At 39.6% G+C, this 72089-nt stretch overlaps 2 pseudogenes across 1 annotated transcript; one reads left to right on the forward strand and one right to left on the reverse strand.

Moving 5' to 3' along the window:
• The first annotated feature begins 10813 nt into the window (after positions 1-10813).
• LOC145801520 (plasma membrane ATPase 4-like) lies at positions 10814-30262 on the forward strand (annotated as a pseudogene). Its single transcript, XR_014343112.1, has 15 exons — positions 10814-10897; positions 23874-23945; positions 24018-24137; positions 24314-24388; positions 25068-25073; positions 26375-26521; positions 26585-26638; positions 26738-26819; positions 27005-27164; positions 27254-27430; positions 27676-27856; positions 27989-28172; positions 28676-28786; positions 28892-29169; positions 29943-30262. The product of XR_014343112.1 is annotated as a plasma membrane ATPase 4-like (transcript).
• A 35806-nt stretch (positions 30263-66068) lies between these two features.
• Positions 66069-70556, reverse strand: LOC145800820 (F-box/FBD/LRR-repeat protein At1g13570-like; annotated as a pseudogene).
• Positions 70557-72089: the final 1533 nt, after the last annotated feature.

Below are 72089 nucleotides of genomic sequence, written 5' to 3' on the forward strand. Positions count from 1 at the left end.
CCTCTTAGGCCTTGTTAGGCCTTATTTTGAGCCATCCCTTTAGGCTCTTGTTAAACCCTTTGCATGACCTTTCTACCACTGAAATCCAGAGGATTTTCAGTGGTGGAAAGGTGGTCTTGGTGTCCTAAATAGGAGAGGGTCATCCCATCTCCTTACATTTTGTTTGCTAGCTTCATATGCCTCATGTTTGAGCACTTTTGTTAAGCTTATGTTGGCCATATCTTAGCTTGTATTTGTGGTTATTTTGCTGAGGCATTCCACTTTTTTTGCTTGGTTTTGTCATTCCATGCATGCCTTATACACTTGTAGTGTAAATCACATAATCTAGTCTTGTATGCTTCATGTTTGAGCATGTCTTTCTAGCTTGTTTTGGAGCCATCTCAGTGGATTTTTTGGTGTTGTTTTAACATGCCTTAGATCTGTTTTGGGTTGGTTTGGTTGGCTCTTGCATGCCTAATACACTTGTAGTGTAAATCTCTTAAACTAGTTTTGTATGCTTCATGAAGTAACATGTCATTTTAGTTTGGTTTGAGTCCATTTCAGCATGTCTTTGGTGATGTTTTACCATGTCATACCTCTATTTAGGTTTGGTTTGGTTAGCCTTTGCATGCTTCATGCACTTGTAGTGCATTCCCATGATTTAGCCTAACATGCCTCATGCCTTGACATGTCATTTTAGCATGCTTTTGGCTTAGCTCTGAGAAGACTTTGTTCATGTTTTAGCATGTTTAAGGTCTGATTTGTGTTGTATTGGTCATCCATGACTTGCTTTGTATAGCCTTGGCTCAATCTAGCTTGTTAGCTTTGTGTATTGAACCCTCTAGCATGCGTTACTTGGCTTATTTTAATGATTTGGCATCATTAGTTATGTTATTTCAGTCCATGTAGTGTGGCCATACACTTGCATCTTTCACTTATTCCATGCTTTAGAGAGTTTGTGTTTTAGGCCTTAACATGAGCCATTGCGTTTGCCTTCATGCCATAGCTTGCGAGCTATCATTTCAATGTATTTTTGGGGTTATTTTGCCATGATATAACTCTGATTTTTGTTGGTTAAGTCATCCCATGCTTGGTTTTAATAGGTGTAGTGTAATCCACCTTATTTGCCTTGCATTCACCATGCCTTACGCCCTTCATGCTAGCTTGTTTTGGCATCCTTCCATACATGTTTTAGACTCATTTTGACATGTTCTAGGACTGTTTTGGGTTGCCTTAACCACATGCTTCATGTTTTGTATAGTTGTAGTACAAATGCTCTTGCTTGCCTCAAGCTTTGAGCACCATTGCATGCCTCATTTGTGTTGTGTACATGATTTGACATCACTTAACGTGACATTTTAGAGCATTTGGTATTACCATGTTCCTACCTCAATCATGCTTTAAATGCCTTTGAGTATTGTGCATTATTGCCTTACTTGTAGCCTAGTTTATGCCTTAGCTCGTATGCTTGCATGCCTAGGCCTTTGAGCCCTCGTCTCAGCATGTTTAGGTCCTTATTTTGACGTACTTGAGCTCTGTCCATGCTTAGTTCATACTTATGTACCATGTATTGCATGCCCCCTTTGTAGTCCTCTTTGTTAGCTTTCATGCTTTAGGACCCTAGCATGCTTTACTTGCATTGTTTAAGTGATTTGGCATCATTTTTTGTCTAATTTCAGTGCACTTAGTGTTGTCACGCTTCCACTTTTATCACTCTTCGAGCCTTCTTGAGGGATGTGCTCTTGGGCCTAGTTGAATGGCCAATGCATTGTGCATGTATACCTTGCCTTTTGTGCCTTAATTTCATCACCAATGGCCACTGATTTGGGCATGACTAAGGTCTACCCCTTTTGGTTTAAGTCCATTTAGCATGTTTGTTTACATGTAGTTTGTGTGCTTATCTTGCTTTGCATCGAGTATGCATGTCTCTAGCATTGATAAGTTGCTCTTGTTTCATTGCATCGTGCATGCATGCATTACATTGTATTTAGAATCTTAAGTTGTTTTGCATTGAATATGCATGCCTTTGAGCATTGAGTATGCTTATATTACATCGCCTTGTGTAGGCCATGTTCATCGCATTATATATGCCTTATACTTTGCATTGTGTATGCTTAGGTTACATCATTGCATTGTGCATGCTAATTGTCATTTGCATTGTGTATGCTAGTTGTTGCATGCATTAGCATTGTGCATGCCATTAGCCTTGTTAGGTTATTCATATTGCATTGCATGTTTGCATGCTTAAGTCATATCGCATATTTGCATGCTTGAGTCGCATTGTGTATGCCATGCTTGTCTTGCATTGTGTTTGGAATAGGTGTTAGTCCAAACACGGGAAACGAGAGACGTTTCATACTTAAAGTGATGAAATGTGCCTTAATTCCCGGTCGCCGACGCTCATGATCATACATGATAGAGTTTTAGGCTTTATGTGTTTATGTGTGCATTCATTTCCATATTGAATTGTGCAACTTCGCCTCTCGGCCATCACGCATTGAAATGCGCAATTGGTGGCCCGAGGGTCAAGAACCGTACTCCTTTGAGTTCATGACATAATAGGGAGGGTGGTTGTGCACACATATCTTGCAAATACATTGCCATGCCCTTTCTTGCTCTCTGTTACAGCAAATTGCAGTTCAGCAGCAACAACTGGCCGGCCAGCTAGAAAAACTAACTGACCGACCACTTTTCTGGTTTTTCAACAACCAAAAGTGGTCGGCAGGTGTCTGGAGAGATCAAAAGTGGTCGGCTACCCTCCCACAGGATTCCCAAGGTGGAGTTTCAGCTTTCTAGAGCTTGGTGCAAGTTTTTGAGAACAAATGAAAACAGAGACAAATCGGGGCATCGCATTGGATTTCCGAACGAGGCGACCAAGCATGCATCCAATCTTCTCCCTCCGAGAACCTCCTGCTTTTATTGCTTTCCTTAGCTGCCATGCTTAGATAGCTTGCTTTTGCTTTGGTTTGTACCCCTTTATTAGTTAATGCATTAGCTATTCAATTCGTTTTGTAATAATTAGTTAACTAGGATTAGTTAATTAGTTTGTGTTGTAATAATTAGTTTTAATTAGCTTAGATTAGCTAGTTAGCTTCTTATTTGGTCCCTCCGTGAAGAGGGCGTACTGTTGTAATAAGCGTGCGTGTGTGTGATGCATGTCTTCCAATTCCTATTTCTTTCTCCCTTTTACTTAACCGCTTACGATGGTTAGTTTTAGGACATATTTCATTTAGCATACCTTATGCTTGCATGCGTGCATCCATTCATCTGTATTGCATGCACCGGGCTCGGCGCATCATACTAACTGCATTGTATTTCAATTCCAATTTGAATACATGTTATCAAAGTTGCATTTCACATGACATTCTAGATAGTCGAGCCTATTTTAGTTGCATTTTTGCATGTGTTGCATTAGCCATCTTAACATGAACTAGGATCATGCATGATTTCTAACTGGTTCTTTGTTTTGGCTCGGAGTACACTGTAAGTGTTTACGCTTTAGCATACTGCATGTGTGTTATTGATTGCCATGACATCATGCTTGTTATGAGGCTAATTGCTTATTTGATATAACTGCCTGAATGCCTGTAGGTGAAGGTTGGATTACCTGAATTGGAACAATTCATTGAAATTCGCATATTAGCCTACTTGCAAGTAGCAAACTTCAAACTATTTTCCAAACAAACGGATATGCGATGCTTTGTTCCAAATTAGACGATCTAGTCTATACTTGTGTGTTGTGCGCATCACATAGTAAGATTAGCTAATTAACCGGAAGAACACATGTGTTTTCAAAAACAAAATATCATGTTTAGTACAGGCCAATCTTTGATCGGACGAGCGAGGGTGCTTATTACATGACCTTCCCCAATCGTACCAAAGTTCCCGAGCCGAGGCAACTTTGGTGATAATGGACACGTGGCCTTAGGCACGAGTCAGGATTTCCTAAATTCCCCAAAAATAAAATATTTAGGTAGCGACTCTGTATCTGGCAAAGCAGTCTATGTTTGGCACTTCTTTATTAAAAATCAATTTTCTAAAACGATTTTCCGGATTTGGACTCTTTGGTGATTTATCGGTCTCACATCGCACATTGTGAGATTTGATTCAGAACCGTGACATTTGAGTCCGAACTGTAGTAGCTCAGAACAAAACGAGATCTGCGCCCTTGCGCGCGGATGATCGGAGAGTTCCCGGGAGCGCGTCTACACACATTTAAAAATAAAAGCAAAAAAAAAAGGAAAAAGAAAACGCTCCCTGCATACAATCACTATCACATTTAATATTTGCTTAAGGATTCATCAAAAACTATCTACAAATTTAAATATGAAATTATAAATTCATAAAATTACAAATTATAAATTTATTTTAAAAAAGGTATACCATTTAGCATGAAATTATTTGGTTCTTAAAAATACATTTATTAGTGGCATGAAATTTTTACATTATAGTGTATACTAAATATCTTTTTACTTTCATTTTTGCCAACAAATGAACATAAACATGTTTAAAATATTGGACAAATTACAAAAAAAAACTCCAGTCCATCTCAATTTAAACTCAAAAATTTTAATTCAGCCTTGGGTGGGCCTAGACAACTCTCAATTCAGCCTTGGGTGGGCCTAGACAACTCTCAATTCAGCCTTGGGTGGGCCTAGCCAACTCTCAACACAACTCAGTCTAAGCTTAGATAACCTCTTAACTTGCCTGGACCCACTTGTAAGGACCAATCCAATTTTAATATTACATTTGAGACCCTTTTCTAGATTTTGGAACTTAAAGTGGTGTTAAGGTAAGATTGAACCAAAAGCTCCAAATTTGATTTTTTATTATTATTATTTTTTACTAGTATTCACTCTTTTGCTCTTTTCTCTCTCTCTGCGCTTTAAATTTTTCTCTTTCTACACTTTGAATCTTGATATGAGTCCAGAACTTGTTTAAAAGCTTACTTTCGGGGATTTAATTTAGATATAAATTTAACCAATAATTACCACTATTTAATTACCATTTACTTTTAGGGATTTCATTTCCACTATTTAATTACCAATAATTACCTATAATTCAAACCCTAACTGTCTCTACTATTTAAGGATGACATTAGATATTTGGTAATGAATTACTATCCTGTGAAGACCAAAATTTTATTTTAAAAGAGGTATACCATTTAGCATGAAATTACTTGGTTCTTAAAAATACATTTAATACTGGCATGAAATTTTTACATTACAGTGTATACTTAATATATTTTTATTTTCATTTTTTCCAACAAATGAACATAAACATGTTTAAATATTGGACAAATTACAAACAAAAACTCCAATCCATCTCAATTTAAACTCCAAAATTTTAATTTCATCAATTTAAATTTTGAACTTCATTCTGTGTCATAACCTACACTCATGTCCATCTCAGTTACTTTGTTTAACAATTTATTTTGTTTTTTTTAAATACATGTGGCAATATATTATTTACTGTTTTTAACTTCTTGTAAAACCACTTTTAAACTTAATCATACTAGAACACAAACAATCCTAACCATCCATTTAAATATGACCATGCACCTCACACATCGGATAAACTCTCTCTCCTTCCCCATCTTGTCCGCCATTGTAACCCACATGTTTCCTGCTACAACCTAACGCCGTCAAAACCCACGCTGCCTCCACAATCATCCTCCCCTCTCCCTTGCCCCACAACCCATCGCCACCCTCTAAATGCAGTGTTACAGTTTAAAAACCTGGTTCGATTTCTTTTGGTAAAAATGCTTCACTCAAAAAATAACTTTTGGAAATTTTCTTTCATTTAAGACTACTCATCTAGATAGTCTATTTCGCTTCACATGGAAACTTGGGAATAATCATCAATTATCTTCAATAAGATTTGGAAAGATACATCTCATGTTACATATTTATTTTTGTTGTCTTTGAAGAAATTGTTTCCCAACAAAACATATAAAACATACAAAGAAGCACATTCAAGTAAAAAGTTTTCAGTTGAGTACAAAATTAAACTCTCCATAAACAGAGAATTTTTTAAAAAATGCATTCTTTGCCATTCATAAATTTTGAGTGTGTATGTGGATCAACTAAAGTTTACTATACAAGCTTAAATTAATAAAATTAAATTCGAGTTGGCATGTTAAAGTTCTAGTTCGCCAAACAAACATTACATGAGTCATAACCAAACATGTAAAATAATGTCATAATTAAAAAAAATGATAATTAAATTTACAAAATAGTGATAATAATAACTAAAGCTGTATAATAAAACGTGTGTATCATAAAATTTTCCTAATATATTAATGTTACACCAATAGGCACCAATGGTCCCACATGGTCTTTCTATTCTCGAAGCTGTTTTTTTTTTTTTTTTTGGACATGAGGTGATATGCAATGTTACACCAATAGGCACCAATTGTCCCATATGGCTTTCTATTCACAGAGCTCAATTTTTTATTTTTTTTAATTTCTTTTTTTGTTAACATGAGATGATATACTGAACGGCATAAGAAATAGTAAATGTAGCATTTCTTATAATTTTGCGTCGATGTTACACCAATAGGCCCCAATTTTTTTTAAATGCTCAAGTCAATTACGAGCAATTGCTCTGGTAGTTTCTTCAAACATCTTGTATTGAACTCAATTTTTTATGAAAATTGAATTTTTTACTTTTTAGTAATTTTTTTAAAAATAGGGCAAATTACAAACACTCCCTCGAGGTTTGATAAAAATACGGATTCCCCCCTGAGGTTTGAGAAATTACAAATTGCCCTTTGAGGGTCAAATTTTCATAACAAATTAGGATAAATTAGGAGAGAATTTGTATGAAAATAAAAACCTCAGGGAGCAATTTGTTATGGAAATATAAACCTCAGGGGGCGGGATGTAATTTCTCAAACCTCAGGGGGGAATCTGTATTTTCACCAAATCTCGAGGAGGGTGTTTGTAATTTGCCCTTTAAAATATTTTAATTAAGATTTTTACTTTTTAGATGCAATTAATCTATTTATAGGTAAAAATAAATTATTTGTAAGAAAATATTTTAAAAAATCAATAAATATACAAAAAATATAAAAATGTAATGAATTTTTGTATTTTTATATTTTTGGTATTTAGTGAATTTTTTCATAAATATTATTTTTTTAAGTGTATTTATATAAGGTATATCTAAAAATTAAAAACAATTATTTAAAATATTAAAAAAATTCATTCAAAATAATATATATATATATATATATATATATATATGAAAAATAAAAATAAAAACTCAATTTTTATAAAAGATATTCAAACCAAACACAGGTATTTAGATTATTTTTACATATTTTACCCAATTTTAATGGACATTATCAAAGTCCAAGATAAGCAATACGGTAGATATTTTGCCTTACCTTCTCTTAACTAAACTATATTTAGAACATCTCAACCCTAATCCTAGTTTCACAATTTTAACAATTTTAACAATAAGTTTTGATTTCACAATTCAAAACCCTAACCTTAATTTCTGATTTCACATTCAATTGAAAACCCTAAAACATTTTCACAATTCAAAGCCACAAAATTTTACTAATTCAAAACCACAATTTCAATTCATAAAACATATTCTACCCACATTGCCATCAATTTTAATTTACAAAATTTTCACATTCCCAAACCCTATTCTACCAACATTTTCATCAATTCACAACCATTTTCACATTCACAAACTCTATTCTTCCAACATTTTCATCAATTCACAACCATTTTCACATTGACTAACCTTATTCTATCCACATTCACATTTTCACAAACACAATAAACACATATAAAATTCAAACTGAGAGAGAGACAGATAGGCATACCAGAGAGAGAGAGAGAGAGCAGAGAGTGCGAGAGAGAGAGCAGATAACCCATGGACGGAGAGAGAGAGAGAGTGAGAGCAGAGAGAGAGTGTGAGACCAGAGAGAGCGAGAGAGAGCAGAGCAACAGCGAGAGCAGTGAGAGCGACAGAGCAAATCGGATAAAAAGCTAAGTGTAAAAAGCGTGGTTGCAAATGAGGGGGTGGAGTATTTTATATAATTTCTAAAAGCGTGGTTACGAACCACGCTTTCATTTAAAATTCAATTTTTGTTAAAAGCGTGGTTATCATCCACACTTTATATAGTGAACAGTAAACTCGTGGTTTGGAACAACGTTTTCTTCAAAAAAAAAATTTTAAAAAGCGTGGTTAGGAAGAACGCTTTCTATATAAATTAAATTTGCTAAAAAGCGTGGTTCGTAACCACGCTTTTTTAATTAAAAGTGTAGTTCGTAAGCACGCTTTTATAATTTTATAAAATTTCTACGCGAGAGCTGTAGCGACGGTAAAAGCATGATTTACAATCACGTTTTAGTTTAGTTTGAGAAATACGTACAAACTAAGCCTAATTTAATAAATAAATTGCTATTTTACATTAGTTTGGGAAAAGGCCCAAGGATTCAAGTTGAATATCATCTAGCCGGTAACATGAAACAAAAACCGATGCATCAAGGGTCAAACTTTTGTCACTTGTCTATTGCCAATTTGTTAACCCCAATTAAATAAATAAGTTATAATCATATAAAAAAAATTTCTAGAATGATATGATATTGATATTTTATTTTAAAATGATAAATTTTAATAGTGTACTTTTTATTTGTATATGGAGAAATTAGAGATCAGTGCAGTGCAAAAAATTTTTATAAAAAAATAAAAAAAAATTATAATTATAATTATTAATATTTATAATGTTTATCATTTTTCCGTAAATAATTTCTCTAATTTCTACTGATTTGTAATTCTCCCTTTGTATATCAGTACACATACCACGTTGCCAACAGGCTGACGAAGTGGAAATGTAGAACTTACAAAAAATGAAAAGAAAAACAACTCTATTATGAATTTATGAAGTATATCCAACTCATTTTCTATATTGACACTCTCTTCCTAGCGAGGCAGTGGTTTTTTGGAAGTAAGCCTGAATATCAATAAACCCTTTCTTTCCAAGGTTGTAAAACTTAAAAGCTTTGTTTCGATTTGAGTAGGTAAAAAAGAAGGAAGAAAAAAGTTGATGAAATACAAATTATTATTATTATTATTATTATTATTATTATTATTTTAAGATGAACAACAAATATAAATTTAAAAAGGCTTTGTCACATGCACATATGAGTTTTCTGCACATGAGTTTTCGGCACCCTCTTTTTATAAGTCAGTTTTTAAGGAGCTGATAAAAAGAACACTCATACTTTATACCAAAATAATATTTGCATAGCAATCCCACATCAATTAATAAAAGGTTTAGTTATGTGCATATAAGCATTCAAGTTAGTTTGAGTAGAAACCTTAAAAATTGACATTTTTTTTGAGTCCCTTAAAAAAAAAAGATATCTCGAGTATGAGATCAGATGGACGCAAAGCCTAGAAGGAATGTCATTAGATTAGTATCAATAGAGTGGGCCATAGTGGATGTCGATTTGCATAGATTATAATCTCAAGTTATTTCTCACAATCAAACTTGATTTTTATGAGGTTCACGAATTGACAATCCAATCCCATTCCTCAAACCAGATAACAAGCAAGAGTTTTGGGAAAGCTAATAGGTGAGACATTTTCGTTTTCCTCCAGCATTCAACCACCTACGAATTGATAAAAGAGCTACACAAAGTAAATTTGCAAATGGGTTCCATAATGTTTTCCACAACACTGTACAATGAGACATAATATTGAGAACCAAACCAGTATTCACTAAACCAGAGCTGTAAGCATGCATTCCAGAGATTTATCTCATCGTTGTCTGCCTCATTTTCTCTTATGTATTTCATTGAATTTGAAAACTAAACTTGCAGTAGACCTTTATATGTCACTATTTTCTCTGTTAAGGTAAGCAAGACAATAGCACAACTCAAGCCTTGTAATCAAGAGTAGGAGAACTATACCAGAGTAACCAACTAGATTTATGGATATATACATATTCTAATGTACAAATTACGGAAGAGAAGAGCAACACAAAACAATATATTACATATTCAAGTAAAATTGTATTCCCATAAAATATACATGTAATTCATAGAAAATAGAAGACCCCTTACTAGTGAAAGGATGCAAAAGGATAAGGGACAAGGTCAGCGTGAATAGAGTCAACAAACAGGACTAAATTACCTTAGGGTTTCACATAGCCCTTGGTGATGCCCGACTAAACCGTATCATCTTTGTTGAGATTCTAAACCCCTCCTGTGCATCAAATATTTGATGGTACTGAACACATATCGTCTCAAGAACTGGAGAACATGCGAGTATGCATTTGATGAAAAGCGATTCAGTCCTCAAACCCTTGATGGAAGGTATCTTTACAGTTCAAAGTTGGTTCAACAGCTGGTACATGCAGCCTCGTGCTACCAAGTATCTTGGAACTGATTCTACAGCATTGTCCCTGACTGCAGAGGCCTGTAAATGATGATAATTGCAAAGAAATTCTTTTAATTTTTAAATTAAAAAAAAGAAGAAGCAATTACTCTTATCTTGTTTGTGTCAACAATCTCACCGTTATGCCGTGCTTCTTCATGTTAGGAGAACTTCTGAGCAAACAAAGAACACATGAAATCTGATCCACATCATCAAATCTCAGTTTAGTAAACACAAGATGCTTCAGTTGGTTAAAAGGAATAGAAAGCACCCATGGAACAGGACCTGCAGCCAAAAGCTTTGAAGCAAACAGAAGGAAAATAAGACAGGACCTACAAATTTCCATACGATGTACCAAATAAAAAAATGGGTAACATCTACTCACCTTAAGGAAAAATCCATCAAAACAAATCTTCAAAATTGTAGACAAATTATGAAGAAACTAGTTCAAATTGATTGTACTTCCTTGCCAGGGGTTTTCAGCTTTCTTTCCCAACGCAATAGAGATCATGGTCAGGTATGGGGTACTTTGGAAAAAGATAGATTTAACATCGTGACTATCAGTGGCAACAAAGGTTTTGGGATTTGGGGAATGGATTTTAATATGTTCAATGCCAGTGCAGCCTAAAAAGTTCAAAGTCTCAAGCAATGGCACACTAGGGACAAGAGTTTCAAATATGTTGGCAGCAAATGCCATTTTCTCGAAGGGAAGGCTAATTAGGTTACGCAACCCAACAAACGCCTCTGGCAGTTTACATATGCAATTACGGAACTTCAAATGTGTCAATTTTGGACAAGAGAAAACATAAGAAGGCAACTTATAGGATTTAACATTCCGATTATCCAAGTTGAGTTCCATGTTACCATTCCGTGAAAGTTGTTTGAACAATCTTCTGTGTAAAATAAATAACTTGAAATAAATCAAACAAATAAAAATAAATTACTTATAGAATTTATTTTACTGAACCAAATAAATATTTAAAAGATCAAGTCGAGTGTGTGACACTCTGTCCTTAAGACAGATTCGTCCCACTTCGGTGCTTACGAATAAATAGTGTCTATCTCCCAGGATATAATGATCTACACAAACAGTAGTAACACTCCAAACAATTTGTACAGCGAACAAAAACCTGTGTTCTATACTTTCTAAATTTTTCCTAAAATAATATAAAGAATAAATTGATGCAAAAGAGCAAAAGGAAGGCAAGAAAATGATTTTTCAGAATGAAGAAAAATACTGGAAGATGGTTTGTATTTATAGGGCTGAACAGGTATGATTTCCAACTGGAACAGGTGCAAAATCTATTTTAACCTAGTTTGAATCTGTTCAAATCTGCATGGGCAGATTTAAACCTATTTGGGAATAACTGAATCTATCCGGTGCAAAACAGGTTGAAAAACTGTTTGGACTGGTTGAACCTACTGGAAATTGAACCGGAGAAGGGCTCTGTTTGGACATAAAAAATTGGCACAAAATTTAAATTAATTTTGTTAAGAAATTCAAATAATTTTTCCGCAAGAATTTTTGGAAAAAATTCAAATAAATTAATGTTAGAATTGACTCGACTCACACCCTACACCCGCGCTCGGCACGGTCAAACGGGCGGTGCGTAGTGGTTTGGACCAAGGTTCAATTTGTCCATAATTCCTCTCTTTTACAAACTTGGGGTGTCCCTTGGGACCCAACCAGTGTTGCCACCTAGAACTTATATACACACATAAGTTCTCTTAAGTTTCCAATATGGGATAACCATTACAAGGAAACCCACATTTTACTTCTTGAATTGTCAATTCCATGAATCCGAAAACGACGTCAACTTCTCATTCACTTATAAATGGTTTTGACAAACCATCTTCACTGTGTGTCTTGTCATGTGGCAAGGAACACGTCACCCCTTTGGACCCACCCAAAAAAACGTGTGGGACCCACTCAAATTTGGGCTCAAAGTTGGCCCAAAATAAGTGTCACGACCCGAAACCGCCCCTAATAGTTTAGTGCCGTGATGGCCAGTAATCCGAGATTACCGAAGGCCAACTTTCAAAATTCACACCCAAACAGAGTATAATTATATATGGGGCTCACAAGCGCGGAAGCCATAATCTTAAAATACAAGTGGTCCATAAGAGCAGTGCGTAAGTTACATGGAATGGCATACAACTTTACATAATATTACAACTTGAATACAAATACAATAAAGTACAAAATACATTTTATGTCTTGATCAAAAGGCTTCTTCAGCCGATATGTGTAAATTACAAGCATCATAAGCCGAGAAGCATGATTTCAAGATTGCCGACGTGAATACAAGTTAGGCCGACATAAAAAACCCAAAACAAGCTTTCGAGTCACACCTAGACGTCACCGCCTTCCTGCTCATCACCTACATATATATAGAGAAGGTGAGCTTGGATACTCAGTGAATGGTATAAGAAATAAAAGGGTTTGCATGACTGGTATTCAAGATCTTTATCAAACAATACATAACATAATTAGTACAAGTCAAAGGATGAATCAAGTCCATCTTCCGAATCTGTCAAGTTTCAAAGGATGCTTACTAACATCATTATAATACAAGTAATGACATCTCGGCAAACAAAATCCACGCGGTGAACCGTCAGTGGCAAACAAGACAAGACAAGGCAAGACAAGAGAGATATCTTAATTCAATGGTGTCGTTGCATTATAGTCCCCGGACACTAAGGACTTGTGCTACTAATGCTTAGAGTCCCCTAGCACGTACGGACTTCCAAACTTTGTGCTACAAGTGCTTATAGTCCCTTAGCACGTACAGACTTCCAAACTTTGTACTACAAGTGCTTATAGTCCCTTAGCACGTACTGCGGACTTCCAAACTTTGTGCTACAAGTGCTTATAGTCCCTTAGCACGTACGGACTTCCAAGAGTGTCATCAAAACAAGATAATACAAATATATTTTCCAATTAGGAATAACCATTCATGCTTACAATTATTTTCAGAACAAAGCAAAGCAAAGCTTTTATCAAAACGTTATAACATAGCTTTATTAAAAATACCACTCACTTAGTTCTTCAAGCGTCGGGGTCAAGGCAAGTCCAAACCCTACAAACACATGGCAAAGTCTGTTGAATGCACTTTCAAACAAGTTTCACATGCATGTAGATGATCTCGGTATTCCTCAAGACTAAGTCAAATCGAAACAAGCACAATTCTTTATCTCGGGAAAACGTGCTGGGCAACTACCAGGTCTAGGCCGAGGTCCCACACCTCCTTGCCGAGGTGTTGCCTCGATGGCCACATTCAAGGAAATGAGGTCGGGAAAAATCTGGGTTTCCCTCTCTAGAAGAACGTGAAGAACATGAACATGAGGAAGATGAATGCAAAGGTCATGATTTGCTATTACAAATCTGAGATTACATGCTATGAGTTCAAAAACATGGACCTGGGTACCCATATTCAAGGATTTCATGAAAACAAACACAAGAGCATGAATCTTAATGCAAACTTTCAGATCAAACAAGGCTTTTCTTCAAGAACGCATGAACACTATTTTCTCTTTCTAAAACCAACTTTAAATCGATGCATGACATGCAAAACGGGTTCGATCATGCAATGCAGCTAGATGATCAATAGGAATGACAAGAGTGATTCAAGGATCTAACCTCAATACGCGAATCTAATGGTTTGATCTCTAGGAATCAAGCTCGAAGCCCACTCTCTCACTCTAAACTTCTCCTTCTTCTAGAGCTTCTCTCTCCTCACAACAAAGACATACAACAAAAATGATATATTTCTAGATTTGCTGGTTGACTTAACCCTCTACAGAGGCACGTGGCAGCGGCTGGTTGGTGCTACACAGAAAGGTGGCTGAGTGACAAGACAAAACTATGACAAAGTGTGTTCAACAAGCAAGATGGCATGGTCACTCTGGCGAGTAATGATCTCGGCTAAGAACAAGGCATCGGCAAGTAGGGACTAATGACCTCGACTAGGAAGGACAACACTTGACTAAGTTGTGCTACACCTTGGCCTAGATGTGCCACACCTCGGTCTAGGTCATACCTCTCCGGGACAAGATCACTTAGGTGCAAGGGTAACATCTCGGCCTAGATGATTCACACCTCGGCCTTGGTGATGAACACCTCGACCTAGATAATGACATCTCGGCCAATATGTCAGGGCGAAGGTGGAGGTCAAACAAAGTGGTTCTAAGATAATTCCAGACTGAAGACGACTTCGGCTAAACTCACACCAAACAAGGTACAAAACATGCTGTAACACTTAAACGAACAAGGACAAGACTTGAAACGCAAAGCTTACAAGATAGAATCACACGAATGCACATGAGTATGATTAGGATAGCGTGAGGGTTATTACATCCTACCCCCCTTAAAGAAGTTTGGTCCCCAAACTTGAGTTACCTTGGTTCGAGAATAACTCCGGGTATCGGACTTTCATTTCCTCTTCCATTTCCCACGTAGCATCCTTGCCGTAATGCTCTTTCCATTCAATCTTCACCATCGGTATTACCTTATTTCTCAATCGCCTCACTTGTCTATCGATGATGCGTATCGGCTCTTCTTCATTGCTTAGGCCTTCATCAACCACAATCCCGAAATGATCGATCACGTGTAGTGCATCCCGTATATACTTCCTCAACATCAAGATATGAAACACATTATGAACTTGACTTAATCTCGGTGGTAAAGCAAGTCTGTAGGCAACCGGGTTAACTTTCTTAAGAATTGCAAACGGTCCAATATAACGGGGTGCCAATTTACCCTTCTTCCCAAATCTTGAAACTCCTTTCATCGGCGAGGGTTTCAGGAACACATGATCCCCTACTTCGAATTCTAACTCCTTTCTTCTCTGGTCGGCGTAACTCTTTTGTCGGCTCTGTGCGGTTCTGATTCTCTGTTGGATAAGTTTAATCTTTTCGGTTGTCCTTTGAACTAAATCGGGGCCGATCAAAGCTTTATCTCCTACTTCGGTCCAACATATCGGCGATCTGCACTTTCTTCCATATAAGGCTTCATACGGCGCCATGCCAATGCTAGCTTGGTAGCTGTTGTTGTAAGCGAACTCTACTAATGGCAAATGCACTCCCCAGCTTCCTTTGAAGTCCAATACACACAGTCTAAGCATATCTTCAAGTGTTTGAATCGTTCTCTCCATTTGGCCATCGGTCTGCGGATGAAAAGCTGTACTAAACCTCAATTCGGTCCCTAAAGCCCCTTGTAAACTCTGCCAAAATCTGGAAACAAATTTCGGATCTCGGTCTGACACGATGGACATCGGTACACCATGGAGTCTAACGATCTCATTCATATACAACACAGCAAGTCGATCAGCACTGAACAAAGTCCTAACCGGCAAGAAATGCGCTGACTTAGTTAACCTGTCGATTATAACCCAAATCGAATCCATTCCTTTCTGTGTCTTCGGCAACCCAGTCACGAAGTCCATGGAGATGTCTTCCCATTTCCATTTAGGAATCGGCAAAGGTTGGAGAAGTCCTGCCGGCCTCTGATGTTCCGCTTTCACTTGTTGACAATACAAACACTGAGACACGAACTCGGCTATCTCTCTTTTCATATTCGGCCACCAAAAGGTCTGCTTCACATCTTGGTGTTCCCTAGATGAACTGCAAATCTAGATCCATGAGAGTCTTGCAAAATCCTTCTTTTCAATTCTGGGACGTCGGCTACGCACAATCTTCCTTCAAACTTAAGTACTCCATTCTCAAGGGTGTAACCCAACTTCAGCTTGGTGGTAATCTCGTCGGCTACCTTCTTCAGGAATCCGTCCTCCATTTGCCTTGTCTTTGCTTCCCCAATAGTAGTCGGCTCCATTGAAATCACGGCTAGGCATGCCAAACTTCCCACTGACTTTCTACTCAGCGCGTCGGCTACCGAGTTTGCTTTACCTGGGTGATACTGAATCTGCATGTCGTAATCTTTCAATAATTCAAGCCATCTCCTCTGCCTCAAATTCAGTTCCTTTTGGGTGAATAAATACTTCAAACTCTTGTGATCCGTAAAAACTTGGCAAGAGGCTCCATACAGGTAGTGGCGGCAAATCTTCAAAGCAAACACCACGGCTGCTAGCTCTAGATCATGGGTTGGATAATTCTTTTCATGAAGTTTCAACTGACGAGATGCATATGCTATGACTCTGCCCCCTTGCATCAATACACAACCCAAACCCTTATGTGAAGCATCACTGAAAATCTGAAATTCCTCATTACCTGACGGAAGTACAAGAACTGGTGCCGTAACTAACCTCGTCTTTAACTCTTGGAAGGCTGATTCTCTATCATCGGTCCATTCATATGTTGTTCCTTTCTTAGTTAGTTGTGTCAATGGTACTGCTATCCTTGAGAAGTCCTTCACAAACTTTCTGTAATAACCTGCTAAGCCCAAAAAACAACGAACCTTGGACACGTTGGTCGGCGTCGGCCAATTCACAATGGCTTCAATCTTACTCGGATCAACTGATATACCCTCTTCATTAATCACATGCCCTAAAAATGAGATGCTGGAAAGCCAAAACTCACACTTACTCAACTTGGCGTACAGCTTCTTGTCTCTCAAAATTTGCAAGGCAAGTCTCAGATGATTCTCATGCTCATTTGTACTCTTGGAATAGATCAATATGTCGTCAATAAAAACAACTACGAACTTATCTAGATACGGTTTAAAGACTCTGTTCATCAAGTCCATGAACGCTGCAGGAGCATTGGTCACTCCGAAGGGCATTACCAAAAATTCGTAGTGACCATACCTTGTCCGAAAAGCAGTCTTCTCAATGTCCTCGGCTTTAACCTTCAACTGGTGGTAGCCCGACCTAAGGTCAATCTTGGAAAAGACTCGTGCCCCTTGTAATTGATCAAGCAAATCGTCAATCCTAGGCAACGGGTACTTATTCTTGATGGTTACCTTATTAAGTTCCCTGTAATCAATGCAAAGGCGAAGGGTGCCATCCTTCTTCTTAACAAATAAAACGGGTGCTCCCCACGGTGAAGTGCTTGGCCTAATGAATCCCTTATCCAACAATTCTTGTAACTGTAATTTCAGCTCTCTAAGTTCAGCAGGGGCCATCCTATAGGGTGTTTTGGAGATAGGTTGCGTTCCTGACACGAGGTCCACAGTAAACTCTATTTCTCTATCGACTAAGTGGCCAGGCAGCTCATTTGGAAAAACGTCTGGAAATTCCTTAACAACTGGTATGTCGGCTCACTCAACACTTCCATTCAAATCACTTAGTATACTGCACAAATAGCCCTGACACCCCTTTTGGATCAACTTATAGGCTTTTATGGATGAGATTAAGTAGGGTGGGGGTACTACTCCTTTACCCTGGAAAAAGACCTCGGTTTTTTTTGGGGTCCTCAATGTAACGCTCTTAGTAACACAATTAATGGATGCATGATGCGCTACTAACCAATCCATTCCCAATATGACATCGAAGTGAGTCATGCTCAATGGCATCAAGTCAGCTAATAATTCTACATTCCCAATCACCACAACACACGCCCTATATATGGATGCAATAATTATAGTTCCCCCAGATGGAGTAGATACAGATAGCATATAATCAAAGGGTTCTAACGGTCTATTCAACTTCTCGGCAAATTTAACAGATACAAATGAATGTGTAGAGCCCGAATCAATCAAGACGTATGCAACTTGAGAGCAAATTGAGAGTGTACCTGACATTACCGTTTCAGCATTCTGGGTGTCTCCTGGCACTAGAGCAAAAACTCTGCCCTGTCTCATCTGTGTTCTTCCGGCGTTGCTTCCTTGTGCAGAGCCCGAGGTGCTCCCGTTTTTCTTACCATCACCAGCTTTTGCCTTTGGACAGTCCTTCACGCGGTGGCCTATCTCACCACACTCAAAGCAGGCTCCTGTCGCCCAGCGACAAACCCCTAGATGCGGCTCCCCACAACTCGCACACGTCGGCTTAGCATTTCCATCCCGATCTGAGTTGCTAGAACTGCCCACATTCGCCTTCTTCTTGGCATTAAACGACATCGGACGACCTTCATAGTTCTGTCTCTTCCTCTAACTCTCTCCTGAACTTTGATATCGGTTTAAGTTAGCTTCCGCCAAGATGGCCTTATCTAACACCTCGGCGTAAGTCGGCATGTTGAGCATGTTGACCCGATCCTGGATTGGTACACGTAGCCCACTTTCAAACTTCCTGGCTTTCCTATACTCATCACTGACCATATGAGGCACGTGCCTTGCCAATTCAGTGAAGGCACGGTCGTACTCTGCCACTGTTCTGCTGCCTTGTGTCAGAGTCTGGAACTCTGTGGTCTTGCGATCTCGAACGCTAAGCGGGAAATGCTTGTTGTAGAACAGTTCTAAAAATCTGGCCCAAGTTAAACCAAGATTAGCCTCCCGGATCGTCATCCACCACCTTCGAGCGTCGTCGTCTAATGTGAATGCTGCTAATGTCACCTTCTGAGTATCGGTGCTAGGAAAGATCTCAAACAGCTTTTCCATTTCCAAAACCCATGCCTCGGCCTTCATCGGCTCTATGCCCCCTGCGAATCTTGGTGGGTTCATCTTCTTGAACTCTTTAATCAAAGTCATCGTCCCTTCTCCATACAAGGTTGGCTGTGGAGGCACTTGGGGCACTGGAAGAGGTGGAGCTGCATGTCGGCCATCTGTCTGTCCGGCCGGGGTAGATGTAGCACTTGCATTCTGTTGCCTCATCTGCCTCAACTCACGGGTTAAACCTTCAACTTGTCTTTCTAGTCTGTCCAATCTATCCTCTGATTGATCTCGGCCCACTGATGGTCTACCTCTCCTCATGATACTATGAGTAGGCAAAATGCAACCTTAAAACAAACTGAACCAAGAACCATGTATGCAAATAACAAATGGCTATGTCAAGACGATGCACACCTTGTCAAGTAACAAGCAATATAATGCAATCCTAAGATCATTCTAAGGGACATCCTATGCTCTTTAGGACTCAAAGTGTGTGAATAACGTACTATAAGAAACTTGTGCTCTGATACCAATCTGTCACGACCCCAAACCGCCCCTAGTAGTTTAGTGCCGTGATGGCCAGTAATCCGAGATTACCGAAGGCCAACTTTCAAAATTCACACACAAACAGAGTATAATTATATATGGGGCTCACAAGTGCGGAAGCCATAATCTTAAAATACAAGTGGTCCATAAGAGCAGTGCGTAAGTTACATGGAATGACATACAACTTTACATAATATTACAACTTGAATACAAATACAATAAAGTACAAAATACATTTTATGTCTTGATCAAAAGACTTCTCTAGCCGACATGTGTAAATTACAAGCATCATAAGCCGAGAAGTATGATTTTCAAGACTGCCGACGTGAATACAAGTTAGGCCGACATAACAAAAACCCAAAACAAGCTTGCGAGTCACACCTAGGCGTCACCACCTTCCTGCTCATCACCTACATATATATAGAGAGGGTGAGCTTGGATACTCAGTGAATGGTATAAGAAATAAAGGGGTTTGCATGACTGGTATTCAAGATCTTTATCAAACAATACATAACATAATTAGTACAAGTCAAGGAATGAACCAAGTCCATCTTCCGAATCTGTCAAGTTTCAAAGGATGCTTACTAACATCATTATAATACAAGTGATGACATCTCGGCAAACAAAATCCACGCGGTGAACCGTCAGTGGCAAACAAGACAAGACAAGGCAAGACAAGGGAGATATCTCAATTCAATGGTGTCGTTGCATTATAGTCCCCGGACACTAAGGACTTGTGCTACTAATGCTTAGAGTCCCCTAGCACGTACGGACTTCCAAACTTTGTGCTACAAATGCTTATAGTCCCTTAGCACGTACGGACTTCCAAACTTTGTGCTACAAGTGCTTATAGTCCCTTAGCACGTACGGACTTCCAAACTTTGTGCTACAAGTGCTTATAGTCCCTTAGCACGTGCGGACTTCCAAACTTTGTGCTACAAGTGCTTATAGTCTCTTAGCACGTACGGACTTCCAAGAGTGTCATCAAAACAAGATAATACAAATATATTTTCCAATTAGGAATAACCATTCATGCTTACAATTATTTTCAGAACAAAGCAAAGCAAAGCTTTTATCAAAACGTTATAACATAGCTTTATTAAAAATACCACTCACTTAGTTCTTCAAGCGTCGGGGTCAAGGCAAGTCCAAACCCTACAAACACATGGCAAAGTCTGTTGAATGCACTTTCAAACAAGTTTCACATGCATGCAGATGATCTCGGTATTCCTCAAGACTAAGTCAAATCAAAACAAGCACAATTCTTTATCTCGGGAAAACGTGCTGGGCAACTACCAGGTCTAGGCCGAGGTCCCACACCTCCTTGCCGAGGTGTTGCCTCGATGGCCACATTCAAGGAAATGAGGTCGGGAAAAATCTGGGTTTCCCTCTCTAGAAGAACGTGAAGAACATGAACATGAGGAAGATGAATGCAAAGGTCATGATTTGCTATTACAAATCTGAGATTACATGCTATGAGTTCAAAAACATGGACCTGGGTACCCATATTAAAGGATTTCATGAAAACAAACACAAGAGCATGAATCTTAATGCAAACTTTCAGATCAAACAAGGCTTTTCTTCAAGAACGCATGAACACTATTTTCTCTTTCTAAAACCAACTTTAAATCGATGCATGACATGCAAAACGGGTTCGATCATGCAATGCAGCTAGATGATCAATAGGAATGACAAGAGTGATTCAAGAATCTAACCTCAATACGCGAATCTAATGGTTTGATCTCTAGGAATCAAGCTCGAAGCCCACTCTCTCACTCTAAACTTCTCCTTCTTCTTCTAGAGCTTCTCTCTCCTCACAACAAAGACATATAGCAAAAATGATACATTTCTAGATCTGCTGGTTGACTTAACCCTCTACAGAGGCACGTGGCAGCGGCTGGTTGGTGCTACACAGAAAGGTGGCTGAGTGACAAGACAAAACTATGACAAAGTGTGTTCAACAAGCAAGACGACATAGGCACTCTGGCGAGTAATGATCTCGGCTAAGAACAAGGCATCGGCAAGTAGGGACTAATGACCTCGACTAGGAAGGACAACACTTGACTAAGCTGTGCCACACCTTGGCCTAGATGTGCCACATCTCGGTCTAGGTCATACCTCTCCGGGACAAGATCACTTAGGTGCAAGGGTAACATCTCGGCCTAGATGATTCACACCTCGGCCTTGGTGATGAACACCTCGGCCTAGATAATGACATCTCGGCCAATATGTCAGGGCGAAGGTGGAGGTCAAACATAGTGGTTCTAAGATAATTCCAGACTGAAGATGACTTCGGCTAAACTCACACCAAGCAAGGTACAAAACATGCTGTAACACTTGAACGAACAAGGACAAGACTTGAAACGCAAAGCTTACAAGACAGAATCACATGAATGCACATGAGTATGATTAGGATAGCGTGAGGGTTATTACAATAAGCCTATAAAAACCATAAAATCCAACAAAAGAACAATAGCCATTGAGTGACATGAAGGTCCCAATCATAATGTATGTTTGGAATGTAGGGAGAAAATTTCAGAATGGGACCACTGTGAACTAACAGTATATTACTGATTACGCTCACAAACGTATATGCATGGAGTGGGTCGTTTCGGATGATATCTACAAACACTACAGGAAAAATGGGATTTAGCGGCGTTTACTTAATGGTGTTTTTATAAACGTCACTTTTTCTAATTTTTAGCAACGCTTTATAAACGTCGCATTTTGATTTAATTAAAACGGTACCGTTTATTAATAGAAGTCGTTTTTGAACGCCTTCAAATGTCTTACCATGTTATCCCACTCTCACTCTCTCCACAACTCTGAGAATCAGAACCTCTCTCTTTCTTCAAAACTTCATTATTGATCTCTCAAATCTCTCACTCACTCGCTCTCTCTCTCTCTCTCTCTCTAAACCCTTCGGTCTCAGAGATTACGATTCAACCTTCTTCAGCTCGGTGAGCACCACCGTCTACAATCTCAGTTTCGTATCCTCTCTCTCTCTCTCTTTCAAGATCTTCCTTCCGTCTATTCTTCTCCTAGGGTTTGGATCAACTCTCCTCTTGCCTGACTATGTTGTGAGATCTGAGTTCGAACGGTAAAGAAAGCCCTAGATTGTTGTGTTTTGGGGGTTCTTCTTGTTCCTTGAAGGCAATACCGCTACAGTTATTGAGACTAGGTCATCTCTTTTTCCCCCTCAAGAAGGTAAGATTTGAAGTTTGAAGCACCAATGTCTTCATGTAATCAAAATTTCTTACTCAATAACATATGTTTCAGATCTGAGATTTCTGATTCAAAATTATGTTTGAGATTTGAAATTTCTTATTCAAAAACATATGTTTCAGATCTGAGATTTATCATTCAAAAATATATGTTTAAGATTCGAAATTTCTCATTCAAAAATATTTGTTTGAGATTTGAATTTTTTCATTCGAAACAATATCGTTTAGATATGAGATTATCCTTTCGAAACAATACCTTTTAGTTATTATTATTATTATTTTATTTTTTTTGTTATCAATTCATGCTATATTCATTGAAAAAGTGTAATAAATTATTGACCAGGGACAACTAGATGGACCACTAGGTCAACTTCCCTGTCCCATTTAATTCCTCATACTTGTATTTTGGTTATATACTGGAAGCATAGTAATACAGATACGTCATCCTTGATTTTTTTTTTGTCTTTAAATGGTTCGATAATGCTTCCCTTAGGGCCTTGTCGTGGTCAATTTTGGTTTCATTTTCTTCTTGGTATGGCAAATTCTATAACTATGCCTTTTTAGTTCAGTATTAACCACTTACAATGTGATCTACAGCTGTAGAATGTTAAGAATATTAAATCTGATGGCATTAATATGTAACATATTATTAACCAGGTCTTCACTTATCTCTTTTTTGTTTTTGGGCTGGTGGGTCTGGATTGTTAAAGTAACATCACTTTTAGGCATCAACAAATTAATTAGCTAATTGTCCATTCCCATCAGAAACCTCTATTATTGAGAAGTGTTGTTTGATTCTTTCTCTTGTATGCCCAGGTGTACTCCATGTAACTGGTGGGCCACCTTTTGAACTGTCAAAAAACTAAAACTCATAACCATTATGAACCTGCTGTTTAAAATTTAAAATTGAATTAATAATTGAATTAAGAATTGAATTAAGAATTTAAAATTTTACCTTGCAAGTGATGGTAAAATTATTAATAATTGAATTAATAATTCCGAAACCTTGATCACATCATGGTATGATGATCTCCTTATCTGTGTCAAAACAAACAAACCAAATCCCAAATCTCAATCTAAAATCCATAACCCTTTCAACAAAAATACAGAGCAGAGGCATTGAGTCAACAATCTAAAATAGGGGAAGACTGTAATTTAAACCCATAATGTAGTTTTTAAGTGTTTTGTGGTACAATAGAATCTTGTTAAGATGTGTTTCAAGTGTTGTATTGGTTTTTCTGCAGATCAATGTGGTGACACAGCGGGGTTTTGTTCTAGTAGATGAGCGTATCCTGCCAGTGCACAAGGGATTTATGGTATGTGGTTATTACCTTGCTATTTGTTACTTCAGGCTATATGCTTACATTTTACACCTATTGCATATTTAGCGTTGCTCTCTTCATATAGTTGTTGAACAAGTCAGTGGAAAAGATCACCTGCTCAACCATTTGGGCATTCCAGCAGCTTGTTTCACTCACCCAGAAATTAGTATGGTTGGACTCACAGAGGTGAATATCAAATTTTCCAATTCCCATACCAAACCCGCAAATAGAATAAAATAAATAAAAAAGGATGTGTGCATTTTTATTCTCTCTTTTGTTCTTATTGGGTAGTGAAATAAAAAAGGTTACCCACCATATTCTTGTAATTTACCTCTAGTTGACTAACATCTAAAATTTTGCAGCCTCAAGAGAGGGAGAGAGCTGAAATAGAGGGGTTTGAAATAAGTGTTGCCAAGACAAGTTTAATAATATCTATGGTAATTGATATAATTTTTTTTTTGGGTATGGAGGAGGGAGCGTTGGGTTGACCGCCACGTCTTAGGGTAATTTCTCTCTCTCAAGCTGTCTATGATGGAGGAGGTATAGAGGGTCTAATCTCCCAAGCTGTCTATGATGGTGACCGCCACGTCTTAGGGTAATTTCTCTCTCTCTCTCTCTCTCTCTCTCTCTTCTCCACTCATAAACTCCATTATTTATTTTTTTGCAGAGTGATTCCAAAAACTCTTATGCCCAGAGAGGTAATTCACTGCCTTGTTTCCTCATAATTTCAATTGAAACTGACTTCATTGAAATTCTTTAGCCTTTTGTTTTTATTTTTATTTCAGTGTATGTTCGTCCTAACTTGCTTCTTTGGTTGCATGTTCTTTTTTTGAAACTGACTTCATCCTAACTTGCTTCTTTGGTTGCATGTTCTTTTTTTGAAGTATTATCAGTGCAAGAGGCTGTGCTTTCCTTTTGGGCTTGTCTGATTCCTTTTATTTATTTGTTTATTTATTTTATTTATTACAGATTTGACGTTCTAGGACAATTCATGCCTTTGGTTGGAATGGATTGGTCATAGACTGGTGTTGCATATCTATATTCTCCTATTAAGGTTTCTTGCATCTCCCTCTTATGTGTTTTTTTTATTTGTAATTTTTAATCTATTCTTTTCAGTTTAAGGTAATGATGCATATTGCAATTCATGACTCCATAATTCAAATAAATATTCTCATTTGCAGCCACCTTTTTTTTTTTTGGGCCAAAAATCTATGCAATCATGTATTTACTCCATTTTGTCATTGTGATTTATGCTATTGGCTTTGCATTGCTTTGTTTCTCATTTCTTACTTTTGTCTCTGGAGTTTGAGAATGGACAATTTTGTACATTTTATTATCTCATTACTTTTACTACTTCCCTTGTTGTGAGGTGTCTTGTATTTACCATTCACTCTAGAGTACTGTAAGGGGCCTTTTTTGGGTAAGGTTTCATAGAGAGTGTTATAGAAAACTGTGCTGCATTGAGAGGTTGAGAGTCTTCTTATAATCCTTATTGAGTATTAAGGATTTGTTCTCCATTTCTGCAGTAGATGTAGGCACACTCTGCCAAACCACGTATATCTTGTGCCTTGTTTTTGCGTGTGTGCTTTTGTTCTATTATTTACTGATTGATTGCGTAATTGGAATCACAATTCTGAAAAACATCTCTACTGACAAGATTGTTAAAAATTTTCATTAACCAGTTCTGTTCTTTCGTATTGCAGGAAAATGGGTATCATTTACTTTTTTACTGCAATCACTGAAGGGATCTTTTTTAGTGCAATAATGGATACACTTCAATGAGGTTAACCCCAAGGACACTAGTGTGCCGTGTCTTGTCTATGATTTTTCCATTTTTGTTATTCTTCACCATTCATTTGAATAGAAATTGTGTTTTGGTACTGTCAGTTTATCTCCTTTCTTCTGTTGACTAACTCAATTCCCACCCATTTTCCCCCTTGGTTCCAGGAGGATTATAATTCATGGAATTACTGGAAACTGCCTCCTGCTTTGGACCTGAGGAACCACACGCACAAACAATGAATCTGTAACAGAAACTAGATTAAACACACAAAAGCAACACAAAGATTTACATGGTTCATTTAAAGAGAGGGCTACATCTATGGATTCGTTGTGATTTCACTATGATCATAATAGAGGAATTACAAGAGTTTCTCACACTCAATTTCACAAACTCACTCTATTGATCTCACTAATAAATAGGTTTCTCACACTCTCAAGACTACTATAATAGAGTTACAAATGAGTATTTATAGAGCTAGCCCTGAAAAAAGCCTAGGGTTACTAGGATATATTGGCAACGGGATTTGAAGAGACCTCCGAATTGCTGATATCCTGCTTGATGTGCTTGCAGACCATTGGCAGTGGGAGGTAATCTACAGTTCAGATTCAATAGATGATACAAATCCTTTTTTACTTTGAAGAAGGCAGATATTGGAATCACTGTTGCGGATGCTACTCATGCTGCTAGAGGTGCTTCTGACATTGTCCTTACTAAACCTGGACTCAGCGTTATAATAAGTGCTGTGCTCACTAGCAGGGCTATTTTTCAAAGGATGAAGAACTATACTGTAACTTACCCTCCATCTTCTCTTTATTCCAATCCTTCACTGTTTTTTTCTGAAGTTTCTAAGTCTACTTTCTTTTGACTTCAAATCTATGCAGTTTCAATTACCATCCATATTGTGGTATGTTAACTAAAACTCTTTAAGATGTTCATAAAAACTGCTGTTGTTATATAAAAAAATTTGTTTTAATTTGTTTCTTCTCTTTAATAAATTTTCCAGTTTGGGTTCATGCTTATTGCCCTGATATGGAAGTTTGACTTTGCTCCCTTCATGGTTCTAATTATTGCCATCCTAAATGACGGTGAGATCAGATCCAGCAGTAAAATTATTCTTATTATTATTAATTTTTTTTTTTGGCCGGATGGGACTTAAGGCTTGGTTTGGTTTGGCCGGGGGGAGGGGAGGGTGAGGGATTCGGCATTTAACTTTAAATTTAAGACAACATCAAGCTAACTGTCCAACTTTCCATCTATTATATAACCCTAGGAACAATCATGACATTCTCAAAGGATCAGTGCAGCCATCCCCAATGCCAGACAGCTGGAAACTGAAGGAGATATTTGCAACCGACGTTGTGCTCGGAGGCTATTTGGCACTAATGACAGTAGTATTTTTCTGGCTTATGAATGATACCAAATTTTTCTCGGTAGGAATATATTTTCTCGTGCATAAAATTGTAACTTTACCCAAATGTTATAGGTTCAATTTGTTTACCTACTTTGTTAAACAATGTAGGACAAATTTGGTGTGAGACCATTGGGAGAGAAGAGGCCTGAACAGATGATGGCTGCATTGTACCTACAAGTGAGTATCGTGAGTCAGGCTCTCATATTTGTTACAAGGTCTCGCAGCTGGTCGTTTGCTGAACGCCCTGGACTACTCTTACTCTTTGCTTTTGTAGCCGCACAGCTGGTATGAATTTCCCAATAACCTACTAATATTCATGTGCAAAGACAAATATCTCTATCGCAATGTGCTTGATATCATAGTAATGGAGTTAGTTTACAAAATAAAATTTTAAAAATAAAAACATATTTAAATGAAATACAAAAAAACAAAGTACTATATGAAAAATCCTGAACTTATCTGATGAATTTGGGAATTGAATTGGATAGGCTTGTTCTAATGGAGGTGTAAACTATTCTGTAATTTGACAGATTGCCACCTTGATAGCTGTTTATGCTAAATGAGGTTTTGCAAAGATAGAAGGATGTGGTTGGGGCTGGGCCGGTGTCATCTGGCTTTACAGTGTGGTAACATATATTCCACTTGACTTACTCAAATTTGCGATCCGCTACGCTTTAAGTGGGAAAGCTTGGGATACCCTTTTGGAGAACAAGTTAGAATTCAAATTCTCTAATAAAGGGGAATTTTTTAGTATATGATTTTGTTTGAATTTTTGTAGTTTTCTTGTGGTTTTCTGATGACTCTTTAGTTCTGGTACTTATTTTTTTTCTTCTTTTGTAACACAGACTGCTTTTACTACAAAGAGTAACTATGGGAAAGAGGAGAGAGAAGCACAGTGGGCTACTGCACAGAGGACTCTACATGGCCTTCAACTACCGGAAACCACTAACCTTTTCTCTGACAAGAGCAATTATAGGGAGCTTTCAGAAATTGCAGAGCAAGCCAAGAGACGGGCTGAGGTTGCAAGGTGAGTGATTATTTGCTCTTTTTATTTGACTTACATATATTTTAAGTTTTGTTGCCGGAAAAAATTTCTAGAACAATTCTTTAACCATGAAAATAGTTGAAATTCAAGATGTCTAGATGATTCCTTGAACATCTAATTGAATACTATATAGAAAATAAATACAGATTAAAAGTGGACGTCTAAAACAAAATGGAATACTAAATCAACGAACACAAAAATGACCGATTAGATTTCTAAGGTGCTCAATACCCATTGGCACCGTTTCTAGTTTCTCACATGCGATACCACTAGACAACTTAGATTACAAATGGGTTCTTGAACAGTTCTAAAGACTGGTTGCATTGTGTTTTTCTAGTTTACAGTAATTCATTCAGTTTGGGTAATGATTCTTCATTAAATTTAGGTAGATGTCGGCATCAACAGGCAGTGATGATTCTTCTTTTTTATGTTCTAAAACTTAAAAACTTCTATTAGATAACACTTGTATTCATGTTGAATTGCAGGAAACTGAGGAGATGATTGCAAATGTTCTTGGGCTAGAAGTTTTTAGGCAGACAATTGCTGGTAACATTCTTGTGGGCAGCTATTGTGCCTTCTCCAATAAATGTGGCCTGGTAAGAAATTATATCCTGCATCTGTAGCAATCTTATCAAACATCAGGTACCAAAATTTTATCTTCTTTTGTTGTCCCCTTTCTAATGGAAATTGTGTTGGAGCAGGCCCATCCTCATACATCCATTGAAGACTTGGATGAACTTTCAACCCCCCTTCAGGTCCCTTTGGTGGCAGGGACTGTGAACCGTGGTAGTGAAGTGATAGCCGCTGGCTTGATAGTTAATGACTGTACAGCGTTCTGTGGATCAAATACTACAGCAACAGAATTGTCAGTCATTGAGAGTGTCTTCAAGTTGCGAGATGGTGATTTGGGAATTTCAGGAGATGGCTACAGGTGGCGCAAGTATGGACAAAAAATGGTAAAGGGAAATCCTCATCCCAGGTATGTGCCTATCTTTCAGTTTAACTTTTTAATTCTGTATCTGATTTTTGTACCTTGATCAGGCTATAAATGCTTGTTTTGTTGGTGCTCCATCTAGATTCATAATGCTGATTTGCATTAGTTATAGTCACTCTGGTTATGCAATCTCTTTCTTGAAAAGTGACTGTTCTTAGGTTATAGGACGTCACACTTGAAGTTAAACAGAGTTAGGTTCAACTTACTTGTGGTGTATGGATGACTATTTTTACACCCCTTGACAAGTTTTCATGCGAGTTATAGTTTACCAAACTTGCATTTGGATTAGTTATCTTTTTTTCATGCTTATCAAGCATGCTGCATGCAATCATACAAAAATCATCCTTCAGTCACCATTTTTTTATTCTGGAAGAACAATCATCTCTTGACACAGAACACAAATAGAAGTGGGGACAACAAAATAAGTATATATTTTTATGCCAACAGAGGTTGATTAAGTTGGTAAGGATCAGACACTTTGCCTCCATGGCTTAGGTTCAATTCCCGCTGCCAGCAGTCCTCCTTAGTGGGCGATCTATAATAAATTAATAATAAATTTGAAGATAGGTTGTCACATTAGGTCATAACACCTCGTAGCGACTTGAGTGTCTAGGAAAAATCTCCCTAACTATTGATCAATTTTATGGTGGAACATAGAAATTAGTTGCAAACTCCTCGTAGAGGGCTTCTTTTATGCTATAAAAATTAATTGTCAATTATTTTCTTGTCTCCACATTGAATATTTTCACATGTGGCAGCTATACTTACTCGGGAGAAGCAAGTGAAGAGTTTGACAGGGATGATAATACTTTGACACTCATCAAACCATCTCCTATGCCTTCAAAGGATATTCGAAGTCCACTTGAAGTCGGATCAGTACACGGTGGAAACAACGGGGTATGGAACGTTGATTTGGAAGAAAACAAGATAGAATAATTTGAAACCCAACTCCGTTTGATTGTGAGAAGCTATTTAACTCCGAATGATCATCCTGATGGATATGAAGTTGCTACATGTAGAATTTATGTGAGAAGAGAGGGAAAAAGCCATTGAATGGAATATGATGAAGCTTTTTTTATTTGTTCTTGTTCTTTTACCTTTTCCCCCCCTCTAATTCTTTTTATCTTGTTTAATTGGATTATAGCGTACTGTATGGTTCCAAATGTATCATCTTGTTGCATATAGTTTAGACTCATCTTTGGATGTAGTTGGAAGACAAGTGGTATTTTTAATATTATAAGCCATATTAGTGTGCTTTCTATTCCTTTTTAATTTTTTTGGGCTTCTTGACCATTTTGATTTTAATTGATGTATTTAAAGTCTGAATTGTTGCTATTCTTAGGTATGTAATGCATTGTTTCTTATTTTTAATTTTGTTTTCAAGCTTAGTTTATTTATTATTTTAATAAACATCAATTATTAGTTCTTAATAATTGTTTGATAGGTATTTTTTTTGTTCAACCATATAAAATTAACAAAATTTATAAATTAAAAAAAAAGGTTATGGCGGCGTTTAAACGTCACTATATTCCACCGCAGGGGCTAGATTTTTAAAATGTATAAATGTCTATGATGGCGTTTTCAAAAGCGTCGCTAAATGTCATAATGACGTCATTGTACAGTTAGGTAGGACATTTGGCGGCGTTTTTAAAAACGCCGCCTATACTAATATAACGACGTTTTTCAAACGTCATAAAGTTATAGCGACGGCCGCGTCATCGACGTTTGGTACTAAACGTCACAAAAAGAATTAACGACGTTTTTAGTACTTTTAGCGGCGTTTTTTAAACGCCGCTAAAAGTAGATTTTCCAGCAGTGAAATTAGCGCTTATCAAGCACAAGATGTGGGAGACCAATTCAAAAAAAAAAAAAAGAAAAAAAGAAGCACATGAGGTGGGAGTGAAGACCAAATATACCTCCAGTTTCTTGACAAGATACTCGTCCTTGCTGCATCTCGAACGGGCATGCGCTCTAGAATGTTGTCTATTAAGTTTCTTGGCAGGCCACTGACTATATCATCTGTGCCATTATCTATTGCTATCCTTTTATGACTGTCTATCATTGCTGTCCGATATTCAATAACAAGCACACCCATTAATTTTCTTCGAATTTGTTCTAAAACTAGATCAATTCAGATATGGTGATGAAAAAATAGGAAAAACAAAGAGTAAATGCAAGCTAATTTTACTTCACTTTTTTTTTCTATATTTTTTCCCCCCATAGAATTATGCTTACTCAGATATGGTGATGGAGCATTGCTTTACAAATGCGCTGGTACATGCAACCTAGTGCTTCTAAGTATCTTGGAACTGGGTCTACAACATTGTCCCCGACTGCAGAGGCATGTAAAAGACGATAATTGCGAAGAAACTCTTTTAATTTTTAAATTAAAAATAAAAATAAAAAAAAACAATTACCCTTATCTTGTTTGTGTCAACAATCTCACTGTTATGCGGAGTTTCTTCAAGTTAGGAGAGCTTAACAAAGAACACATGACATCTGATCCACATCATCAAATCTTAGTTTAGTAAACACAAGATGCTTCAGTTGGTTAAAAGGAATAGAAAACACCCATGGAACAACAACAGAACCTGCAGCCAAAAGCTTTGGAGCAAATAGAAAGAAAATAAGGCATGACCTTATCATAGTAAAATTTATGCTTAAAAGTTTCATTGGGACTTCTTTCTATGCTTAAAAGTAAGGTAATTTTATTGTCAATCAATTAGGAAACATATATTCATTACTAGTTTAAAAACAGATCGCAAGACAAAATATCATAGTAAAATTTATTGTCATTCTATAATGAAAAAATCATCAACAAAAAAGCAAAGTACTCTTCTGTTGAGCAACCACAAGAAGTAGAGTTCAAAAACAAACAATACAAGGACACATTACCAAAGTAAAATTATCAAACAAAAAATAGAATATAGATTATAAATCCCATATGACAGAAACAAATAAAAATAATAATAATTACAACAAATTCAACATATTTTCTCGAAGTCCCATTGATTCAGAAATCTTTGTTATCTTTTCTTTTTAGCCAAAGATAACCAAACAAACAATCCAATCAACAAATCAAACTTGAGAGGGTAATTTGTGTAGCCAAATTGGGCCGAGCTAGGTTGGAGTGGCGGTCAAAGATGTTTTTAGGACCTAGCTATAGGACCTAGCTACAGAACCAAGCTGTTGGACCTAGCTATGGGACCTAGCTACGAGACCGAGCTACAAGACCGAGCTACGGGACCAAGTTATAGGACCTAGCTACATAACCAAGCTGTTGGACCTAGCTACGAGACCGAGCTACAAGACCGAGCTACGGTACCAAGTTATTGGACCTAGCTACGCGGCCTAGCTATGAGACCTAGCCACGAGACCTAGCTACGGGACTTAGCTACTTCCTAGTGGTGGTCAACGCTATGGCCGAGCTACCAAGCAAGGTAGTCAAATGGAGAGAAGAGCCGAAGTAACTTGGTTGACCGCAATGTTAGCCGAGGTAAAGATATCAGCCGAGGTAAAGGTGTCAGCCACGGTAAAAAGAGCTTAGCAAGTGGATCGCAAGTGTTAGCCCGGTCCAGAAGAGCTTGGTGGTTAGCTTGGTCACCTCGGTCGGCGCGGTAACAGTTAGCCCGGTCCAGAGGAGCCTTGCAGTTAGTCCAGTCCGAAAAAGCTTGGTGGTTAGCTCGGTCACCACGGTCGGCGCGGTAGCAGTTAGCCCGGTCATACCATATTGAGCCAAAGTATGTTGGGCCTTCCTCAGAACCATGCTATGGGTTAGTTCAGTCCGAGCTCAGTATGGTTAGCATGATCTCAACAGCCTAGTTGGAGTATGTCGAACCGAGGTATACGCAGTGAAAGGAAGAACCGAGCTAGGTGGAGCTCAGTCTAGTCTGCGGCTTTAGCATGGCCATGATATCCCGATCGTATTGACATCCGACCTAGGTAAAACCATCTCACTTGGTTTAAGCAGTGAGGGGGGTGTTGAAGGATAAGCTTTATCTTTCAGGAATGTGATTCCTAGGAGGACTCTACATGGAGGAGTAAGAGTCCTACAAGGATTGTGCCACGCGGAACCTATAAAAACTCATAACATCACCTATGGAGAGGTAACACAACTTTGATTCTTGAATACACAGAGCTTTTGTCTATTTTGCTGACTTAGGCATCGGAGAGGTATCCAGCACACACCCGTTGGCTAGCTCACGTTTGTGTTTTCAGGGAGTAAAGCGACGTCGTACGGAGGAGCATGAACTTGATCAACAGGATTATACGAGAAGGTTTATTTCTTTCCCGTACAATTGGCGTCGTCTGTGGGAATAAACAGAACGAGCAAAACCTCTTGATTAAGTTTTCCTTGCTAATAAAAAGTAATGGCACACAGCGAAGATTTGCCGCAGTCCGCCATTGATGGACGAACCCCAGAAGGAGGTGGGAGGCGCGAAGGTTTGCCTCCTGTCCCTCCCATGGCGGACTTGGAGCCCCAACGACATAACCCCAGGAGGGATGCTAGGGGGAGGTGGAATAACAGCCCCCGTCACTCTCGTTCACAAAGTCCTGACAGACAAAGGCGGAGGATTGATCCTCAAGTTCTGGAAGACCGCGTGAAGGAGCAGGACGAATTGATACGACGGATGGCGGCGGACATGGAGATTATGAAGCGCCAGATGAAGGGAAAAGGAGTGGCGACAGGAGAGGGGCACAAAAGCAAGGCGCCCCCTCGCCACTCAGAGAACCGTGGTAGGCAAACCACACCATCGCGCGCAGAGAGTAGGAGCCTCAAGACAGGCGATACTCAAACAAAGACTTCCAGGACTCGTTACTCCAGGTCTGAGAGAACGAAGACAGAGAGGTCACAAACTGAAGGAAGCACCTATCGGCCCTTACGCACGCACCAAACGTCATCTAGGCACACGGATATGCCTAGATCATCTGACTTGCGGACTGTGCTTGATGAAAGGGCACGATGGAAGGAGGATACTAGGGCGCGTGACCCGCGCAGAGTTTTAGCCCTTCAGCGGTTGGCTCCTCGAACGCATGGAAGCGTCGAGGTAGGAATGCCAATACCGCACCTGGCTTATGAACCAACGGATAAGGTATTAGCCAGATTGCAAACCTCGCCATTCGTTTCGGCAATCGAAAATGCACCCCTACCTCCAGGCTTCCTCCAGCCCAAATTCACCACGTACGAGGGAAAGACAGATCCCTATATGCCCTTGAGCCACTTCCGCCAAGTTATGGCGGTATATCGGCGAAACGAGGCTTTGATGTGCATCCTCTTCCCATCAAGCCTTGGCGACCTAGGCTTGACTTGGTTCGAAAAACTTCCAGAAGGCAGCATAGCCTCCTGGGCGCAATTGGTGGAGGCGTTCGTAACAAGGTTCAGAACGAACACCAAAACGCCAGTGGAGATCGACCAGCTTCTCTCCATTGACATGGGCGATAAGGAGACGATAAGATCCTACAATAGTCGCTACTGGGAGACCTTTAACCAGATTGGGGATTGCCCCACCAATCTCGCTATCGCACAATACAAAAGAGGTCTTCCAATCGAAAACAGGTTGAGGGACTCAATCACCATGACGCCACCTCATACGATGGAAGCCTTGATGGAGAGAGTACACCAACATATTCGCGTGGAGGAAGATGGCAACTGCGCTAAAGCAAAATCTGGCACAACCGCAATACCAGATAAAAAGACTATGGCAAAAGTCAATGTGGTGGAACGTCCAAGCAGAAACGGGTGAAGCAGGCGGGACAACGGAGAGGACCAAGACAAAAGAAGGTTGAGAGTCCGCACTGCCATTACCACGGTGTTCAAAAAACCGATCTATCGGATTCTCAGCGAGATTCGCAATGAACCTTTCGTCCGATGGCCTGCTAAACTGGAAGAAGTGCAAAAAGACTACGACGAAAGATCGCGGTGCACCTTCCATGATGAACAGGGGCACCGCACTGAAAATTACACACCATTGAAACAGTATTTGGAGGAGTTAGTGGCAGCTGGGCACCTGGACCAATACATAAAAGGAGGAACACGGCCAGCCCCCCAGAACCACAACAACCCAAACGGGGTGCCGGTCGATGCCCGACCTCAAGGCGTAATAAACGTAATACATGGGGTATTCGAACCTGAGCGGGTATGTGAGCTCAGGGGAATGATCAAAAAGGCTGAGCACTTAAGGGAAGTTTTAAGTGCGCAACCTACCGTCAAAAAGGGGAGAACGGAGGCCAAAAATGTCATATCTTTTTCAGACAAAGACTTAGCAAGGATATATTGCCCTCACAATGATGCACTGGTCATCACTCTACGCGTCAAGAATTTTGACATCAAACGGATTTTGATCGACCAAGGAAGCTCGTGCGAGATAATGTACAATGAAACCTTCAAACAATTGAAACTGGAGGACAAAGACTTGGCACCTGCAACATCTCCCCTGATCGGATTCAACTCAATGCCAGAGTGGCCAGTGGGCAAGATAATCCTCCCAGTCAAGGCAGGAACCATGACAAAACAAGTGAAATTTTGGGTATTGAAAGTCCCTTCCTCTTACAACATAATATTGGGAAGGACATGGTTGCACGCCATGCAATCGGTAGCTTCAACCTACCATCAAGTATTGCGGTTCCCCAACGAAGCCGGGGTAATTGAAGAGGTCTTTGGAGACCAAATTATGTCCAAACAATGCTTCGTCACAGCAAATGGCAGCCGCGCAGCCAAAGGATATGTACAGCTGGTGGAAGAACTCGAGAGCAAGGAGCTGTTCACAGATGTTGGAAAGGCAGCTGAATAAAAGGCAATTTAAGATTGGAGATTGGGTGCTGCGCAAAGTAATGGGAAACACTTTGGCACCCAGAGATGGCAAGACTAGGACCCAAATGGGAAGGACCATACGAAGTGCTTGATTAGCAAGAAAAGGGGCATGCCACTTGGAAGATGGAGATAGCAAGGTCACCCCCAGGCCGTGGAACACTGCCAATTTCAAGTTATTTTATTTTTAGCTTTCCTATAAGTACTTGTAATTTTTCTTTTCCTCAATAAAACAAGTAGTTCTCTTTTCAGCATAGATTATTTTCTTCTGTAAAAGTTGTGTTAGTGAGCCAAGGGCATTGAAAGCAGAGTTGGCTGGAAAAACCAACACTTACCTCTCCTAAGCCGAAATAAGGATCCAGGCTAAAGGTGGTTTGCAGGTTTGACCAACAAAACTTTTTTGCACCCTTTAAGCCGAGGTAAGGACCTAGGCTAAAGGTGGTTGGCAGGTTTGACCAACAAAAACTTTTTTGCACCCTTTAAGCCGAGGTCAGGACCTAGGCTAAAGGTGGTTGGCACGTTTGACCAACAAAACTTTTTTGCACCCTTTAAGCCGAGGTAAGGACCTAGGCTAAAGGTGGTTGGCAGGTTTGACCAACAAAAACTTTTTTGCAGCCTTTAAGCCGAGGTCAGGACCTAGGCTAAAGGTGGTTGGCAGGTTTGACCAACAAAAACATTTTTGCACCCTTTAGCCGAGATCAGGATCTAGGCTAAAGGTGGTTGGCAGATTTGACCAACATTTTTTACTCTTCAGCCGAGATAAGGATCTAGGCTAAAGAGTGGTTGGCTGGAAAAACCAACACTTACTTCTCCTCAGCCGAGATAAGGATCTAAGCTGCAGGAAGTTGGCAGGTATAACCAACTTTGCGTACTCTTCAGCCGAGATAAGGATCTAGGCTAAAGAGTGGTTGGCAGGTATAAGTAGATTGCAAGGTTGAGACCGAGATTGGTATCTCGGAAAGAAAATGTTAGTCTGAATACAAAATGAATGCAGGTATGGAACAAACCGAACAGACAGATGCGAGATTTTCATTCAAAATCCAAATCAGAAGTGCATTACAAAAGGAGGGGCCATAGCTCGGTTACAAAAGCTTCCAAAGTTAGCTTCCAAAGAAAAGAAAGTGCATGGTCATGCAAAGAGGTCATCTAAATCGGCATCCAATTCAACCCTGGCTTCACCTAAAGGTAGCTCAGTTATGGCAAGCACACTTTGGTTGAACTCGGTCAAAGGCACCGCATCAGACACAGCAGGCAAAAGTGGGATGGAGACCACTGGAGTTGGAGAGATGGACTGGCGACCGAGCTGGGCGTTGTTATCAGCCTCTTGGGATGCATCCTCTTCCTCCTCAGCTTGAAGAAATTTTTGCTGAATGGCATTTGCATACTCCACCATGAAGCTCGGTATAAAACATGGAGGAGGGTTTAGGAAGACCTCTATCTCTTGGCTATGACCGAGTTGCGCCACAGCTGCTTTTTACCCACACTTGAAGAAGAGGTCTTTGGCAGCCTCACATTGCAGGATATAGGTACTTGTCTTTTCGTTCGACCAGGGCCTTTTGCTTATCTGCTTCCGGCAATTTGACTAGCTCGGTAAGGCGGACGATTTCGATCTAAAGTTCGGTTGTCTTTCGTTGGGCCTCTTCAGTATCACGGTTGAGCGTGCAAAGGTGTGTCTGGCCAACCTAGTCAGTCTGCAAAGTGAAAAGGAAAAATATTAAGCACGGATCGTTGGACCGTGCTAAAAGAAACAAAGGCAAAATAAATGGAGTCCTTGCTCGGCTAAGTGGAACGAGGGATTTGTAGCTCGGTTGAAGCTTATGGTGCAGCACTCTTAGTTCGGTTTTGACTAAGTCAGGGAGTTGGTTTCGCCCCAAGTTATTGCTCGGTTGAAGGGCTGAAGTTTTTAGCTCGGCTGTTAACAGGTAATCCCAAATCATGCTACGCAGATGAAATTAAGGGGCAATTGAGAGGGTAATTTGTGTAGCCAAATTGGGCCGAGCTAGGTTAGAGTGGCGGTCAAAGATGTTTTTAGGACCTAGCTATAGGACCTAGCTACAGAACCAAGCTGTTGGACCTAGCTACAGGACCTAGCTACGAGACCGAGCTACAAGACCGAGCTACGGGACCAAGTTATAGGACCTAGCTACATAACCAAGCTGTTGGACCTAGCTACAGGACCTAGCTACGAGACCGAGCTACAAGACCGAGCTACGGAACCAAGTTATTGGACCTAGCTACGCGGCCTAGCTATGAGACCTAGCCACGAGACCTAGCTACAGGACTTAGCTACTTCCTAGTGGTGGTCAACGCTATGGCCGAGCTACCAAGCAAGGTAGTCAAATGGAGAGAAGAGCCGAAGTAACTTGGTTGACCGCAATGTTAGCCGAGGTAAAGATATCAGCCGAGGTAAAGGTGTCAGCCGCGGTAAAAAGAGCTTAGCAAGTGGATCGTAAGTGTTAGCCCGGTCCGGAAGAGCTTGGTGGTTAGCTTGGTCACCTCGGTCGGCGCGGTAACAGTTAGCCCGGTCCAGAGGAGCCTTGTAGTTAGTCTGGTCCGAAAGAGCTTGGTGGTTAGCTCGGTCACCACGGTCGGCGCGGTAACAGTTAGGCCGGTCATACCATATTGAGCCAAAGTATTTGGGCCTTCCTCAGAACCATGCTATGGGTTAGTTCGGTCCTAGCTCAGTATGGTTTGCATGATCTCAACAGCCTGGTTGGAGTATGTTGAACCGAGGTACACGCAGTGAAAGGAAGAACCGAGCTAGGTGGAGCTCGGTCTAGTTTGCGGCTTTAGCATGGCCATGTTATCCCGGTCGTATTGACATCCAACCTAGGTAAAACCATCTCACTTGGTTTAAGCAGTGAAGGGGGTGTTGAAAAATAAGCTTTATCTTTCAGGAATGTGATTCCTAGGAGGACTCTACATGGAGGAGTAAGAGTCCTACTAGGATTGTGCCACGCGGAACCTATAAAAACTCATAACATCACCTATGGAGAGGTAACACAACTTTGATTCTCGAATACATAGAGCTTTTGTCTATTTTGCTGACTTAGGCATCGGAGAGCTATCCGGCACACACCCGCCGGCTAGCTCACGTTTGTGTTTTCAGGGAGTAAAGCGACGTCGTACGGAGGAGCACGAACTTGATCAACAGGATTATTCGAGAAGGTTTATTTCTTTCCCGTACAAAACTCATATCCCTGTTCAAACCTCCAAGAATCCCCCAATCCAATCTTTATAAATTCTTGGAAGTGCCGAAGATTCAGTAAAACACTAAAACTATTGAGATCTCAGAGCCATTGATTGTTGAACAACCTGATAAGGTCAAGGACGATGATGACTTGGAAAGTATCCCCGAATACAAAGACCAAATCACCTTCAAAGTGAATTTTGCGACCCCTTCGCGTCAATCCTGCATCCAGACTTGACTCAAAATCTGTGAGCTATATACCCAGGGTAAAATTGTCCAAAGAAAAATAGAAAAAATATTCAATTTATTTCATTTTAGTTTATTGAAAATACTTTTCAAAAAAATCCACTTTCTTGTTTTTCATTTTTTTTTTGTTTTTATTGATTTTTTTAATATTTTAGGCATTTTTTTTTAATTTTTAGACACACCTATCATAAATACACATAAAATGTATAATTTTTGTGAAAAAAACTTTAAAAAATTCACTAACTATCAAAAATATAAAAAAACAATACGAAAATTCAGTATATTTTTCATATTTTTTTGTGTTTATCAATTTTTTAAAATATTTTTCTTTTATATCTAAGTAAGGTACATCTAAAAAAGTAAAAAAAAAATACTTAAAATTTTAAAAATATTACTAAAAATAAAAAAAATACGAAAAATAAAAAATTTAATTTTTAAAAAATTTAATTCAAAAAACTAAAATCAAACACACTGATTAATTTTTTTTTTTTTTTTTCATAACAGATAAGCTTGTTGCTCAGAGAGTATAGAGTAAAATATTTTTAGTTGTCCTTTACTGTAAGAAGGGGCCATAATGGGGTTTTGACCAAAAAAAACTTGTAGAAAATTTATCATTAGAATGATTTCATAGAAAAAATTAGTGATAAATACAATTTAAGGAGGATATAAGATATTAGGTCAAGTGAATAATTTTTGTTGGTAAGAGATTCATCCTCTATAAAATAGTTTGGCGAAATATCCTTTTGTTATTTTTGGATGATATTTTGTTTCTAATTTTATTCCCTTAATTTATCTATTAACTTATTTTATCTATTGAGTTTTTTTACTATCGATTCAAATTTATATCTATTTGTTCAAATTATTTTCTATTTGTTCAAATTTTTTTGTCTACCTGTTAAAATTTTTTAACTATTTGTTCAAAAAAATTTTATCCATTGAATTTTTATAACCTATTTTTTATCTGTTCAAATTCACATTATTTTTTAAACTTTCTCTCTCTATCAATTTCTCTCTCCACTTCTTTTTTCTCTCTCTATCCATTGAAAAAGAAAAAAAACATCTATACTATTATTAAAAGCCAACAGGAATTTTGGTGTCCTGAAGCCTTGCCTAGAATTTTTTTCCCATTCTTCCTAAAATGACCATAACTTTTTAAATAATTATATTATTTTTACACTAATATCAATTTATACTGAGAGGGTAATTTTTGGGAAAAATTGGGCCGAGCTGTGAGTTGGGCTTTGTGGCCCAAAGTACGAAGGACTGAGTAAAAAGGCCATAATGATTACTCTGGCCCAATAAAAATGTAAAAGTTTACTCCAGCCCAGGAGAGGCAAGGTTACTCCGGCTTAGGAAAGACAAAGTTACTCCGGCTCAGGGACTGTAAAGATACTTCGGTCCAGAACGATTTGGAGTTATGCCGGTCTTGGAGTCATACCGGCCGAAAATCATTGGTTCGGTCAAAGCCCGTACCATGGGTTCTACACGGAAAGCCGAGATAAGAAAAGGGTAAACGTAAGAACCGAACTAAGAATAGTTCGGCCTATTCAGTGGCTCTGCATAGCCAAGCTTATTTCGGTCATATCGCAGTTCGGCCAAAGTAAAAACCATCCCACTTGGTTGAAGCAGTGGGGGGGGGGGGTGTAAAAGGATAAGCATTATCCTTAGGAGTATGAATCCTAGGAGGACTCTGCATGGAGGAATAGAAGTCCTACTAGGATTGTGCCATTCGAAACATATAAAAGCTCACAAACATCACCTTGGAGGAGGTAACAGAACACAACACAATCTTGCTTTCTGAGAACATAGAGCTTTGTCTATTTGTCAAGTTTACTGACTTAGGCATCAGAGAGGTTTCCGGCACGCACCCGCCGGCTAGCTCACGTTTGTGTTTCCAGGTGATAAAGCGACGTCGTACGGAGGAGCGTGGACTTGGTCAACAGGATTATACGAGAAGGCATATTTCTTTCCCGTACAATTGGCGCCGTCTGTGGGAAGAACAGACAGAACAAAACCTCTTGACTAAGCTTCTCCTTTTCTCATTCAATGGCACACATTGAAGAATTGCCGCAGTCCGCCGTCGACGGACTAACTCCAGAAGGGGGCGCAAGGCGTGAAGGGTTACCTTCTGTCCCTCCCATGGCGGACTTGGAGCCCCAACGACATACCTCTAGGAGGGATGCTAGGGGAAGGCGGAATAACAGCCCCCATCGCTCTCATTCACAAAGTCCAGACAGGCAAAGACGGAGGATTGACCCTCAAGCTTTGGAAGACCGCGCAAAAGAACAAGATGAATTAATAAGAAAGATGGCGGCGGACATGGAGGCCTTGAAATGCCAGATGAAGAAAAAAGAAGTGGCGACAGGAGAGGGGCGCAAAAACAAGACGCCCCCTCGCCACTCAGAAAATCGTAGTAGGAATACTACACCCTCGCAAGGAGAGAGCAGAAGCCTCAGGACAGGCGACACTCAATCCTTTTCTTCCAGAACTCGTCAATCCAGGTCTGAGAGGATGAGATATGAGAGATCACACACTGAAGGGAGCACGTATTGGCCCTCGCACTCGCACCAAACCAGATCTAGACAGACAGAATTACCCAGATCATCCGACTTACGAACCGTGCTCGAGGAGAAAGCACGATGCAAGGAGGATGCCAGGGCAAGGGATCCACACAGAGTTTCTGCCTTACAGCGGTTGGCTCCTCGGACACATGGAAGCGTCGAGGTTGGAATGACAATACCGCGCCCAGCCTACGAACCAACGGACAAAGCATTGGCAAGACTACAAACTTCGCCGTTTGTTCCAGCAATCGAAAACGCTCCCCTACCATCAGGCTTCCTTCAGCCGAAATTCACTACATATGAAGGGAAGACGGACCCGTATTCACACTTGAGCCACTTTCGCCAAGTCATGGCTGTGTACAGGCGAAACGAGGCTTTAATGTGCATACTCTTCCCATCAAGCCTTGGCGACCTAGGCTTGACTTGGTTCGAAAAGCTCCCAGAGGGCAGCATAGCCTCCTGGGCCCAATTGGCAGAAGCGTTCGTAACAAGGTTCCGAACAAACACTAAAACGCCGGTGGAAATAGACCAGTTACTCTTCATCGACATGGGTGAAAAAGAGACCCTCAGATCTTACAACAGTCGCTATTGGGAGACATTCAACCAGATTGGAGACTGCCCCACCAATCTCGCCATTGCACAGTATAAAAGAGGCCTTCCAGTCGGGAACAGACTAAGGGACTCGATCACCATGACGCCACCCCTCACCATGGAAGCCCTGATGGAAAGAGTGCATCAGCACATCAGGGTAGAAGAGGATGGCGCACGTGCCAAAGCAAAATCTAGTGCGACCGCAGTACCAGAAAAGAAAACCTCAACAAAGGTCAACACGGTAGATCGAAGTAACAGGAACGGACGTGGCAAACGAGATAATGGAGAGGACCCAGACAAAAGATGGTTGAGAATCCGCACCGCCATAACCACGGTGTTCAAAAAACCAATATATCGGATCCTGAGCGAAATAAGAGATGAGCCTTTTGTCAAGTGGCCAGCCAAACTAGGAGAAGCTCAAAAAGACTACGATGACAGATCACGATGCACCTTCCACAAAGAAAAGGGGCACAGAACTGAGAATTGCACGCCGTTAAGACAGCACTTGGAAGAGTTGGTGGCAGCAGGCCACTTGGACAAATATATTGAAGGAGGGACGCAACCAGCCCCCCAAGATCATAATAACCATCCCAACAGAATGCCAATCGACGCACCACCTCAGGGTATTATCAATGTCATACATGGAGTTTTTGAACCTGAGCGCGTATGCGAGCTCAGAGGATCAATCAAAAAGGCTGAGCACTTTAGAGAAGTGCTAGGTGCCCAACCTGCCACCAAGAAAAGGAAGACAGAGGCAACAAACGTCATGTCTTTTTCGGATAAAGACCTGGACCGAATATACTGTCCTCACAATGATGCTCTGGTTGTCACTCTCCGAGTCAAAGATTTTGACGTCAAGCGGATTCTGATTGACCAGGGTAGTTCATGTGAGATCATGTACTACGAAACATTCAAACAGTTGAAGCTGCAAGACAAAGACTTGGCGCCTGCCGTTTCTCCCCTAATTGGATTCAACTCCATGCCAGAATGGCCCGTCGGTAAAATAATTCTTTCGGTCAGAGCAGGAAGCGTAACAAAACAAGTGGAGTTCTGGGTATTGAAGGTCCCCTCCACTTACAACATCATCTTGGGCAGAACATGGCTGCATGCCATGCGTTCGGTAGCGTCATCATACCATCAGGTAATGCGGTTCCCCAACGACACCGATATAATTGAAGAAGTCTATGGAGATTAGATCATGTCAAAGCAATGTTTCGCCACGGTGAATGGCAGCCGCGCTGCCAAAGGATATGTTCATTCGGTAAAAGAACCAGAAAGTAATGAGCTATTCGCGGACGTAGGTAAAGAGGCTGATCAGAAAGCGGTGGAGGACTTGGTGGAGGTAAAAATAGATGAGAAGAACCCGGATAAGTTCTTCTTGCTTGGCTCATCGTTGTCCAGCGCTGAGAGATTAGAGGTCTTGGAATTCTTGACCTCTAACATCGATGTGTTTGCCTGGACGCCCTACGACATGCCAGGTATTGATCCAAACTTCATCAGTCACCAACTCAATGTCCACCCATCCGCCAGACCAGTCATTCAACGCATACGCAGATCGGCACTCCACCACGCCGAAATAGTGGCAGAAGAGGTAGGCAACCTGCTAGAGGCAGGAGCAATAAGAGAAGTGCACTACCCAAGATGGATCTCCAACACAGTCGTAGTGCCAAAAAAGAATGGTAAATGGCGTGTCTGCGTCGACTACAAAACAGTCAACAAGGCGTGCCCAAAAGATAGCTTCCCTCTACCAAGGATAGATCAACTGGTAGACTTAACAGCGGGGCACAATCGACTCAGCTTTCTGGATGCATACAGAGGCTACCACCAAATCGCCATGCATGAACCAGACCAGGAGGTCACATCCTTCACAACACTAAGGGGATTATATTGCTACAAGGTCATGCCCTTTGGCCTAAAGAACGCAGGGGCGACATTCCAACGGATGGTCACCAAGATGTTTGAACCATTGTTAGGCAGAACAATGGAGGCTTACATCGACGACATGGTGGTCAAAAGCAAGGATGAGAATGACCATCTTAAAGACCTAGGCGAGATGTTCCAGATCTTGAAGAAACACAAGTTGCGCCTCAATGCGTCCAAATGCGCATTCGGAGTTGGATCTGGCAAATTCTTGGGCTTCCTTGTGACCAACCGGGGTATAGAAGTAGACCCCTCTCAGATTAAAGCAATCCAGGAGTTGGAGAGACCAAACTCAATTAAAGAAGTGCAGCATCTCACTGGTATGGCGGCTGCGCTCAACCGGTTCATAAGCAGGTCATCAGACAGACTACGACCATTCTTCCAAGCTTTAAAAGCTAAGTTTGAGTGGGATGAAGAATGCGACCAAGCTCTGGAAAGCTTGAAGGAGTACATGTCTTCCCCACCACTACTTATTACTCCAGTACCTGGTGAAGAACTCTTTTTGTACCTGGCAGTCTCTCAGCACGCAGTTAGCGCAGTGTTGGTTCGTGCAGAAGGAATACAACACTTGCCCATCTTTTATGTCAGCAAGACATTGTTGGGAGCCGAAACAAGGTACTTGCCCTTGGAGAAACTAGCATTAGCATTAATGATGGCCTCCAGGAAATTGGCGCACTACTTTCATGCCCACACCATAGTCGTCCTCACAGCTTTTCCACTAAAAGCTCTGTTTGAAAGGGCGAACTTTAGTGGGCGAATTTTAAAGTGGGCAGTAGAGTTGGGACAATTCGACATCAAGTTCCAACCCAAGACCGCAATAAAAGCCCAATCTTTGGCAGACTTCGTCGCAGAATTCACTCCTGGTAGTCATCATATCTGCCCAGTCGACCTAACTGACACGACCGAACTAGGGAAGAAAGTTGATGCCGAAATAGCGCAACCCCTGGCAGTTAGCACTCAGTCAGACTCCAAGGCAGACCAGACTAAAGACAGCAAGGAAGAAGCAGACCAATACTTACCAACAGCCCAACTAGATAGCGAGGAACAGACAACAGGCATGGACCTTGAAGAAAACACCATTCTTGACCCCACGACATCATCTGACCCCTCCACTTGCTGGAAGTTATTCGTTGGAGAGATGTGGAAACTCTTTGTGGATGGAGCATCCAACCGGCATGGTGCAGGACTTGGCATAGTCCTCATCTCTCCAGACGGCCTGGTTGTAGAGCAAGCAATCAACCTTGGCTTCCCAGCATCCAACAATGAAGCGGAATATGAGGCACTTCTCGCAGGGCTCAAGTCAGCATACTACATGAAGGCCACCGAACTAATGGTGTACAGTGACTCTCTGCTGGTGGTAAACCAAATTTCTGGCGAATACGAAGCAAAGGATGACAGAATGGCCAAGTACCAAGAGCTGGTCAGAATAGAGATCAAGAAGTTTGATGTAGTAAGGATAGAACAAATTGGCAGGGAGGAGAACAGCAGAGCGGACGAACTAGCAAGCTTTGCCTCAATGGCTGATACATCCATCCCTCATCCATTACTCATCGACTTCTTACCAAGACCAAGCATAGAAGACCCCGAAGCAGAAGAGGTATGTTGCGCAGAATTAGGTCCCTCTTGGATGGATCCCATCATCCTGTTCCTAAAAGACGGTATCCTACCAGAAGAAAAAAAAGAAGCCAACAGAATAAGGGCGAAGTCACAGCGATTTTGGCTATCTCCATCTCTGGCATTATACAAGAAGTCATTCTCAGGGCCTTACCTAAAGTGCGTTCATCCCAGTAAAGTAGAAGCGTTTTTGTTCGAAATACACGAAGGAGTGTGCGGAAGCCATCAAGGGGGAAGGTCGCTAGCTTACAGGGCCATTTCACAAGGTTATTGGTGGCCATATATGCAGGCAGACTCAGAGAAATATGTAAAGAAATGTGAAAAATGCCAGAAATTCGCACATCAAATACATCAACCAGCCAGAGAACTCCTACCATTGACTAGCCCATGGCCTTTCGCAATGTGGGGTTTGGACATCGTAGGACCACTTCCAACAGCACCCGGCGGCAGGAAGTTCTTTCTCGCGGCAACAGACTACTTCACAAAGTGGATTGAAGCAGAAGCATTGGCGTCAATCAAGGAAAAAGATGTGAAAAAGTTCGTCTCGCAAAATATTATCACTCGATTTGGCATACCAAAAGCCCTAATCTCAGACAATGGCACTCAATTCGACGGCAGAATCTTCAGAAGCTTTTGTGAAGAGTACAAGATAGAGTTCTACAATTCTACACCAGCATACCCTCAAGCGAATGGCCAAGCAGAAGCATCAAATAAAGTCGTCTTGGATGGACTAAAGAAAATGCTAGAGAAGGCAAAAGGCAAGTGGGCAGACGAACTTCCTCATGTTTTATGGGCTTACCGCACCACACCTCAGCGATCGACAGGAGAAACACCATTCTCCTTAGCTTACGGAACGGAAGCAGTAATCCCACTAGAAGTTGGCCTCCCCACAATTCGAAGCGAAAATTTTGATCCAGACTTAAATGGAGAAGCCATAGCTTTAGAACTCAACCTTGCAGAAGAAAGAAGAGAAAGAGCACTGGTTCACATCGCCGCATACCAACGAGAGTTAATCAGAAAATACAACAAAAAGGTGCATCCAAGACAATTTAAGATCGGCGATTGGGTACTGCGCAAAGTAATGGGAAACACCTTGGTTCCAGGAGACGGCAAGTTAGGGCCAAACTGGGAAGGTCCTTACAAGGTGGTTGGGTTAGCAGGCAAAGAGGCATACCACCTAGAAGACAAGGATGGCAAAGCAATCCCTAGGCCATGGAACACGGCCAATCTCAAGTTATTTTACTTCTAGCTTTTCTTTTTCAAAACATGTAATTTTTTCTTTCTTCAATAAAACAAGCAATCCTTTTCAATACGATTTGTTCTTTGTAAAAGTTAGCTTTTAGTAAAGTTTAGATACATTTTAAAACATTGTTCTAAGTTAGCTGGAAAAACTAACTTATAGGTTGGCTGGATTAAACCAACACCCTTCCTAAGCCCAGGATAAGGATCCAGGCTGCAGGACATTTGGTCGGAATAACCAAACATTGTTCTAAGTTAGCTGGAAAAACTAACTTATAGGTTGGCTGGATTAAACCAACACCCTTCCTAAGCCCAGGATAAGGATCCAGGCTGCAGGACGTTTGGTCGGAATAACCAAACATTGTTCTAAGTTAGCTGAAAAAACTAACTTAGAGGTTGGCTGGAATAAACCAACTTTTGTTACTCTTCAGCCAAAGTAAGGGTATGGCTGAAGAGTGGTTGGCTGGATTAAACCAACACCCTTCCTAAGCCCAGGATAAGGATCCAGGCTGCAGGACGTTTGGTCGGAATAACCAAACATTGTTCTAAATTAGCTGAAAAAACTAACTTAGAGGTTGGTTGGAATAAACCAACTTTTGTTACTCTTCAGCCGAAGTAAGGGTATGGCTGAAGAGTGGTTGGCTGGAATACACCAACTCTTGTTACTCTTCAGCCGAAGTAAGGGTATGGCTGAAGAGTGGTTGGCTGGAATACACCAACTCCTATTACTCTTCAGCCGAAGTAAGGGTATGGCTGAAGAGTGGTTGGCTGGAATACTCCAACTCTTGTGACTCTTCAGCCGAAGTAAGGGTATGGCTGAAGAAGTGGTTGGCTGGATTAACCACTGTGTACTCCTCAGCCGAAGTAACTATATCGGCTAAGGAGTGGTTAGCTGGTAAGCATAGTTTAACCACCTACAAACCGAAATAACAGTTGGAGTATTAGAAGGCATTACGAAGTACAGGCATACATATCAGAACCGGAATAAGAGTCCAACAAAATTTTCATTCATTGAAAAGCAAGTACAAGAGGGACATAGCCCGATTACAAAGAAAAGGTAACAAAAAAGGAGAAAAAATTAGGAAAAAAGATCTTCAATTTCGGCGTCAAAGGCAGTATCTGCGTCAACAGGAAGACCGGTTTCAAGCGGAAGAACGCTTTCGGTCGCAAGAATGGTTTCGGCCGGAACCACAGTTTCATCCGGTTGTTCAATAGTTAGATCTTCCACTATCGGCTCCGGCCGAACCGCTTGATCCACGCTGACAATCGGAGTATCTTCGGAGGCAGAATCTTCATCAGAATCTGAGCCTTCAAGAAACTCTTGTTGCATAGCATTTGCATAATCCAGGAGGGAGTTCGGTATGAAGTAGGCTGGAGGGTTGAAAACCTCGGTCTGTGGATCATGACCGAGCTTCTCAACGGCTCCCCTCCAGCCGCACTTGAAGAACAGCTCCTTGGCAGCATCGCACTGTTTGACATAAGCGTCCTTTGCCTTCTTGTAACCCTGCTTGTAACCCTGCTTTTTGGCTCCCTCCACGCTCTTTTTCAGTTGAGTTATTTCGGTGTCTTTTCTCTTTTCAAGCTTTACCAACTCGCGTAGATACTTGTCTTTCATAGCAATGGCAGCTTTCTGCTTCTCCGCCTCAGCCGAACTAACCAGATCGGCAAGTCGGCCGTTCTCTGCTTGTAGCTCGGCCATTTTCCTTTCGGCTTCTTCTAGCTCGGCCACCTTTGCTTCGGCTTCCGCCATTGCTTGCCTTGTGGTTTTTCTAAGCTCCTGGACTTTCTTGTAAGTAATGTTGTTCTTCTGTAAGGCCTGACAAAACGAAGACTCCTCTTGAGCCGAAGTAAAAGTTGGAAAATTTAGACAGAAAAAACGGACAGAGCTACTTACCAAAATCATGGACTTCGATGTAGACCGAATTGACTTTAATTGCTTTAGGTGGTGCTCCATGTCCTTGGGGAGGCACACACTTTTGGCCAGGTTAAAGGCCAATTGATGATCTTTTTGAGCAACAACCGAATCAGAATCTTTAATATCTCGGTCGTTGAAGGTTAACTTCGGTGCCCATTTGGAAGATTCTGCTCGGTCAGTTTGCTCCGGTTGGGTAGGTTGAGGACTTTGAGGGATGGATTCAACCTCATCGACAAGTTGCTGTTCGGTCGATGTAGATCGGGCGCGTTTAGAAGGGCGAGATGAAGAAGGTTGCTGAGAAGGAAGAGCCACAACGGCAGGCTGTGTTTATATGGATGGCTGCACTTCGGCCCTGGTTGTTGCAGTCAGAAGGGCCTTAACTCTGCTTTTCTTTGCCATCTCTTCTTCAGCAGTTAATGGGACAAGTCGTACTTCGGGCAAGGTTGGGTCCGGTTCTGGTGCTTCCTCAAGAAGGAAATCGGTCACTCGGGCTTTTCGACGACCGCTATATCTGTAGATCGGTTCAAAGTTTAGAAGCTTGGCCCAACTTCTTTCTTTAATCCGTAGTGCGGCTCGGAGTGTGTTCAGATTTGGGTAACTATAATAGGAAGCAAGATGGGCTGAGTCTGCAAAAAATATACAACTGTTAGATCGGTCATGACGCCAGAAACCGAAGTAAAGAAAAACATGCATAAAACCGAAGTCACTCTACCAGGTTCTCCTTTCTTCCAGTTTATACTTCGGCCTGGGATTTGGGCTTGCTGATCTTCAAAATTGCCCGATACCCAGAAAAAGTCATCATCATTTACGTCCTTATCCGGCGTATCTTTTATTATCTTTTCTCTACGTCGGCGTATCCTAAGGTAATAAACCCAGCCATCATCCTTGGAACCTATGGAGTACTGGTGGAAGATTTCGGCTAAACCGAGGTTCAGGCCTGCTTGGCGGTTTAGCTCGGCTATACCTATTATTATCCGGTATGTATTGGTGGATAGCTGGGTTGGGCATAGTCTGGTTTGCCTAAGGAATTCACAAATTAAAGGCTGGACTGGGAACCTTAGTCCGGTTTCTATTATTGAAAGCAGGGTAAAAGGTACAAAGCCTGTTTCGCCCCATGGTATGATGTCCTTTTTGGCTAGGGTAAGGTATACATCGTCTGGAATGCCATAATCCCTTTGGAATTCGGCCATGCCACCAGGAGTCTCAACTAAATACCTATACTTACCCATTTGTGGTATAAATTAAGAATAAATTAGGTCGGTGCAAGAGTTGTGCTCAGTAGCTCGGTTGAGCGCACGGAGAAGTGCCTGGGCCACCTAATTCTGCAAAGTAGAAAACAAAGGGGTTAAGCACAGATCGTTGGACCGTGCTACAAATTAAAAGAAAGGTAAAGAACCCTACTTCGGCTTTACGGACGGGTTCTATCTCGGTTCAGCAAAATACTGGGTAGCACGGTTTGAGCTTAAGGCTCGCGAGATCGGGCCTATTTATAAGGATAGTTGTCTCGGTTTGAACTATGAAGTTTTGTCGCTTCGGTTGAGCCCCTAGGGGCAGCTTTCTGAGTTTGGTTCAGAAACTAAGAAAGCTGGCTTAGCCCCAAGGTTTAGCTCGGTTGAAAGACGGGGTTCCTAGTGTAATAAGTGCAAACTTCGTTCGGTGAAATTATTCCGGCTAGAGGAAATCAGGAATTGGTAACTTTCTGAAACTACTGTTATTTCTACAAGTGCTAGTTCGGTTATTATCTAAAGTGATCTACCTATATGGGGCAAACCGTTCCCTAGTTCGGTTGGAACATGATTTTGGATCCAAAATCATATTTTTTATGAGATATATAGCATATACTCATACGATACTACTGGTTTTTCCATGAAAGTACAGGAGCAAAACAAAGCTATACAAATATGTTTTGCAAAATACATAGAACAGATACGAAAGCAAACAAAGGAAGCAAAATGAGTTTACTTACCAGGTTGAAGAAGAGGGATCTGGAGACGGGAAAGTGGCAGCAAAATCAGTCTTCAGAAGCAACAGAAAAACAGCAAGAGCACAGAGAGAGAAGATGAAGAATGGAAGGTGAATGATTCAAGAATAGAAAGGTTGTTTTGTGAAAGAGGAGAGAGAAAAAGCGGCAAAAAGGGGCGGGACTGTTCAAAAATTTCGAAGTACGAGGGCGGCGTGATAACAGCTCACAGCCTATCAGAACCTGCCACGTGTCATTGGAAAGTAAAGCGTTACAGTCGTGATTGAAGAGACGTTTTGACCGAACAAAACAAAGCCCGGGGTAAAATTAGCTCGGTTGGATAGGCTAAAGGGTTTTTAGCTCGGCTGGAAAGGCTTGAAGAACTTCAGCTCGGTTGGAAGACTTGTAATCCCAATCATGCTGTGCAGATGGGATTAAGGGGCAATTGAGAGGGTAATTTTTGGGAAAAATTGGGCCGAGCTGTGAGTTGGGCTTTGTGGCCCAAAGTACGAAGGACTGAGTAAAAAGGCCGTAATGATTACTCTGGCCCAATAAAAATGTAAAAGTTTACTCCGGCCCAGGAGAGGCAAGGTTACTCCGGCTTAGGAAAGACAAAGTTACTCCGGCTCAGGGACTGTAAAGATACTTCGGTCCAGAACGATTTGGAGTTATGCCGGTCTTGGAGTCATACCGGCCGAAAATCATTGGTTCGGTCAAAGCCCGTACCATGGGTTCTACACGGAAAGCCGAGATAAGAAAAGGGTAAACGTAAGAAGCGAACTAAGAATAGTTCGGCCTATTCAGTGGCTCTGCATAGCCAAGCTTATTTTGGTCATATCGCAGTTCGGCCAAAGTAAAAACCATCCCACTTGGTTGAAGCAGTGGGGGGGGTGTAAAAGGATAAGCATTATCCTTAGGAGTATGAATCCTAGGAGGACTCTGCATGGAGGAATAGAAGTCCTACTAGGATTGTGCCATTCGAAACATATAAAAGCTCACAAACATTACCTTGGAGGAGGTAACAGAACACAACACAATCTTGCTTTCTGAGAACATAGAGCTTTGTCTATTTGTCAAGTTTACTGACTTAGGCATCGGAGAGGTTTCCGGCACGCACCCGCCGGCTAGCTCACGTTTGTGTTTCCAGGTGATAAAGCGACGTCGTATGGAGGAGTGTGGACTTGGTCAACAGGATTATACGAGAAGGCATATTTCTTTCCCGTACATATACTTATGGGTAACATGATAAATTCAAACCCATCAACTCCACTACCCACGTTTTGAAACTGCACAACAGTTATAAATTGAATACTAGAGAGAGAACAAGATCATATTTCCAAGATCTTAATTTAATTGAATCAAATTAATCCTCCTCCATACCATACCATACCATACCATTTGATTTGCTTCAGAAATGAATGGTTGAATGGAGTGTCAACAACAGATTCAGAAAATGGGTGAAAGTAGAAGAAAACGTGGGCAAGGGGATCATGGGTGGTTATTTGTTCCTCATGCTACTGATTCTCATGGGAAGAATGAAGAGACTTCCTCTGATATGTTGAAGAACACTCCGTCAAACATACGGAGATGGTGGATGAGATCGAGCAATGTGAGGGTCGCCACAAGTATCTCGCAGAAACTACAAGTCCGTTTGATGGCGGTGATGTTCGTTGGTATTTTTGCAAGCTTCCCTTGGCAGACAATGGTGCGAATAATTTACTCTACTTTTAGACCTCAATTTAATCATCAAACATTATGAATGTTAATCATTAATTAGTATAAAATATAATATTAAAAATATTTGTATTCATGTATAAAATGTTTCATAACCGCTGATCAAGCCAAAGACTCAAGTAATAGAATTGTAACTATTCCTATGTTTAAATTAGAAGATTTGAGAAGAGATTTGAAAAAAAAAAAATTAGGTAAAATGAAAATAAAATATATCTATACGTGTTATAAGAGTCGAGTTTGTATTTTCCTATTTTATGTATTTTTATGTTTTTATATTCATTTTTTTATAAAAAAAATTATATTCAATTTTTTTTTGTTCCTATTTCACCTTTTTAAGCTTCTGTTTGTTTTTTATATATAAATTCTATTTTTTTATTCTCGGTTTGTTTGTTGATGTAGCCATTTTTTGGTGTCCAGTGCTTTAAAGGCTTTTTTTTTTAAAAAAAAAATAGTTTTTTTTTTTGGGGGTTTTTGCTATGGTTATTTTTATTTTATTTTTTGGTATAAATTTCTTTGATCATAAGTGTTTTGGCAGTCTTAAGTTTGTATTTTTCTATTTTGTGTGTACTAATTTAATTATACTTTTTATTTTCTTCATTAAAAAATAAAATAAGATGAAAAGTTTCATTATATTATCAAGTTCCTTAGGAAAAAAATTGACTATTATTTTACTTCGTTTATATTAAGAAGAAATTCAATGTAATTGTTTATATTTCTGTGTGTATACCAAATCTATTTGATTATAAATATTCTAAGAATCTTGGATTTATAATTTTTAAAAAGAATACTTTTTTTAAGAATTATTATTTTATTTTGTTTATATCAAAATTGTAAGTATTCTCTATTTATTTTTTTAATAAATTTATGATGTATAATAATTTTTTTTTATAAATAATATTGTTTTAATTTGCACACATCGTGTGTGCCCGACCGCTAGTATACATATATATATATATATATATATATATATATATATACACATATATAATGACAAGAGAATGAGAAGAAGAAGAAAAATTCAGATTCAACATCATCAAGAACAACAAAAAATCTGTTTGTTGAAAATCTATTTCAGAAAACAGATCAAACGAAGAATTCTTTTAAATAGATCAAATACAAACTCTTATCTAACTGTTTCATCATCATTAACAACAACGACAATTATCTGTTCAAAGACTATCATTTTTTCCTATCTGTTATTTATTTATTTTTTTTGTCATCATCATCATCATCAACAATTATCTGTTTCATCATCATCATCAACAATAACAACAACAATCAACCAAAAAAAAAATTGAACACATCTGAGCCATATTAGAACATATTTGCCATATACGAACACAACACCGTCGCCGAGCCTTCATCATCAACCTTTTTCCCGCCGGTAAAAAGAGGATAGAGAGAGAGAGAGAGAGAGATCTGAGATTGGATGTCTCTCTCTCAATCTGAACTGTGGCCAACACAAAGTAGGCTTGCCATTGATGAGATTCTGGTTCTAAATAGTGCTTTCCATGGTGAACACTGGCAGAGAGAGAAGATGAAGATGAGATAAAGATGGAGGGTTTGGTTTGGGACAAAACCCCCAAGTACAAGATCGTCGTCAACGGCACCGCCGTCCGTCTCAACGATGCATTTGCCGCCGTACTCACACAATGGGCTCTAATTTGTGCTCTAAATTCTATTTAAACCCCCCAAAAAAGTTTTAAATCAGCTCAATTTTTTAATATATTTTTGGACTTATTACACTTTTTACCTTTAGATTATCATCAAATTTTATATTCAGTTGAATCTATTTAGTTCTTAAAGTATATAAATCAAAATCTATTTAGTTCCTAAACTATTGATTGAATCTATTAAATCTCTAAAGTATTTAATTAAAACTTATTTAGATCCTAAAAGGATTATCAAAATAAAATATAAGGATAAGGGTAATTAAAACTTATTAAATTCCTAAAGGGATTATCAAAATAAAATATAAGGATTAGTAAAATACAAAATTTTATTTCAAAAAAAAATCTTAAATTTTTATTATGTCTTTGAAAATTCCATATATTTAATTTCCTTTATAAGGATAAAAGTAATTATCTATAGTATTTTTTTACTTATCTTCTACAATAGATATGTGCATGTTGATCTAATATTATATATCAGATTTCATTTATAATTACTAATTGATTGTTTTTAAATTTTTCGCTAAGTTCTTTTTATTACTTAATTAATATATTATTTTGTTCTATTACTATTTGTAGAGAAGTGATATTATTTAACCTATCCAATTCTACTTCTTTAGTATATCTAATATTCATATAATCTATTGATAAGATTGAAAAATCAGACTCCAATATTAAATTGAACACACACCGAAATAAATATCTATTAAAGGCAAAATAAAAATTTTAAATTTTTTTTTGTAATAAAATCTTAATTGGAAATGGTTTTCTAACAAATAAAATAAAAATTACATCTTATGTGTCACTCAATTAATGAAAGTGTTCTTTATAAATGTAAGTTTTTTCACTTTTTTTTTTTTTTGGTTGTAATATTTAAAATTATGATCCAAATACAACTTAGGAATGATAACCTAAGCCCGCTCATAAGCCAACCATCAGAGTCCCCATGGCCAATTGCAGTGGGGACCATTCCATAAACCCGAGTATAAGAGCATCCCTATCAACTCCCTTATATTACCTTTTTAGCCAAAATAAGGAGTTCTTTTGTCAAAAAACACCCCCAACAATTCCCTTATCCATCCCTCCAAATATAAGTATTGCTACTATAGCGACCCCGGTCTTTTCCCTCTAGATTATTGTATCCGGACTTAGGTTCCGTGGATCCTGTCATTATATATTGGTTGTTGTCGTCCTTTAATCTCTTTGTATTTGAGTTACAGGATGTGTTGGGCAGGTTTGTTACAGGTCAGTTGAGTTTAGATGCCAAAACTAGTTGCCCAGATTTTGACCTGTCCGCTCGAGCGGGAGTTTGACGCTCGAGCGGGGATTCTTTTGTTGCTTGTCCGCTCGAGCGGGAGTTTGACGCTCGAGCGGGGATTCTTTTGTTGCTTGTCCGCTCGAGCGGGGGTTTTGGTGCTCGAGCGGGATTATCACCCATCCAGTATTTCCTGTGCAGTGTTGGACGCTCGAGCGTGGGATTGGACGCTCGAGCGGAAATGTACGAGTGCTGCTCGAGCGGGGAGTTGGTCGCTCGAGCGGGGACCTGGTTCTGCAAAAGTACTGGGAGTGCGTATTCGACGCTCGAACGAGAGTTTGGACGCTCGAGCGGGGAGTCGACTACATCAGTCCGAGATTTTACTTTTTGGATCACTTTTTGACCTACTTTTCTTTCTTAACTTTTAAAAACCGCGCCTTGAGAGTCTCTCTCTCTCTCTCTCTCTCTAAACCTGTCTTCTCTCTAAGAATTGATCTACCTAGGGTGAGTATCTAACCTTAGTCCTTTATTACAAAGATAGAGTGAGTCAAGGGCTTCCATTTAATCTGAACGTTTGGTGATTTGGAGCACTTTGGAATTTGGGTCTTCATCTCCGTCTTCTCCATTTGGGTTATTTTCTTCGAGGTAGGGATTTCCTACTCCATCTTATAAGTTTTGTTCTAAGTTTTGGTATTTTGATATGTTGGGAGTACTTTGGTAATTTTGGGAAAAACCCTAGTTGTATTAATAAATTAATTTGTATAATTAATTTAAGGAAATTGGGGAATTTGGTTAAATTCATGAAAATTGAGGAATTCATTGATTAAATGGTGTAGTTGAATAATTTAAATCACTCGGCTATTGAATTGTTGATATATTTATTTCCAGTCTAGAAATAACTGTTTTGGGCTATCGGTGGAGGATAGTCGTGTTTGTTGTAGACATTGCATGTGGATTAAGGGAAATTGAAACTAATCAATTTGTTTAAGTCATAAATTTAGACTATTGAATTAATACAAAAAATACATGTATTGATTGAGCATTGCATATGCATATTGTTTGGGAGGAGATAGGGGGATGTACTCCACGGTTTAGGGGAATATAGGGGATGGACCTCTAAACCGGATTTTGTTTGGGAGGAGATAGGGGATGAACTCCATTAGCATCACTATTATGTGTGCTTATTATATTGAAGTGTTTTTTACATGTTATTGATACAGCACTACAATGTGTATCAAACGGGAAGTATGAAGTGTTTTGATATGAGCCTGAGTCTCATCTGTGTTGTTGACATTGGAAGTAATGTGATATTGGAAGTAATGTGAATATGATATATAGTTCACTGTTGTAAGTTTGGCCAGGTTCTGAGCCATATTGATAATAATGGGAATTGAAACATGTCATAGACATTAGTGTCATGAGACTGTATTAAGTTATAGTTGATTGTCTTGGTTAACCATCTATTGAATGCTATAGCTTTATTCAATGCTTATATTTGGTTTAGTATTTTTCTACTGGGCTGTGGCTCTCCCTATATGGGAACATCATTTTCAGGTCCAGGTGATAAGCTACCTCCAAGGACTTAGCTTGGAAGGATTTGACTCTTGGATTTTGAAGACTATCTTCAGCTAGTTGTTTTTATTTGATAGTACATGTAAACATTCAAGCCTAGGGCTTTACTTGTATTTGAGTTACAACTCATCTTTTAGTGTCCAAGTGTTGGCTTGGAAAGATGTAAGCCCGTAGGGCATTTAATTTAATGTTACATGTAATGCTTTTATTTAGTAATACTCTGATGAATGAGATAATGAATTGTTTTCTTTAAATATTGCATGTCAATGATAAATATATAATGGGTTTATTTTGAGGGCGTTACAACTTGGTATCAGAGCGTACCGGGTTTGAATACTTTGGGTACGTGGGAAGTGATTAGTATTACAATGGGTTCGTCTCGTTTGATAGAGACTTAGTGAAATGTTATATGCTTATATGATAACATGTTTATGTGATTATGTGGGTATGGAACGTAGTTTCTAGGATGTTAATTGGACCCTTGAGTTTTTAGTAGTCTTGTTGGAAAGGCACTTGATCAATGCTACTTCTAACCGGAACTATAGTAACACTTTGGGACTATTATCATCCAGGAATGAAATTCGTAGGTGTTTATGTGATTATGTGCTTACGTGGAATGAATTATAGTTGACCAATGCATTAGGACGCAAGTGTTTAGCTTCGGCACATTTATTAATGTGCTAACGTCTTTGTTTCCTTTATTAGGATGTCAGGACGAGGACGAGTACGCGGTAGGCGTGGTAGGCCGGGTAGGCAGGAGGTGCCTGTGCCAGAGGGGATTCCGGCAGTTCAGGAGGGAATTGGCCAGGCCAATGTGGCCGAGCCAGTAGGCCAGCAGGCTATGGGTGCTCTAGCCCGAGAGATAGCAGGGGCATTCAGGGAGTCAGTAGGCATTCGTAGAGCTGAGAATCAAGCGCGGGTTGTTGTTGCGGATGCAGGACCTTCCTTTCTGAAGAGGGAGTTCTTCTGGTCTAACCCGGATGAATTTGTGGGTGATCCTAAAGAGCCACTTAAGGCAGATGAATGGCTCGAACAGACAACGAAGACGTTTGAGATGCTTGGCATCGAAGACGAGGGGTTGAAAGTGACCTTGGCATCTTTCCAGCTGAAGGGGGATGCGGGTCAGTGGTGGAAGTTCACTAAGGGTCGTATAGGAGGTACATGGGAGGCTTTTGTGAATGCTTTCCAGGAGAGGTTCTTATCTCCAGCAGTTAGGGAGAAGCTGAGAGACCAGTTCTGCCAGCTTAAACAGTCGAGTTCTTCAGTGGCCGAGTTTGAGGCTGCATTTACTAGCTTGTCCAGGTTTGCACCTGAGTTGGTGGCGTCTGAGGAACGACGTTGTATCGAGTTTGAGAAGAAGTTGAGGCGTGGCCTCAAGCTACGAGTTGGGGGAACTATGATTCGGGATTATGGGCGTATGGTTGATGTTGCAGCCCACATGAAAATCATGATGCAGGAGGAGGAGGAAGGACAAAAGGGCTCCAAGAGGAGTCAGGATGGTCAGAGTGATGGTAGGAGACAGAAGGGTTTTAATCCTCAGCAGTCTCAGGGTAGCTTTTCTAGATCGACTTTTCCTGTGCCGAGTGCAAGTTCGGGGAAAGGCAGTCAGGGAGACATTACCTGTTTCAAGTGTGGCCAGCTGGGCCACAAGTCTCCAGTTTGTCCTCAGAGGGGAGGAGTGCAGAGAGCAGCATCATCTTCGGCTCGATCTCAGAGCCAGAGTCAGGGTAGAGGCCAGCCACTCTCGTGTTATCAGTGTGGTCAGCCAGGGCATATGAAGAGGTATTGCCCGCAATTGGGTGGCACACCTGGTGCATCTGGTTTGAGGCAGATTTAGGGTCAGCAGCCAGCTCAGTCGGGTCAGGCCTCGAGGGCCAATCAGGGGGCTTCATCGTCCCAGTCGATACAGCAATCTTATGCTCCTAGGGGTGAGCAAGTTGATCAGAGGTCTTCTGGGAGCGTGTACGCTGTTACCGCGCAGGATCTTGTGCCGGCACCATCAGTTGTGAGAGGTATCTTCTTATTTTGTAACTCGATTGCTAGTGTTTTGATTGATACGGGTGCATCTCATTCCTTTGTGTCTGCTGCACTTGCATCTGTTTTGGAGTTGGAATTAGCGTAGTTAGCATCCCCTATTTGTGTAGTGTCACCTCTTGGGGGTGAATTAATCTTGAAACTAGGTGTCAGGGGTTGTGATATAGAGGTCGCCGATCATAGACTTCCGTTTCCTTTTGTAGTTATGCCCATGAAGGGCTTTGATGTTATCTTGGGTATGGACTGGTTATCGTCATACCGGGCAGTAATTGATTGCTACCGCCAGAGGGTCACTTGTTGTACCGTGAGCGGGGAGTGTTTTCATTTTCTAGGGGACCGGGTTGGTAGTGTTTTGCCACCGGGGTATGATTCGCGAGGGCGAAGTGAGCTTAGTGGTCTACTTGCTAGCTTTGAAAGTGGTGAGTGTAATGAGACTCAGACTGTGTTGCCAAGTGTGGTTTGTGAGTACTCGGACGTCTTTCCCGAGGACCTTGTTGGTTTGCCACCTCACAGAGAGATTGAGTTCTCTATTGACTTAGTACCCAGCACAGCGCCGATTTCTATGGCACCTTATCGTTTTGCCCCAGCTGAGTTAGTTGAGTTGAAGATCCAACTCCAGGAGTTGCTAGATAAGGGCTTTATACGTCCTAGTGTTTCGCCATGGGGAGCATCGGCCCTCTTTGTTAAAAAGAAATGTGGTGCTTTGAGACTTTGTATAGATTACCGGAAATTGAATCGGGCTACGGTTAAGAATAAGTACCCTATGCCTCGTATAGATGATCTGTTCGATCAGTTGAAGGGTTCCCGTTGTTTCTCGAAGATAGACTTGAGATCGGGTTATCATCAGTTGAGAGTCAGGGAGGAGGATATTCCGAAGACGGCATTCCGTACGCGGTATGGCCACTATCAGTTTTTGGTGATGCCATTTGGGCTCACCAATACACCGGCAGTATTTATGGATTTGATAAACCGGATATTCCGGGAATTTTTAGATCGTTTTGTAGTCGTCTTCGTGGACGACATTCTTATCTATTCACCTTCTGAGGAGAAGCACAAGGAACACTTGAGAGTGGTGCTTGAGTTACTTAGAGCCCATAAGCTTTATGCTAAGTTTGGGAAGTGTGAGTTCTGGCTAGAAGAGGTCAAGTTCTTAGGCCATGTAGTTTCTGGGGAAGGAGTGTCTGTTGATACATCCAAGACTGAGGCAGTGCAAGATTGGGCACAGCCTAAGAGTGTGTTTGAGATCCGCAGTTTTCTGGGGTTAGCTGGGTATTATCGCCGGTTTGTGAAGGATTTCTCCAGGTTAGCTTCACCTTTGACTAGTTTGACTCGGAAGGGAGTCAAGTTTATATGGAGTGAGACTTGTGAAAAGTCGTTCCAGGAATTGAAAGTTAGACTGACCACCGCACCAGTCTTGATTATTCCGGAGATGGGGTTAGGTTATGCAGTCTATTGTGACGCCTCACGAGAGGGTCTGGGTTGTGTGTTGATGCAAGAAGGGAAAGTAGTTGCCTATGGCTCACGTCAGTTGAAAATTCACGAGAAGAATTACCCTACGCATGATTTAGAGTTAGCAGCTGTGATATTTGCCTTGAAGATTTGGAGGCATTATCTTTATGGTGAGAGGTTCGAGGTATTCTCGGATCATAAGAGTTTGAAATATCTGTTTACACAGAAAGACTTGAACTTGAGGCAAAGGAGGTGGATGGAGTTTATTGAGGATTATGACTTCGAGTTGCATTATCATCCGGGGAAGGCCAATGTGGTGGCCGATGCCCTTAGCAGGAAATCTGTTGGTGACATAGCTAGTATAGCCATCCGGGAATGGGAGATGTTGGGTGCACTTGGAGAGTTCGATTTACTTCTAGGCGAATCCGTTGAGGCTGCGGCCTTGTTTTCTGTTGTTGCACAGCCTACACTTATGACTCGAGTGTTAGAGGCTCAGGGGGGTGACCTTGAGGTAGAATCCCTCCGTGAGAAGATTTCCGGTGGGAAGGTTGAGAAGGGTTTGACGGTGTATCCCAACCTGAGTGTGAGATACCGAGACCGTCTGTTTGTGCCGGAGTCTTGTCGAGAGGAGGCACTCCGAGAGTTTCATCATTCACGCCTTGCGGTGCATCCGGGAGGCACTAAGATGTATCGGGATTTGGGTCGCCAGTTTTGGTGGCGGGGTATGAAGAGAGATGTGGCAGCTTTCGTGTCTAAGTGCTTTACTTGTCAGCAAGTGAAGGCCGAGCATCAGAGGCCAGCGAGTTTGTTACAACCCTTGCCTATTGCCGAGTGGAAGTGGGAGCATGTCACTATGGACTTCGTTGTAGGCCTTCCGAGGACTCAGCGGGGTAGTGACGCCATTTGGGTGGTTGTGGACCGGTTGACTAAGTCGGCGCACTTCATTCCTATGCGCGTAAGAGATTCGGTAGACCATCTTGCCGACTTGTATATTCGGGACATAGTGAGATTGCACGGGGTCCCAGTAACGATCGTCTCGGATAGAGATCCTCGTTTTACTGCTAGGTTGTGGCAGAGTTTGCAGAGTGCCTTGGGCACCAAGTTGACCTTTAGTACGGCTTATCATCCGCAGACTGACGGGCAGTCCGAGCGTACTATTCAGATCCTTGAGGATATGCTTCGGGGTTGTGTTCTTGACTTTAGTAGGTCGTGGGAGAGGCACTTGCCTTTGGTGGAGTTTGCCTACAACAATAGTTTCCAGTCTAGTATCGGTATGGCACCGTTTGAGGCCTTGTACGGCCGACCGTGTAGGTCTCCAGTTTGTTGGGCCGAGGTGGGTGATGCACCTTTGTTGGGTCCAGAGTTGGTGAGGGAAACGACGGAGAAAGTTGAACTTATCCGTAAGAGGCTTGTTACAGCCCAGAGTCGTCAGAGATCTTATGCTGACCGTAGGAGGAGACCTTTGGTGTTTGAAGTGGGTGATCATGTCTTTCTGAAAATATCACCTAGGCGGGGGTTAATGAGGTTTGGGAAGAGTGAGAAGTTATCCCCTCGGTTTATTGGTCCTTTTGAGATCCTTGAGAGGATTGGCGAGGTTGCTTATCGGTTAGCTTTACCGCCGTAGTTGTCCGGAGTTCATGACGTGTTTCATGTGAGTATGCTTCGGAAGTATGAGCCAGATCCATCACATGTATTGGATTGGACCGATTTAGAGGTAGATGAGGATGCCTCGTATGAGGAGAGACCGGTCCAGGTCTTGGATAGACGGGATCAAGTCTTGCGAGGCAAGGCCATTCCTTTGGTAAAAGTTTTGTGGAAATATCACGGGGTGGAGGAAGCCACTTGGGAACGTGAGTTGGAAGTCCGCGAGAAATATCCGGACATGTTTATCGATTTGTAATTTTGTATTTAGATTTTGTCATATTGTTAAACTTTAGAGCTTTATATATGTCTTAAGCTGTAAAACATTGAGAACGTTTTGGTTAATGGAAATATGTTGGAACTTGTCTCGAAATGGAAGTTTAATGGAACATTGCATATGTTGAATATATTGAAAATTGTTGAAATTGAAAGAAAATTGCATAGTGTTAATGCAGGTGAAAATATATGTTATTTTACATATTGTGAAATGCCTCTTGATAAGAGATGAAATGGCCGGTGTTGGGTCAAGTTGTTTATTTTGAGTTATCATATTGTTGGAATTTGAGAAAAACTTGTTTTCAAAACCTTATGCTTAATTTCGGGGACGAAATTCTTTTAAGGAGGGGAGGTTATAGCGACCCCGGTCTTTTCCCTCTAGATTATTGTATCCGGACTTAGGTTCCGTGGATCCTGTCATTATATATTGGTTGTTGTCGTCCTTTAATCTCTTTGTATTTGAGTTATAGGATGTGTTGGGCAGGTTTGTTACAGGTCGGTTGAGTTTAGATGCCAAAACTAGTTGCCCAGATTTTGACCTGTCCGCTCGAGCGGGAGTTTGACGCTCGAGTGGGGATTCTTTTGTTGCTTGTCCGCTCGAGCGGGGGTTTTGGTGCTCGAGCGGGATTATCACCCATCCAGTATTTCCTGTGCAGTGTTGGACGCTCGAGCGTGGGATTGGACGCTCGAGCGGAAATGTGTGAGTGCCGCTCGAGCGGGGAGTTAGTCGCTCGAGCGGGGACCTGGTTCTGCAAAAGTACTGGGAGTGCGTATTCGACGCTCGAGCGGGAGTTTGGACGCTCGAGCGGGGAGTCGACTACATCAGTCCGAGATTTCACTTTTTGGATCACTTTTTGACCTACTTTTCTTTCTTAACTTTTAAAAACCGCCCCTTGAGAGTCTCTCTCTCTCTCTCTCTAAACCTGTCTTCTCTCTAAGAATTGATCTCCCTAGGGTGAGTATCTAGCCTTAGTCCTTTATTAAAAAGATAGAGTGAGTCAAGGGCTTCCATTTAATCTGAACGTTTGGTGGTTTGGAGCACTTTGGAATTTGGGTCTTCATCTCCGTCTTCTCCATTTGGGTTATTTTCTTCGTGGTAGGGATTTCCTACTCCATCTTATAAGTTTTGTTCTAAGTTTTGGTATTTTGATATGTTGGGAGTACTTTGGTAATTTTGGGAAAAACCCTAGTTGTATTAATAAATTAATTTGTATAATTAATTTAAGGAAATTGGGGAATTTGGTTAAATTCATGAAAATTGAGGAATTCATTGATTAAATGGTGTAGTTGGATAATTTAAATCACTCGCCTATTGAATTGTTGATATATTTATTTCCAGTCTAGAAATAACTGTTTTGGGCTATCGGTGGAGGATAGTCGTGTTTGTTGTAGACATTGCATGTGGATTAAGGGAAATTGAAACTAATCAATTTGTTTAAGTCATAAATTTAGACTATTGAATTAATACAAAAAATACATGTATTGATTGAGCATTGCATATGCATATTGTTTGGGAGGAGATAGGGGATGTACTCCACGGTTTAGGGGAAGATAGGGGATGGACCTCTAAACCGGATTTTGTTTGGGAGGAGATAGGGGATGGACCTCTAAACCGGATTTTGTTTGGGAGGAGATAGGGGATGGACTCCATTAGCATCACTATTATGTGTGCTTATTATATTGAAGAGTTTTTTACATGTTATTGATACAGCACTACAATGTGTATCAAACGGGAAGTATGAAGTGTTTTGATATGAGCCTGAGTCTCATCTGTGTTGTTGACATTGGAAGTAATGTGATATTGGAAGTAATGTGAATATGATATATAGTTCACTGTTGTAAGTTTGGCCAGGTTCTGAGCCATATTGATAATAATGGGAATTGAAACATGTCATAGACATTAGTGTCATGAGACTGTATTAAGTTATAGTTGATTGTCTTGGTTAACCATCTATTGAATGCTATAGCTTTATTCAATGCTTATATTTGGTTTAGTATTTTTCTACTGGGTTGTGGCTCTCCCTATATGGGAACATCATTTTCAGGTCCAGGTGATAAGCTACCTCCAAGGACTTAGCTTGGAAGGATTTGACTCTTGGATTTTGAAGACTATCTTCAGCTAGTTGTTTTTATTTGATAGTACATGTAAACATTCAAGCCTAGGGCTTTACTTGTATTTGAGTTACAACTCATCTTTTAGTGTCCAAGTGTTGGCTTGGAAAGATGTAAGCCCGTAGGGCATTTAATTTGATGTTACATGTAATGCTTTTATTTAGTAATACTCTGATGAATGAGATAATGAATTGTTTTCTTTAAATATTGCATGTCAATGATAAATATATAATGGGTTTATTTTGAGGGCGTTACAGCTACAGTGACTCCCTATTTGTAAGGAGTCACCGTACCTTGCCTACACACATATACATACATATATATATATATATATATATATATATGTATATTTACTTTGCTTTGTTTAGGGAGTCCAGTATACACTTATGATTTTTATTTTTTTAAAATTTATAACTACAAATAATATTTTAATAGAACAGAGAAAAAAAATAGGAAATTTGTTAATAAAATAAGAAAAGAATAGGGAATTTGTCGGGGAAGTAGATGAAAAAATGATTTTTAAAATAGGAATGAATTTTTGAATAATATTTTAGGATAAAATATAACTAACCTGGTAAGAATGCTCTAAGACTGCTAGTACCAACCACTGTTACAGATTGGACTAGCTAGAGCGCCTAATGACTCTTTAATCTCGGAAAATTGGAACTAAAAAAATTATTTCAGTACATTTAATTTAAATATTTAGTTTTTAATTCTTATTATATTTTAATGTGAATTTATTAATAAGGACAACATATATTAAATCTTAAAATAAAATATTATTTTTTTTCTATGATACACCTTAATCAATTATATATATTGTTCGTATTCAAATCTCTTCATGTTATTTCCCAAATTTTCAATTAATTTCTCTTATTCTCAGATTTAGATGACATTCATGTGACTATTAAATGGAGCTCGGCCATCATGCATGATTTGACACTTGACTTGGAACAAGCTTAGAAAGACCTTGAACAATCTAAGAAAATAATTACAAAATATTAAGGTAAGTTTAGACGTTTGAATTGAAGTAGGAGCTTGTAATCTGAATCAGGAGCTTCTACTGCAGTTGATGTATTTGAAGAACCCTATATCAATCAATTCAAGGAAATAAACAAGTGAATGGCCATTGTAATCTGAAATATAAAATATTTAATGAGTTTAAGATTACTCACCGAGATTTGAAGTTCTTGTAAACAAGGGGAGTTCACAATCAAACGAAGAACCACCAGTATCTCTTTCATGTCGTCAAAACTCACTTGATACAATTCAATAACTTTTTAAATGGTTATATGCAACTGGAAGTTTTCCTAGGTCGTTACCTATACTCAAATACTTGACAAAAACCATAACATAAGAAAGCTGTTTGGCCACGACTACGCACTTGACTATGTTTTCCATAGTACCTAAATAAATAAAAAAGAAATATCGTAAAGTCTTACCTTGGTGAAGTAAATATGTCCAATAAGTCTCTCAAGGCATGGTACATTGCCAAGAAACTTGTCAAAGTTGCAACTCGAACTTTGTTCAAAATGCTCGGCAATATCATCAGTCATATACATAGCAACAGATATAGCAAGCAAAAATGGGGTGTTTTTAAGACATATGTCTTTGAATTCGCCTTCCAAACATAAGTATTTGAGATTCGGAGCACAGATAGTAAGAGCTAAACTATCAAAATACGATAACGTCAGACTCTCAAGAGGAGGGCAACTTGATATGAGACTTTCAACAACATCGGGGGCAATTAAAACTTGTTGAAGATAGAGGTATTTCAAACATAAGAATCCTTTAAAAGTCAGAGGAGGGTCCAATTCACATCGAATTAGCTCCAAACGAATCAATTTTCAACAGGAGTAAAGACAAGAAGGAGCCCTAAACCACTCGCCTTCTCCTAATTCAAGAATCAATTCTTTAATACCATTCCTTGATAGAAAAAGCAGCCATTGATCTATATCGCGTGAGCTTTGCAAGTATGCGCTTGACAAACCGAACTTCTGAATTGGTCCATCATGAAGAAAAAGAAACCAAGTAATGAACTTTGCAAGGCTGTCCTCGACAGCTCCTTTGTCATTACAAAGCGTTACACACTTGTCATCAAATACAAGTTGAGTAAGGTTAGCCCATTTATACCTCTATTTACTCGATAAACTGCATGTTCTTATGGCATCCCTTATCGGAAGCTTTGTTAGGATGGTTTCTATAATACTTTAAGGCATATCACTAATCAAATCTTGCCCTAAAACATTATCCATGTATAGTTTACAGTTGAATTACCTACAGGCAAAGAAAAGAACAATACATCAACAGTCTTTCGGATTTCACAACATTTAAATTTGAACCGAACCTGTGAAAATTTTCCCCTCGCACTCTGTTTGGTTGCAGAGAAAATTTAGGAAATAGAAGAAGAAAAAAAATATCCTCATCAGCTGAATTGCCTACATGCAGGAAAAAAAAACACATCGACAGTTTTGGATTTTGCTGAATTAAATTTGAATCACACCCATGGAAAAATTATCCCCACTCTGTTTGGTTGCAGAGAAAATTTAGGTAATAGAAGAAAAAAAAATCCTCATCAGCTGAATTGCCTACAGGCAGGAAAAAAACAAAACATCAACAGAGTCTTTTGAATTATCCATCAATTAAATTTGAACCAAACCCATGAAAATTTCCTCTGTTTGGTTGCAGAGAAAATTTAGGTAATAGAAGAACGAAAAATAAAAACTACTCATCGGGAACTGCAGACAAAAAACATACCCCAATTCTTCTGAGCCAAACACAAAAATTTCGATTAAACCTACTGAAAATTTCATTCTTTAGATGACACAGATAACGCATAACAGTTGATTCAAAAGCTGATTTTCTTTTCTTTGCATCCTTTTTTGTCAACAAACAAAAGGTGGGTTTTCCTAAATTTTCTGTTACAATTTCACTGGCGGTGATCAACAAAATTTAACCCAAATTCCAATGTTTCATAACATGTTTAATACTAAAGATATCAAACCCATATCCAGAGTCATCTGATCATTCAAACAACGAAATGTACAGACAAGAAGGATTAAAATTATATATATAAAAATCCAAACTTTGATGTTCAAAAAGAATAAAGCAAGAGGTAAGGGTGATGCTATGGTACATTTAGATGTACCATACATTTAGTTATGAACTTATATGATTTTATATGATAACTAATATCATATTTGTCATAACTACTATCATATTAACTCTTAACTTAGTTATATTCAATTATTTATTTATATCATATTACTTCATAACCAGGTCATAATTAAATTATTTAAATAATTTAACTCTCAAATAGGCAACCGGTGTAACCGGTTACCAAACACAAAGCAAAGTAAATCAGAGTAGTCCAACGGTCCCAAGTCAGTTGGCCTCCCTCTCTTGCTCTGGCTCGTGCTCTTGCTTTTCTCTTCTCCTCCCTCCTCTCTTCCACCATAGCCGAAGCTTCAGCCATTGCCGAAGACCACCAGCCCCGTCGGCGTCGGGGCCATCATTCTCTCAGTGTTGACATCTTTCTTCATAATCTCTCACTCTCTCGACGTCAAGAACTAGTTGCTTCCATTCTAATCGAATATTTCCAAGACATATTTTCTGTAGCTCAGGTTTGTTTCTAACTCTAAACTTCATTGACATTAGGGCTTTTGATTTGAAAACCCTAACCCTTATTGAATATCTAATATTAAGTTTGGTTCTCAATGAAAATTAACATTTGTATCCAATAGCTGTGCCACTTTGATTTCAGAACTCTAACTGTGAAGAATGAATATCTTATATTAATTTTTATTTTATCAACTTTTTCCTTTGAAAAAAATCAAAATTTGTAATCCAACTATTGGCTCTTTCTCAATCTCTCTTTGATTATATCTAGAATCAGCAATGTCATTGATCACATTCCCAAATCATCCTCTGTTTCTTTGATCACATTCCCAAATCATCCTCTCTTTGATTCCATGCCCATTTCAAGAATTTTTCTTGTCAGCATATCCAAAGCTATACTGCCATCACCTGTACACATTCCATGTGTCTCATTTCAAGAACAACCCAACACACAAACAACACCCATATAGGTTTTTTTTCTGGGAGAATTTTTTCTCCCTTTATTTTTCTTAGGGTAATGGAGTTTTACAATCAATTGCTTCAATCTTGGTTTGATTTCTTAATAGGGCATGTCTAGATTGATTATATGCCCCAGATAGAACAACACGGCATGAAGTCCAAAGATTATTAAAAATTCTAAAAGAAAATGAAACAACAATAGAGAAACTGATTTAGATTAAGTTTATACAAAAAGTGATCGCATAATTGATGATTACAATATATATGAATAGATAAGCTTTTTTAAAGTGAAATTGTACAAACAAATTTTGTAAAATCTTATTCATTCATATAATTTGTGTTCGGTTCTGTATTAATTTCTATAATTTAATTACTTACAGCAAGTAAATAGAAAAGAATGATCAAGAAGGCAACATTGAATACATTAAAAATGCAAAGAAACAAAAAACAGTCCTAAATGAAAAGAACAAATTGCAGTTGCTTGTGTTCTTATTATGTAGAAGAACAGATAAATGATGAATTACAACAAGAACAAACTCATGACAATAAATCAAATGTAAATAGAAACTTCACCCATAATATATATTAATCTAACCTTGCCATGGTGTTTGATTTTGGTTCTGCTGATCATATGAAGATGATGGTGAGTTCATATGATCAAGCCCAGCCATGTTTGGAAACCCCCTATGAGAGATTGTTCTAAGACCTAAGAAATCCCTAGTCAACCCATCATTGCCACCTCCACCACCGCCGCCTTCATTACTTCGCCTCAAATGGGTTTCCATGGCTGTTGGTTTTGAAAGTGGTACAATGAGTGAGAAAAAAAAAAAAAAAAAAAACTACTTCAACACTCCAATTTATAGATCCCCTCACTCAACCCTTACCAACAACATCCCCTGTCCAGTACCAGTAATTATATAAACCTGCAATAGCACACAAGAAAAAACAATTACATTAGCACTCAATTTCTGGCTGCCATCACTCAACCCACTTTTGGAGAACTAATAAACTCTCATTTATGGGCTTCATCATTCTATACCTGCAAAACAGAGACACATTAAGTAGAACAATCAAAACCATCTCACTATAGAAGCTCACCGCATTCAACCCTCAATAGATGCTCACCTTCACTCGACCCACAAAAGGTACCACCCCCCTCAATGTTTAAAGATGGTTGTAGGCAACCTCCACTCTTGAAGAAACCAGCTATCATTCCAAGACTGTTTGATATTTTTAAGGGCAAAAGCCTTATATTTGACCATACCAATAATGCTCTGCAGAATAACCTCTTCAGGTTTTCTCTCATTGCTAAATATTCTGCTTTTTTTCTCCATCCAGATCTGGTACACAATGCAACAGAAGCCAAGTCTCTTGATCTCTAGCCACAACCTCAATAAGACCCAACCAATTTGTGCTCTGCCAATTAGCATTGCACTTGGTGAGCACAACAGTCCAAACCTTAGAGGAGAAAGGGCATTGGAAGAGTAGGTGATCATGGTCCTCCCCATTAGCACCACACAAGGGATAGATAGGGTTAGTATAGTGGAAAAGCAACAAATTATTAGGCCTCAGTAATGGGTGAAGGTTTTCTCTACAACATGGTCTTTTGCATCTCTCATTTGGAGGAGACATTAAAAGACAAGGTCAAAGGTGCTTCTGCCCCATCATTCTCATTGAAAACATGATCAAAGAGATGATTCCTTTGTTTTTTTTTTCTTTTCTTTTCTTTCTTTTTTACACAAAAACTTTAGTTGGTTATCAAAGAGACTGCCCTTTAAGAACTTTAGTTGATTATTTTGAAGCATGTAGTTAGGAAGAACAAGAAGTTGCAAAAGCCATTGCAAATTATTAGGCCCAAGCAATCTTAGATTATCATTTTGTTATATGCTTTTTAGTAAAATTTTCATTGCCATACAAAAGAAATTAAGGAGAGAATCTTATAATGGAAAATTCTGACTTGCAAATTCAAATCATAATCTGAAATGCTACTTCTTGATGACAATTTTGATTGATTAAACTCAAGAGGGAGTAACATGCTAAAAAGTTGTGGAGGATGCTTCAAAATTTAGGGGCTTCAAATCATAATCTCAAATGCTCCATTGGTTTTTGTTCACTATTTGATGAGAGATTAATCTATAAAGATGATCCAAAAGAAAGGCTTTTGCAGATTCCATAACGTAAAGATATTTACAAAAAAACACCATGAGACCCAAAACCAATCATTTATTTTGCATAACAGATGCAGATTAAATTCTTGGTGCAAATGGTAATATTCGTTTGGTTTATCCGTTTGTTTGTACTACCAACTGAATATTTGCTATTGAAGCTTGCAATTGATGTAATGTTACAAGTCACTATGTTATTTGTATGACTCTTAATATAGGTGTTGTTTATTTTGGAATGAGTAATATTAACATTGTTACCTATTAAGTTTTCGGTTAACTAGTGATATAGCTACCCTGTACTAAATCTAGTATTTTACCCTCTACAGTCATTGGCATAGCCTATGAACACAATTAATGCTTGCTTCTTTTTTTTTTTTTAATCTATTTAGCTTCTATGTATTCTTTCTCAGATAGTTCGCATTGTGGCACCAAGTATATTATTTGGCAATATTCTTCTGTGTTAAAGTTGTTTGCAACTATAATTTTATTAATTGTTGTTGTTTATTGCTTTTTCTACAAGAGCATGAAGATACTTGAAATAGAGTAATGCCCTTAAAAAATTGTTGTACTTATGTTTTTGGAGTTTATGATTTATTTGGATATTCAAGCCCCCATCAAAGATGTAAGAACTTAAATCAACGATTGAAATCTTATACTACAATGTACTGTAAATGTGATTGTAAACTACTGTTGACTCTAATCTCCATTGTCAATTTATGCAATTTAGCTGAATTTGAACTCTTAAGCTTAGAATTTAATTTTCTTTCCCTCTTTAGGAGAATCATTAAGCTCTAGTTAGCCATGTGATTATTTGAGATGGGACTCCAACCATATGATCTAGTTAGCCATGCCATTTTGTTGGAATGATACCTGAAG

The sequence above is a fragment of the Camellia sinensis genome, chromosome 10 (assembly GCF_055761805.1).
Source record: "Camellia sinensis isolate YWXY chromosome 10, ASM5576180v1, whole genome shotgun sequence".
NCBI classification, from domain to species: Eukaryota; Viridiplantae; Streptophyta; class Magnoliopsida; order Ericales; family Theaceae; genus Camellia; species Camellia sinensis.